This window comes from Sinohyriopsis cumingii, chromosome 13, assembly GCF_028554795.1.
Source record: "Sinohyriopsis cumingii isolate HCF-2022 chromosome 13, ASM2855479v2, whole genome shotgun sequence".
Taxonomy (NCBI): Eukaryota; Metazoa; Mollusca; class Bivalvia; order Unionida; family Unionidae; genus Sinohyriopsis; species Sinohyriopsis cumingii.
The window spans coordinates 34,033,767-34,105,855 of record NC_142973.1 but is presented as its reverse complement, the minus strand read 5'-3'; the positions used below and the strand labels follow the sequence as shown (position 1 = coordinate 34,105,855).

The 72,089-nt window shown below is 37.4% G+C and overlaps 1 protein-coding gene across 2 annotated transcripts; it reads right to left on the bottom strand.

Moving 5' to 3' along the window:
- Positions 1–21,345: 21,345 nt before the first annotated feature.
- On the bottom strand, positions 21,346–39,567 carry LOC149785180 (vitamin D3 receptor B-like). Of its 2 annotated transcripts, none has more exons than XM_089978980.1 (7): positions 39,414–39,567; positions 34,837–35,185; positions 32,059–32,200; positions 31,183–31,544; positions 30,028–30,256; positions 27,678–27,896; positions 21,346–23,496 (listed from the first exon to the last, which is right to left on the bottom strand). In XM_089978980.1, exons 2-7 carry the CDS (start codon positions 34,987–34,989, stop codon positions 23,255–23,257), a joined length of 1,347 nt encoding a protein of 448 aa, XP_089835106.1. In that variant the 5' UTR covers positions 34,990–35,185; positions 39,414–39,567; the 3' UTR covers positions 21,346–23,254. The 2 variants fall into 2 exon arrangements, with proteins under 2 accessions (XP_089835106.1, XP_089835107.1); XM_089978981.1 differs by lacking the exon at positions 39,414–39,567 and adding an exon at positions 38,384–38,758.
- Positions 39,568–72,089: the final 32,522 nt, after the last annotated feature.

Below are 72,089 nucleotides of genomic sequence, written 5' to 3'. Positions count from 1 at the left end.
TATTTTGTCATCGTTTCTATATGGGTGACAATCAAAATAAGTCACTAAATGTTCTAAAGAATATCCAAGACTGCTTTGATGAAGAAAAAACACACAATATTGTCCACACACCATGGAATCTGTGTCCTGTAATTGCTTCTCATAATTTCAAAATGATATCGTCTTCCAAAGGGGGCAATCCATACGAATCGAAATACTCCACACAACCTTCTTTAGGAAAGTAGACGGCTACCCAGTGAGTTCCTGGGAGATGACTGCCGTCCGTGTTGATGACATAAGCTTGATGGTCTTGAGGTTTGCGATGAGGTTATTCATCTTTAGCACACACGACAGGATTCCAAGAAGCAGTGTACGAACAGTGGTTCAAAAGGTAATAAAGTTCCCAGGCATCCATTTGTGTGAAGCTTTTTTCTCCACTTGTTGCTTTTCACAGGTAATGATTAGTGACCAATTCAATCCTGACTCTCTCTTTGAAAATGTCCGACAAATAACCGTTTATTAGTTTCGTCTCTGCACTATGAGCCAAGAGAACTTCGATGTGACGGATCTCCAAAACCATCAATGGAGGAAAGGAATGTTCACGCAAGTCTTTATACCACTGATGAATCACGGCCTCTTCCGAAATGAGACTCCAAGCTACGTCCATATACTCGTCCAATTTTTCTTCTTGACTCAGCATCAGACATTAATCGTGTTGAATTTGACTGGGGCGATCCTTTTGCCATCCATATAAATCTTTTTTGATCAATTCTGTAATTGTTTCTGCGATGTGTTTGGCAAAACAGGAAACTAAATGTTGTTCTTGTTCTGGCCATTTGGACATCATCACTATGTCATTTTCGTCTTTGTCTTGGGGTTCTGTTTCCACGGTCTCATCCAATACCATTTCCATTGATTCTCCACTATTCAAAATGGGATAACAGTCTTCCATGGCTTCTAATAATCTAGAATGACTTCTCTCAAACTGTTGATTTCTATGGTACTATCGAATTCGGCATACAAGATGAGGTTCGCCGTATTCTCTGCGAGTAGAGCTCCTGTAAACTGAATTTCCACACGAATATGGTCCGATTTTATAGGGTGGAAATGTCCTTCGTCGCTGCCTTGGTCAGGAGTGAAATCAAAAGCCCACAAAGCATAGCCTCCTGCATAATCGGCGTGCGTAATAGCGTGACTGGTGTTGGATCCTAACTGTCCGGTGGCTTCGTACAAAGACAAGTACAATATAAAGTAATTATTCTTGTCAAAGTCAGGTTCGAAAGGTTTGGTACACAAGGTCTTGCCATTGCGACTGACTTCTATTTTGGACAATTTGTAATGTTGAAACTCGTAAGGATTTTCCTCGAAGGCTCCATTAAAGGCTGAATTTTTTACGATGCCAACGATTAAACGTTTGGGCAACTGTCCTTAGAACAGATGATCTTCGAACATGGATCGCTGTTCAGCGGGATTGATGAACGTTTTCACTTTCACGCGTCGTATCAGATACTTCGCGTAGTTCTGCTCAAACTGTGACTGATGTCGTTTCCCACTTTTGGTAACACTTCCACGAGTCGGGCTTCTTGGATAACGGTTTTGTACTGGGCAGCATCAGCCATAAAATGGAAAGAGGCACTGCTATGATTCAGTCGCAGGAGGACATCCACCCCATCCAGCAAATATTTTTCTAGCAACATCATGTCCAAATGCAAACGATCCATCAGTTCTATAATACGTCCTTGTCGGAGTTTTTTTCTGGGCGACAGGCAAATCACGGATTGGAAGGATTGTCGCCATCTTTTGTGATTATTGTGGCGTTAAACGTCTTCTAGCCCGCTGTATCATATATCCATACCATGCAAGCATCCAGCTGAGTGTTCTTGGCTTCTTTTCCGTACGTTAAGAGATTTTCCAGGTACGCTCGGTAAGCGTAAGCATCCATGCTGCTGCTGACAAGTTTGTTATTCAAATAGAAATCCACTTCACTGAAAAAGGAATGGATGAAATTGTTGACGGGAGCTACTCTGACATCACCAGGTAGAGCGGGATTGGCGTCCGTTTTGATCACTTTGACATTCAAGTACAAGTAACTGCTATTCAGATCAATGTAATCTTCGGGTTGTCCTTTGATTTCAAACTCGATGGGAGCTGAATCAGTCAAAGAGGAGACGAGGTGAAATTCGATCCATTGGGATTCTTGCATCGTCAGCATGGTGGGTGGCATGCCAAACAGATCTAGTTCCGACTTAGAACAGGCACAATACTCTCGGTTCATCATTTTTTCTGTCTCTCTGATTTAATAATTAAAAAACGTCTAAGTCTCGGACGGTTCTTCTTTTATTAGTCTTTCTAGCTTTATGAGTATGAAGGCTTCTGAAAGGGTGTTTTCTTCTTCGTCTCTTTCTGCCTTGTCCTTGCTGTGGTGTCAGGAAAGCAGGAATGAGCATTTATAGACGTTTCTCGTCGACCCAAAATGTTTTTGCCTGTTTGCAGCTAGACATTTTTGCCTGCTCTCAAGAAAGCTTCTTTAAGGTTTTGTTTGTCGATGATGACATTTTGGAGAAATTCTTTGCCTTGTGTCAATGTGGCATCTTTCAATGCGTGCAGTCCGCGTGTCACCATTGGTTTCAACACGGGTGCCACTGAACGAAAGGCCGATTTCAGCATATCTCCTACACCATGTCTTCGCTGTCGAGCGACGCCTCGGTACACTGGATACATGACTTACAATTCGTTAGAGAATCGTTTTTCGAAAATGGAGTTTCACCATGACTTTCCCTTTGGTGAATATAATATTCTGTCTTAGATCTCCTTTTATAGCAAAAGACGACTTACTGACGGACAAATAGTTAGGATGTACAAATTCGTGATAGGTGTTTCCACTTCCTCGTCAGCCTTTGTGACAGAATCCAATTTGAATGAAATGACAAGCAGTAACGGTACGGAGGGTGTGTCTCATCACGTTGTATTCCACCACATCGGAGTAAACAAAGATCATATTCAGTCCTTGGTTCAGTTCTACTGGGGAATTGAAATACTTCACAAAACTCAAGTTGTCGTAAATGGGTGGAATCGGGTTGCCCCTACTCATCTTTACGTTCCCACTTAAAATGTCAAACAATTCAGAGAAAAATGTAATGCTCAACAAATTAATCTCCGAAAGTTTCATTATCAGGCGACAAGCTACTTTATGGCACTCAATCTTAACACTTTTGTTTACTTTGTTCAGAGCTTTGTCAAATGCTGCATTGAACCTGACAGCAATCGTGTTCACCAGATGTTGACCGCTACAATAATAGCCTGGCAAAATTTTCATATTATAGATGTACAGAAAATGACTACCGGGCACTAGTTGTTTATTAGCGGTATCTACAGTTTGGATTTTATTCAACTACTCTTGCAGTTGCTTGTCATGAACTTCGAACTTACAAGTTCTTTGATTTTCAGTAATGTTTAGGATTTGTGTAGGATGAATGCCACTTCCCAATGGGCGTCGTGATCTAATTGGATGACCTGAGGTAATTTGGCCGTGTAGCAACACAAAGTATTGTGGGGACACACATCCATGGAACTGTCACTTGGTAGCGTCAAGTAAAATTGGATATTGTAGTTGATAATTCCAGAGTTCTACTGTCCGATGGGTCATTGGAAATCAGAGTAGTAAATGTTGTTGTTGTTGTTGTTGTTGTTGGAGTTGTGACCTACACTGGACGCACGATTCCCGTTGTTCCAGTTCGAGGAGTATTTCAGGAAAGGATTGGGAAGAAGGTAACCGATGCAACTGCTCAATAAAATGGTCCACAGTTGTTTGTCTCCTTGTTGAAAGCGTAAATTGGCTATGTCAGCACCGATGACACAATACACCAAACAGATTTGGCAGAAAAAGACGATTTGCATTTTAGGCACACGTTCCAAACACCACAACCAAGGGTTGTTTTTGTAGAACTTGCAAAGAAGAGCTGGGTGAAGGAATGGTCGCTGCAGTGGTAGCGGTAGCTGAGGTTGTGTGGAAGGGCTTGATGGTCACTTCTTTTTACAGTCGATGACTTTCGAACGTCGATCCAAGAATCAAAATTGGAAGGATATCCTTTCCAACGCACTTTGACTTCTCTGACACGTCATTTTCCCACTGTACGGGTTCTTCATTCGAGAATGCTTTTGATGTCGTACACGTCGTCTTCTCTTTTGGTTACATGTTGTAACTCTGGAAAGTAAAACGTTCCTTTTAACACTTCCCTTTTCATGTCTTCCAATTTATAGACGGCAGGATAACAACCATGCACTCGCCCAGTGACACGAAACAATTCAGTGGTCCAGTTGGGTAAGTAACCTTTATCGAAAGTGCGTTTGGTTTTGCTAATGCGCACCCAATCTCCTACTGTCAACACTCCACTTTTCTTGGGGACAGCCACCGTCGGGTGACTTCGTTGTTGGGAGTCACTTCGTGGGGAGCACGTCCAATTCTTCGATGGTAAGATTAGTTGTACGCTTGGACCAAGTGCGGTAAGATGTTGATGTACTTAAGAGTGTGGTGATGCGTAAAAATGTCTACATGCATTCTTTCAAAGTGCGTTGAAAACGTTCTACGATGCTGGCTTTGGTTTCGGGATTCTCGGTGGTGAAAAAGTGAATGTCACGTTTCTCTTATTCTTTTTGGAAAGATTGGTTTAAAAATCGGGTGCCTTTGTCGGATTGCCATCGAAGAGGTTGACGACCACTTTGTTTCAACACCAGTTAGAGGGCTCGCACTATTTCACTGCTCGATTTGGAAGTCAATGTCACGACCCAGGCAAATTTAGAAAAGACGTCGACGACACAGAACAAATATTTGTAGCCACGGCTTGCCATTGATGATCGATGCCCTCCATTTGGGTGCGACTTCTGGAAAATTTTCGTAGAATGGGTTTGTGTAAGTGTTGATGGCTTGTTCGTGTAACTATCGTTGCACCTGAGGTAAACGGAGACTTTTCAGTCGAGTTTTGGCAGCACGATACTATTTCTGAACTCCTCCGTATCCTGCAGGATTTAATGGATTGCAGTAAATGCTGGCTAACAACTTCTCCATTTTTAATAAGTCATCCACTCTTCGCTGATGCTACTTTGGATGGGGCGAAATGATGGTTTGGAAACCGCTTTACGTGTCCGATGTAACACCGGAGTAGAAGTCGAAGGTAGTGGTGGAGTTGTTAATGGAATGGCTTTGGTCTTCTTTTCTTTTTTCCCTACTGGTTTCCCTTCTTTCCCTTGGTTTCGGACAAGTCGTGACGATCCATCAACACTGCAATTCGTGTCGCAACTAGGACATCTCGGGGTCAAATTCTGATTCAGAGGCAAATGTGGTGTCCGTTGTTCTTGCCAGCCAAAGTACTCCATCCATCGTTTGTAAGGCACTAAAGCTAGTTTTCGTCCTTTCATTCGATTTCAAGGGTCATGTCTGAGATTTTGGACTCCAGAGGTCCCTTTTATCTTCTTGCTCATTTTTATCTTGCTCCCACGAGTCCTCCCAGAATGGTTCCCAATACTTCTTTCAGCAAGGGTCGTAACAACAGAGGCAAAATTCCTCCGCGTTGTACCAACATCTTCTTCTTTTGACGTATGGGTATTTTTTTTTTGTTGAACCATTTGGCGAAGAACGTGACGATGTTTGGCTAAGCAATGTTTCTGGTTGTTTAGACAAAGGTATCGTACCTTTCAAGACGTTTAAACAACATTCGCACACGGTATCGATGACATCTTTGGAGGCAATTTGAATGAGTTTGTTTCGCATGGGTGGAGAAGCTTTGGACAGGACGGACATCATGTCCCCATGTTTGACAAAACGAGGAGGCAGTCCTTTCCTTTTCTTTCATTTGGGTTTAGAAGAGGGATGGCTTCTGGAGGGTGACATCTTTTGGTGATCATGAGCACAAAAACACTGATACTCATTCTTTGCCTCAGGCCCTTTTTATACTGGAACGCGTCGCCACTGATTGTCTTTACGTCGTATCAGCTTGACGCGCATCACGCTTCGTGTAGGGGTTCGCAACAGACTAAATCAGGACAGTTCTTGCTTGACAAATCCAGTAAACTCTGTAAGATGCCCGATCTCTCTTGGACTTTGATTTTGGGAGCAGGTACGTTGCCGCTAATGAGATGGAAGGTGTCACCGCTGGAGGAAAAGTTCTTGGAGACGCGGGTTTCAATTGTTTCCTCAAATGAGGAGGAATGGGTGTCAAATTGGGTTTAGCTGGCATCCCCAACAACGGAGAAGTGGAAGAACCTGAGGCTATTGGAGACGTAGTCACCGTCGCTGCAGGTCATGGTTTGGGAATATAAGGTTGCGTCCTGTCTCTCTTGTGGGTAGAAACTGTTTTCAGAGGGTTTTACTTTGTTGAAACAAATTTTGAGTAATGCAAATGACACTGGCATTACGATGATGCCCTTTGCGCGTAAACCACAGTTTAACTTCTTCTTCGTCTTCACTTAACATGTCGAAAATGAGGAGATGGGTTTGACTGGGGTAAGACACGATTCCGTCGTCTTCGCTAGGAATGCCTTCCAGAAAAGAGGATGTACGCCGATTGCCACTCTTTGTAACACCACACGATTCGTTGAGGTGGACGATCGATCAAATGATGTTTATATTCAATCAAACGTTTGACAAATTCGGTTTTGTCTGAACCGCTAGGCCCGGCAATTAACATGTTAAAGGGATGGCGAAGATACAAGGCCTCCCAACTGGCACGATCGAAGTGTTCGTCGATGACTTTGAAAGTGGAGTTAAAGGTTGCAGAGACGGCAGAGGTAGCCATAGTGCAAGGAATGTCACGTTTGACACGAAGACAGACAAGACAAGAGTTTTTATACCTTTTTCAGGACACGTTTATCGCAAGTTAAAATGGAACAACACGAAAGACAAAAATACATAAAATCCAAATGGTTAAGTACAACGATAAAATACACATCAAAACGATCACAGTGGAAAATAAACAAGTCATTGTACAACAAGTTTTTGGCAACCAAGATGTCCTAGAGAAAGTGTGTAATGTTCTTACAGACTCAACATGGGGTAATGCTACACAAGTGTCCTCCCGGAATGGTGTTTTAGGAATGTCCATGACAGTCCTGTCCTGAAGTGAGTGATTGTCATCGGTGACGGGTTCTTCTGGTACTGTCACTAACACAGGTTTAAAATTGTCCATTTTCCTTGGACGTTTGAATGAAGGATCACAGTTCTTCAGCATAATGGGCCACTTGTTTGGTCTAAGTCTCAAAACCCCAATTTTTCCAGTCACGTACATCTGTCTAATGAGGGTGTAAGTCACAAGGTACACACACATCGTCACACACATCTTCGGTGCCTAAAAGTTGACGAATCTTTGTTCCCGTAGAGGTCGAGAAGTATCCAGATGAAAACGCAAGGTTTTTAACAAAATGAGTTTACATTTACGGGGACCACTTTCATGTTTTATTTGGTGAAAAGTATTGTTCGTAAAGAGTCCACAAGGAATCGGCTGGTAAACAAAATCCCAGAAAACAAGTCAATAATACACACAAAAAACGTCGACAAAAATCCAATGGACACAGTTGACGTAATAAATGTTGGTAATTTTCCACTGTTTTAATAGTCTCATTGATTTCACTGGTCAACAGTGAAATCATTACTGACTTGAAAAGGCCCTAATCTGTAGTATTTTGGTGTGCCGAACACGAATATAACCGTGAAAAATTTGTATTGGCTCTCGTTTTGAAGATATTCATATACCTCATTTTCTATGTTTCACTGTGTAAATTTCTCCAGTAGGACTGCAGCAACATCCGGAATAATGATGTAACATTGCATAATACCATCATGCTCACATCATCCACAGTTGATTGCATCATTTTCTGATGCAATGCAATACTAATGCCATGCGGCTGCTGAAGTAAGTTGACGTCAGCAGTGTACTATACATGTGTAGGCCTATTATACTAATGCCAGGCGGCTGCTGAAGCTGACGTAAGCAGTGTACTATATAAAGCCCAATCAGATAGGTTCAGCATTTAAAATATTTTAGACGTTGTGCGAGACAGTTCAAGCTACTGTTACATAAAACTTATCATTTTATCCATTTACGTACAATAAAGAACAGTAATGCCTCGAAAGTGTGTTAATACCGCGGACAATTTTTGCTATATTTGTGGGGAAGTGACATTTGCCAACCAGAAGAAAAGTATCAATTCTCAAGTGAAGAAGGCATATCATCTTTACTTCGGATGCAAGGTTGGTGACCAAGACAAGCCTTGGGCTCCGCATATATGCTGTGCTACATGTACAACACAGCTTTCACAGTGGTTGAATTGCAAAAGGTCATCAATGCCGTTTGCAGTCCCAATGGTGTGGAGAGAGCCAAGCAACCACCTAAATGACTGTTACTTCTGCTTGGTTCCTCCTCTTTCCAGCGGAATAACGAAGCGAAAGAAGTCGAGAATAGTCTACCCAAACATTCCGTCTGCATTGAGACCAGTTCCACATGGTGAGGGACTTCCTATTCCAGAACCTCCAGCAGAATATTCTCTTGATTCATCTGACGAAGACAAAGGTGAGTCGACCTGTTCTTCTCCTGGTCCATCAGCATGCAGTGATCCAGATTTTCACTGTGGTGCATCATCAACCCCACACAGAATAACACAGGAAGAACTAAATGACCTGATTCGTGATTTGGACTTATCAAAGAACAAGGCAGAATTGCTAGGATCAAGACTCCAACAATGGAATCTTCTAGAAGAAGATGTCACAATTACTGCATATCGAAAGCGCCACCAGCAATTGGAGCCTTTCTTCAGAAAGGAAAGTAATCTGATATTCTGTTCCGATATTGAGGGCCTCATGAATGCTTTAAAAATCACTCATGACCCACAAGAATGGAGACTATTTGTGGACTCTTCGAAACTGAGTCTCAAGGCTGTGCTTTTGCACAATGGAAACATTCTTCCATCTATTCCAGTAGCGTATGCTGTCCACATGAAAGAGACATACGATAACTTAAGGCAGCTACTGAATTCCATTGAGTATAACAAGTACAGCTGGCACCTCTGTGGTGATTTGAAGGTAGTTGCCCTTTTAATGGGACTGCAGCAAGGATATACAAAATGCATGTGTTTCTTATGCGAGTGGGATAGCCGAGCAAGGGAAATGCACTACATGAGGAAGGAATGGACTCACAGGCAGAATGTAGCCATTGGAGAGAAGAATATCCAACACCCAGCTCTGGTTGAGGCTCAGAAAATCTTGCTACCACCCCTTCACATCAAACTAGGTTTGATGAAGAACTTCGTGAAAGCCATTGACCGGACTTTGCCAGCATTCCGATACCTGCATGAAAAATTCCCTCGACTCAGCGAAGCAAAGATTAAAGAGGGAGTTTTTGTGGGTCCTCAGATTCGAGAGCTTTTCAAAGATGACCGGTTCAACAACTTGCTGGAAGGTGACGCGAAACAAGCATGGAATGCTTTTCGCCTAGTTTCTACAAACTTCCTCGGAAATGTTAGGGCAGAAAACTATAAGGAACTAGTAGAAGACATGTTGATGAAGTATAAGAAACTTGGCTGCAATATGTCTCTAAAGATTCACTTCCTTCATTCCCATTTGGATTTCTTTCCTAGCAACTGTGGTATTGTTAGTGATGAACACGGCGAACGTTTTCATCAAGATATCGCAACAATGGAACAAAGATACCAGGGAAAATGGTCCACTACAATGCTGGCTGACTACTGCTGGACACTCCTCAGAGATGCTCCCGAACAGCTGTACAAGAGACAGGCGAAGAAATCTAAGATGTAGTCAATGACTTGATTTTTTTATAGGTAGGCTATTACAGTTGACCTTTTACTATTGGAATGCATTTCGTTATGTAAACATTAATTTCTTGCAGATTACAAAAAAACTAGAGCCAATTTTGCAATTTGACTGTCATATTCGTGTTCAGCACATAAAAATTGATAAGAATTGACTAATTTTATTTCAGTAACATGACTTTTGTAAAAATTTGTTGTCCAGTGTTTCCTTCCACGGAATCTGTTGTATCACTTCTGATAAAAGTTGTGGCTTGGTGGCCCGTTTTATACCCTCTTTTGTCGGAGGTAATAAGTGTACTTTCTTCACAGAGATGATCGTATCCTCAGAGAGGATCCAGTGACGAATATAAATGGTTTCATAACTAGTTCACACATTACACGCATCGCATATAATATTCCTCTAAAGACAAAATTGATAATGTAAGAGATTTTGGTAATACTCTAACTCTTCCTCTGGAACTCGTTGTAGAATGACCAACATATAACAAGTAGGATGAGTAGACACCAAAGCCTTCTTGTCCTCGTCCAGTTGAACAATGTCTGACTACTGGAGCAGTTCCAAATGAATCAGTCCTCTTACAGCATTCAGGTACCAGTGGTTTACAGATCGGTGACGTAACGGATGAAATTGTTTTATCGTTTCACTTGTATTTTGACCAGCTCTCGGTAAATGCGTTCTCTCCTCTCCACAGGCAAACCACGAATGTTATCTTGCAAAGTATCCATGATCATGTCAGTCAGTACTATTTTATTTAAAATCTTCTTCTAGATCGAAAGTAATGAACATAGTGAGTAATTTCTTACCACTGCCATTCAGAGTAACGGTCAAGAATGTCAATAAAATCTTCGGATGTAAACGGTATAAAGCGGTATAATAGGATGAACGTACGCTTGATCCAGAGAAATCTGACGCGTTTGTTGACTTTTTTCACTTTCCTTTAGTGAATTTCTCGACACAAAAGTTATAGTCACCCATTGAGATTTTGCTCAGGCAAGTCTTTATAAATCTTATCTTGCAGTTCGTTTGGTAACCATTGAATATTATTTTTTAAATGGAGTTTAAATACTGGCCTCAGTGGTGTCCAACGTTTGACTCCTAGGCACGCTAGTTTCTTAAACGACGTGGTATGCCACCTCAATGACTAGGTCCCACTAAAGGTAGGTAGTGACAATTCGGAGACCATCGAGCATGTTCCAGGTAAGCTGAAGCTCGTTGTCCCCACTGGTATAGTGAAACACCAGAACTGAAGCGCCTGACGTTATCCCCTTCGCCCAAGTACAAAAATCCGGCTCTGGCTTATTCTTTCGTGGGTAGGTTCTTCCAGATATTTAGGCCATTCACTTTGGAAAGTTTAAAGACGATTTTAAAAGTCGCATTATTCAGGCAAACGCACGTTTCGATGAGGGCAGGCTGAAATCGACAGGAGTTCGCCCAGTTTTGGATGACATCCGTAGGGTGGTAGATGCATGGTTGACATTGACAACGAGTGGCATCTTTTTCGCATCCGTCAGGTTTGACACGCACAGTATCACTTTCCATCGCTCTCATCGCAAGGCACAGCATCTCACTCCACTTGAGAATCACCGAACTTGTCTGTTTAAAAGGAGTCATCTTTCTCGTTTGGTCTTGATAGTTGCAATGAAATATAGATCTTGGACGTTGCCCCATTTTATATGCTGACCAACCTCGACGTGACCGTACGGTAAAGTGAAGTGGTGAAGTGATTGGTAAGCCGCACTCGCTTGTGGTACACGATTTGATACACTTTTTCCAAAGGCCGACTGACGATTTGGTGAGTGGGTAAACGTACAATCTTATGTGGTTCGTATGTAGTCACTCTAAAGTTTCCATCATGTCCAGATTTCAAAGCTTCTTTCAATACTCCAAAGTTCACCACTCGACTAGTGAGATAATTGAGAGTCAATACTTTCACTTTATACTCGTGTGCACTTCTTGTTTGTCCAGGTATTCGTAGCCGTAATTTTTAGGACCGCCACTAGCAAAACGTAGAATCTTCCCGCCGGAGTGTTCGTCTGTTCAGGGTCCTAACCGGTCTTCTTCGATATCTGAGTGACGTTAACCCGGGCGATCGATGTAGATGCAAATGTTCGTGACAAAGTACAGGACACGATTACCTAACAGTTCTAAAACTTCGTACGATTTTAAGCGAGCTGTCACGTAAGCCGCGATGATGACATTTCCAAATTCTTCGGCTTGTACAAAGTCAAGTTCTTCTTCGTAATTAACTAAGATCAAACAACTTCCAAGTGTTTCATGTTTTTGTTTTGTCATGAATCATCTGGAAGTACCGGGAAGGTTCTGTCAAATACTCTGTCTTGGGTAAACACGGTCGTCAATCCATTTTACCCCACAAGCAATTTAACATCACTTTGGCAAACGATCGCCGTCCTTCGTTTTCCTTTGCCTTCCTGCTCCCGGTATTTCTCTTTGAATTGTTTTGATCTTCGGGAGTGTGGCACCAGGAAGTATAGCCACTTGCTTCTTGTTTCAGTTTCAAAAAGGCATCCACGTAGTCTGCGAAAATGCCTTTCTGAGTCGCGTCGCCCTTGTGATATTTTTGTGTCTTAGGAAAGTGGTAAATTTCCTTCACTTCAAACAGTTGGTATCCCAAGTCCAGGGCTTTGAACAATTCCACGCTGACCCAAGTTCCCGTCAAGGCACATTCTTCCTGGGTATGTTGACAAAGCCGGTCTTGACTGTACGTTTCGGCACAAATAGGACACAAGGGAAATATCAGTTTTCCATCGCAGTGGTGAGGTAACACGGGATAGTGCAAGTTCTTGGGAGGCAAGATTTTGCACTTGATCAAGCCTTCGTATTGTCGAATGTTGTCCAGGTCGATATGTTCCGTCAGCAATTGCGGGTGACATCTGGAAAAGCGACAATATTTGGGCACGGAGGATACAGCGAACACACGTCTAAGTATTTGATTTCTTCTCCTTTCTCTACGTCGGCTTGGTACAGCAAACAGGTGGCATTCATCCGTCCTCCTTACAAACTTTTCCGCGGGTTCAGTAAGTTCATCAACTTGTAACTTTCCACGGTGCGTGTAAACTCGGGACCGGTTTTCAAACGTGATCGTACTCGTGTGCCCACATTTCCACCACTTGGTATCCTTGCTGTTCTAACTTCAACCGTTGCTGACAAGTGTCATGGTACAAGTTTTCCATGATCCGTTGCAAAAATGGATTTTGCATTTACGTTCAGAGTAGCAGACGGAACAACCGTGAAATAAGCAACCGTTAAACTCGTACATGATCTTGGGGATTTCTACGTCCCAGCACTCCAGTGAATACGTTCCGATGGTCTTTTCTCCTCCTCCATTGTGTGCGTGCTGTATCCGTTTGTCTTCCTTGTCGCACAAGTAATGTAGCCAACATAGGGCTTTGACCGAGTACTGACGTTTGAAAAAGTTCGTCGTTTGAGGACTGATGACAGCCAGGGTGTGTTTGAGCATGAACCGTTGGTGGCACACTAAGGAACACGCTTTGGCAATGGTGCAGGCTTCTTTCAAAGGATCGACCCCTCCGTGTTCCATGAAGAGTTTTCGAAGTTTTCCACAGCAACGTCGTAAAATGTCCACTTCGGAACGATAATACGTTAACATTTCTTCCTGAAAGTCGAAGGGGTCCGAGGTGTGAGCCTGGTACCAAACGTAGAAAACTTCTCGCTGTTCCTTATGCATGTTGTCGGGGTCGTATTCGTGAGCATCAGGCAAATGGGATAGAATAGCGTGTTGATTGGCTTCGGTATTGAAAAAGTGAGGAAAATAATTTTTGGGCCATTTCTGTCATTCCAAACGTTTTAGGCATTCAACTCAATGGCATGGCCAAGTAACTCATCAAATCTTTAAACTGCACTTGACCCACTTGCATAGAAATGATTTTGGCTCCGTTCAAAGTCACTTTAGGACGTTCGGTACCTTGTTCCGTATAGCATCTAAAAAGAAACTGTCCATCGTATCCCGAGAAATTGTGAGCCATCACTGTGGCATGGCGATCACAATCTCCGAGACGTTCGATGTCCTCTTGGCTCCACGTCTCGTCGACGTGGTCTAAGATCCATCGGGCGTTATCGGATAGCATGTTCGGTCCCCGAAAGATTTTTCACGTCCTGCAGGAATCTTGCTGCAGTGAGGCCAATTACTTAAGACAGGCTCTTGGGAGCACTTCTCACACACTCGATCAGCCACGCAGAAATTAGGAATGTGAGTGTTGGTCTCTTTCAAGCATTCGAAATCGAAAAAGATGAAATTCCCTTTCTTCTGGTCATCTTCCTCCTCTTGTTTGGAATGGTATTTTTGAATGTAACGTTGGTGTTCCAAGTCGACCATTTGGTGACACACGTGACATTGTTTCTTTCCTCGACATACGTGTACCTTGGCACTATTGGTATGTATGTCTTGTCCACAACCAGGAAACAATCTCTGCAGTTGACAAGCACTTTTCTGTAGTGAACCTTGCGTCTTCAGATGTTGTTGGTAACAGGCAGGGCATACAAAATGCGCTGACAAGCAGGTCAGTGCTCTCTTGGTTGTCCTTCGTCCAGACAGGGGTGAGAGGACAAATATCCTGAGCATTTCGATACACACTGCTTGTGTTGCTCTCGATTGTTATAGCTATAGTCACATTTCTCACTGTAATGACTGTATCCCAAGAATTTGGTGATACTGATGATGGCATCGAAATGTTCATCGTGATAATAGACGTGAATGTATTTTCCGTCTTTGAAATCTTTGCCTCGAAACAACAAAGGTCCGAGCATTTCGTGAGGGTGTACTATCAAGGTGTAACGTGGAATTAGGACATCTAACAATTTTTGCATTTCAGGAATGCCACAGGGTGTGTCTTTGGATAGCCCTGTTTGCTGTAACAGGAGTTCTGCTTCACTTCATTGTTTGGTTCAGTTCGATTTTCGAATGTTCTTCCAGGCTCCTTTCCATTCTACTGTGTCTTTCTTGTCAGCATATGTTCGTCCCCTTACGACAGCCCTGGCTAAACACATCTGGTCTTGAGGGTTGTTAATTTGGCCGAGCTTACGCTTGATACTACGAAGGTCGTCCACCAATAACACTTTTCTGCGTTGTCCGGTCCCCTTGGAGAGAAAGACGTGGGTCATGAACAGTGTGGCTTTTCCATCGGTGATGTGAAACTTGTCGTTGGTTTGTTGCACGTGTTGAATCTTATCGATGACTTTGGAAGGTGTCAGTTCTGCTGGGTTGCTAAACTCGATCCAAACGGGGAAATTCAGACTGTCGTGATTAATAGAAAGTCTCAAGAGATCGTCTTCTTTGGCTTGACATTGGTGTTTCAGAGTGGTTAACAAATAATCCCACACCTCGGTGATGAAGCTGGTATGAGTTAAACTTTAATCCATTTCTGTAAGCTGTTGTTAAGTGTCACAATTTTTTGTTTATTTATGTACTCAAGGCACTTAGTTCGACATCAACTTCCATCCAGCTCTCTAGGCATTGATGCCCTTGAACCTATTCCACTATACAATGGAACAATATGGATCCACAATGAATGTGGCTCGTCCAACTTTCTTAATTACAAAATTTATAATCTAGTAATACGTACTGGTAATCTGATTAGTCCAGAACATAGAATGAATCTGTTATACTTCTCTTTTATAATAATTGCTCTATAAATAATACCTCTCTCCAATCCGGGGAATTCCCATCATTTTTCACAATTGCCATTGTAAAGCCTCTGCTGAAGAAACTAACACTAGACCATAACGATTTAAAGAACTACCGCCCAGTTTCTAATCTCCCATTCATATCAAAATTCTTAGAAAAGGTTGTTTTATCACAGCTTGTATCTAATCTCAATTCAAACAGTCTTTTTAGCAATGTACAATCTGCATATCGCCCTTGCCACAGTACTGAACCTACTCTTCTAAAAGTAGTTAATGACATTCTCTCTGCTTTGCATAGTGGAAAGATTGCAGTCCTCATCCTGCTCTGCAGCATTTGACACAATAGACCATGATGTATTACTTCACCGTCTGCAGCATGTATTTGGCATTCATGAAACAAGTCCTACTTGGTCAACAGGACACAAATTTTGTCTGCAAATGGAATACACTCCAGCCCAGTTAATCTATGTTGTGGTGTTCCACAAGGATCTGGTCTTGGACCTGTTCTCTTCATTATATACACTCAACCCCTCTCAAGTGTCATAGATCATCATCCAGTGTCTCAACAATTGTACGCTGACGATACCCAAATATACAAATCTAGCCACCCAAATGAAGTTGATGCTATCATTCAAGTGTAAAGAGGTGCATTTCTGATGCGAAATCAAGGATGACATGTAACAAGCTGCAAATGAATGATGATAAAACTGAGGCCATTCTGATCACAGCACAAAGACTCATTCACATCCTTTACCTCAAACAATAAATATCAGCAACACCAACATTAAATTCACACAATCAGTACGAAACCTAGGTGTTACTCTGGACAGTATTCTCACATTGCACCAAAATGTCATGAACATATGCAAGGCTGCATATATTGAGCTGAGACGCATCAGCTCAATTCGCAAATAGCTTTCAGTTGATGCCACTAAAACACTTGTGCGTTCATTAGTACTTTCAAGACTGGACTATTGTAACTCAATTCTGTCTGGTTCATCTCAATATCTACTCCAGAAACTTCAAAAAGTTCAAAACACAGCTGTTCAGATCATACTTAGAGTACCACGATCAGAGCACACCTCCCCGCTGCTCTGTACCCTACACTGGCTATCCATTCGATCCAGAATCAAACACACAATTTGTTCTCTGTGCTACTTTTCACTGACGGACTCCAATCCAACATACCTATCCGACTTCACCCATGTGTACACACCAGCAAGATACATACGCTCCTCTTCTGACAATCGTATACTCATTATTCCCACTATAAAAACAAAGTCATGTGGACAGCGTTCTTTTGCATACCAGGGCCCAGCAACGTGGAATGAATTGCCCACTGAACCTAGACACAAAGACACCTTGATCCCATTCAAGAGTGCTCTTAAAACTCACTTATTTCGACTGCAAGAACAAACTTAAACACCTTATAATGTTTCCTACCTTAAATATTTTAAGCATGTTTTTCATGTTTTCTCATTTTATGATGTTTGTTATTTTAATCATATCATTATATGTTTTTATGTTATAGGTGTTGTCTAATGTTGTAAAGCGCTTAGAAGTTCTAAAGATTAGGCGCTATACAAAGTCCTCATTAATATTTTATGTGACTTATTTCAATTTTTAGTATATCCAAATACTGTGACGTTATAGCTCCACTCCGATACAACAATTTTAGTGAAAATCGGGGAGATTATCTTCAAGTTGTGAAGTCTTGAAGGTTTTGTATCAGACAGTAAGACGGATATGCAATTACTTAAAACGACTAGGTAATTTCTTAAGAGGCTATATAACTACTTTCTTCGCATATCACGTATATTGGATTTCGAGGAAGAATTTACGTAGATCAGAAATACCACATTAATCAAGCCGTGCTTAGAAACGTAGTAAGCGGATGGGTTTGTACAAGGCATGGACAGTTGCGCAGCACAAGTCAGTCCTAATCCATTGTCTGTCGTGAACACAAATAAATAAGACACTTACCGATTAGCGTGAGATATAAGTCACAACCCCGCAACAACTTGCCTTGGTATAGGAAATAAGATGTTAATAAAAGAGAACAAAATTAAAGCATCTATATCACAAAAAGACATAACTTGGGTCTCAAGCGTGATTTGTTCTTATGTTTGTTGTTTTAAACAACAACACAAAAAGATATGAATGGACGCCATTTTGAATCTATTTTAAATGCGGGGCTTTAATATGGTAAAAACAAACATTGTTAAGTGTATACTCCCTCTTAAATGTGCACGTCTTCTGTCATTCCGGAAGAAGTTTAACAGAGTGTTGTTAGTAGAATCTATATGTGACACTAGCCTTTTGTGTGTTTAAAGTACTTCTAATTGTATAACAATGTAAGCACAAACTGCATGTTTGTTTGATTTTGTATTTTAAAAAATAACGGATGCAGTTACTGTAAGATTTTTTTTAGTTTTATCCATTAAGATCGCTGACATTTTTACAAGCATATTTTCATTTATGAACGATCCTTTTGCAGTTTTGGCATGTGTCGTGACATGGCTGTTTTGCTTTAGTTTATTTAATATTTAATTTGAAGTCTCCCAGGAAACAAACGGTGATTGAAGCTGTTTATATCTGCATTCCGATATTACTTTTAACTGGCATAGATCTAAAGTGGCCATCTAATATAAAATTAAGGGTCTCAGGATCCCCGACCAGTGATGCAGCTGTAAGCGAAATATTATGCTGTATAAAAATTGTCCACTCATGATGATTTTCAAAATTTAGTGACTGTAACGTCGCCCTCTTAGTAAGAGGATGGTTAATTGGGTTTGGCTGGCGTTATCTAGAGGATGACCTCCCTCGATATTATAGCACGGCCGGAGTGAAAGAAGAATGAAATTTCAACAGAGAACTGAGCGAGAATACTGGAAAGAAATAAAATACGAGCCCCTTTTTGATAAGAAAATAACAAATTTAATCAGAACAAATTAATAACGGCAATTCCAATTTAAGTTAGATTATATCAATAGAATTTAATAGGTGTGTCTAATTTTGGATTTATTTTATCATCATAACGAGAGGTGAAAAGAGCGCAATGTCCACGATTGATTGCATCACCTTCATTCACTTTGACCGTAAATCAACATCTTCTAGTTCATCCTTCCTAAAATCTATGCTTTGCCCCTTCGTGGACTTCCTGGCCATTTTATTCTGACCTCATCCTTCTTTCTTTCCCCGGACTCCTGTCTCCAGCCTGTCTCGTCTCTTTCTCAGAAAGCGGCTCCTTTCAGAACTTGTGCCTTCTAGCACTAAACATGTCTTTCTTTTTACACGACGACCACCTAGTTCCTTCCTTGTTTCACGAGGAAAGCACTTATCTCTTTATGCTTCCCACGGAGTAGAGACTAAGTTTCCTCTTCTAGGAAATTTTCAGACTAACGAATTTCGACTAAGGTCGTCACTTTAAAGTCTGAGTGCTCTCAAGTGTGCGCCCTAATTTATTCTGCCCATTGGTAGGCAGCGGTCCCTAATTTTTCCCAGGTTTAGACAGCTCGGAATCTGTGAACAATTGTGCGGGACAATTTCCCTTTGAAAAAATTATAAGTTCCTACCAAGCGGTTAGGATCGGTAGTTCAAATGTTTACTTTCTAAGGACCGTGTTAAGATACCTCAGTCAATTTCAATGAGCCGGAATGCTATCCCTTTGACGTTTACGCTGACATGGGGGAGATGAACGAAGAGATGTCGAAGGGACCCTTCACAAAGACTTTTCTGGCTTAAATGCGATCGAATTTTAATGCTTAATGCATTCAGCCTTAACATTTTCTGTAATCAAAATTCGACACTTCACAGGGACCGACCAATTTTTGGAATGGCGGGGGTTTGGCATGAGTACGTGACGAGGACTTGGATTGTTTCTCAAGCTGGAATATGTATCTTCCTCGTCAAGGTCAGCGATTTATTCACAGACATCTGGCCGTACATGCAAGCGGATCTCTTTGTTTAAAGATAGGGCTGGATTTTTGTAAATCAGTTTCATTCCCTCCGGATAAACGTATCGGTCCATATACATATTTACACTTATGGTAGGGTCGTGTGTATACTTTCCGCCCGACCATTATTCAGTTGATAAGCAGATATGCAGTCACCGATAACCCAAATGTCAAAGCTCGGATCCTATTTCTCGAAATATCTGACCCCATTTTCTCGAAAGTGACTGAACACAAAAGCTGAACCTAGACTAAAAACTCGAAAATAGAGCCTTTTGAGATCAGTGAACCGTGTAAAACAAACGACAAAGAGCTAATTTTTAATGTTCGGTAAATCAACATTTGTTTTAGATTGAGGCCAAATTTTGTATCAAAACACTGCCTAGCCACGGTGAATGGAAGTGACAGTACATATTAACATGACCTCCGAAAGAGTAAGTCGTTCCAATCATGGTTGAAATCTGTCCCTTATCATTTTAGCAGCTTAGATAGCTTAGAGAATGTTGTTTATAGTTTAAAAATAAAACGACAGATCTTTCCAATATCTTCTCTTAAACCAGTCAAGCTGATATAATCAATCTTCTCAATCTTCAAGTTTTGCAGAATTCATACTGAAGTTTAACAAAATTACAAATTTAACATTTGTGCCAACTTAGAGCAAAGTTGTCTGAGTTATTTAACCTAAAAGTTACCGTATATGTCCAATATAACACTCCGATTTGTGGGACCGTATTCAAGAAGCTTGGCGTTTTTTGTTTGTTGATTTTTTTTCTCTTCAGATTATGTAAATACTCACACCCAGCTGATAGCCCTCATATTTGCTTTGAGTATTGGTATGTATGAAAGGTCCAGAGTGAAAAATAGATTTATGTAAGTACGCATTGTACTTGTTTGCAGATCCAAAGGTCAAGCACGCACATCGATGATCCAAAGGTTATGCACGCATGTTGTATCAAGGAAAGGTCCGAAATAAATGTTTTAAAACTCATTCAATGAAATTCCGACGCAAATACTTGAACGTAGGTAAAATATGTGCTCAAACCTTATTCGACACCAAGCATGGGACATGACTGTTGCCTTCGACGGCAATGCTTCTTTGACAGATTGATCAACTGAGAGAGAGAAGAAAAGAGACAAAGAGAGAGATGGTAAGAATGGGATTGCTTAAATTGGTTTTCCGTCATACTGTGCATATCACTAATACGTATATTCCTATATTCATGAAGAGTTTAAAATAAGAGATATTTCCAAGAAATGATGGTGCTGAAGATCAAAATATCCGTAAGTTTACGAATTGTGTAGCCAAATAAACCAGCCATTCTTTTCGAGACACATACGTTTTCCAATACTGAATACCCCCCCCCCTCCGTGTCCAAACCTAAATAAATCATACGTTACAAATATCCTAAATACCCTAAAATACAAATACCCTAAAATAGGTATTGACTACATTTCATATAACTTTGAGTTCCATTCAGGAAGAAAGGATTAACAGAATATTAACGGCTTTTATCTATAATGAAACAAATGTATCTGAAATATTACTGTTAAGTTTCAATCATCTCAAGAGCCACATGCTTCTCTCTGGAATAACTGATTTATAAAAACAAAGAAGTCCAAAATGACCGACCCTTAAATGTTCTTGAACATTTTAAGCTTTAATTTATTTTCATGAAAATGTTCTCTAAACACACGTTTTAAAACCACCGATTTATAAATTGTTCAGTAAATTGAACAAGTAACGTTGGATCTTCGGACTGATGGTCGTTCTAAGCAATTACCTGGTGAATATATATATATATATCTTAGGCAGAGAGCAGAAGTAATAGCAGTAGTGGTGGTGGTGGTAGTGGTAAGCAATTACTTGCCTAAATTGCATCAAAGTATTTCTTATTGCCAGTTTGATGCTATCGACAATCATTTCCACACTCATGATGTCTTTTAACTATGTTTTATTGCAACGTGTACAAAAGAGACACAATGATAAAATAAACTCCATAAGGGGAATAATTAAAAAACCATCATACGTTGCAGATTAATTGAAATCAAGACTTATTTTATTGTCTAAAGCTCTCGAATTAGCGGACTGTCAGCAATGTTCAAAGTGTATTGTCCACATCCAAGCCTGTCTACATCCAAAACCTGTCATCAATATTCAAAGTTTATTGTCTACATCCAAGGCCTACACGCTAATAGCATTGCTTTACTGATCCGTCTAATGAAATACAAATCTTTATTCAAGAAATAAATGCATTTAATTTCCCCTTGTTTGTTATAATTAGACTTTGCATTCATAATTTTTGTAATTCTCGTGTCTTTTGGACCATTAGTGGCAATAGAAGTAAAATAATTCAGACCAACAAAAAAAAGGAGTAACGAATATGATAATAATTAAACTCTCTCTCTCCCCCCGCGATAAACAATGTTTTTTTTCTATCCAACCACATCTTTCTTGCCAATGAGGAAAAATTGCAACATATGTCCTCTACGTTTGCTGATAATTCATGAATCTTTAAATCTAGAAACAAATGTTTTTGACAGGAACAGTAAGGGGGCCCCGAGTGGCCGAGTGGTCTAAAGCGCTCTCAGTTATGGATCACTGCCATCTCACCTCTGTCTGCGTAGGTTCGAGTCTCGGATTCGGCCAATGTGAGAAAGCTTGCCAGTAGCTTCTCGAGGGTCGGTTGTTTTTTTCTGGGGTTTTCCCGGGTTCTTCCTCCACCATTAATACTGGCCGCCATGTATAGCGTAACGTGTGCTGAAAAATGGCGTTAAACCCTACAACAACAACAACAGGAACAGTAAGCCTACGCGCCATCTATGGGAATTAAAGAACGGTTAACATGTTTTCAGACAGGCAATTGATTAGGACTTTCTGGCTACGTGTTTCAACATTGGCTCGCAAGAAGCCACATAAAACACAGCCATTCTACAAATCTAGAAGGAAACTCACTCAGTCTGTCATGAATGGCGGGCCAGTTCCTTTTCTTCAAAGAAAAATCTGCCAAGATACAAACCACCATAAACTCAGAAAACAATGATAACCTGGTCAAATCATAGTATGAATTTAAGTTGACCAATAAACCTGTCCTCATAATGATTTCTAAATCGTGATGGTCGTTAATGTAACGACCATCTGAATATAAAATTTGCTATGGGGGGCAGATTTATCGGGCAAGCATGTGAAAAACAATTATGCAATGTCTATATCAGATTTCCCAAAAAACGTCGGAATGAGGATAAGAAACTGACAAGCTGGTAGACGAAAATCTTAACTTGTCAATAGTCATTGTGCTGTTGCAAACATCAGTTCTAACTAGTTGGGGGCGGGGAAACAAAGTTTACTCAGTCAAGTCAACACATGCGTACACATATCTTTAACCGTTGGATCAACATCTTTTTGGAAGCTTGGATTACTTCTTAAATAGTTTTGGCGTATATTTATTATCACATTATTTGCTCAGAAATGTTCACTTCCATCGAGAATCATGGATAAATTTGTAAAGTATTAATCTGGTACACATATGCAAGCATACTTTTCGCCAAGTAATGTTATAAAAAAGAGACAGAATACTTTGGAATGTCGCAAATGACGATCTTGCACAACAATATTGCAGCTAGAAAGTATATTAAGTTGAGCCCTTTACAAATGACGGAAATACTGCTCTGGATTTCTCTTCCTTCAGGTCCGTACTGACATATTTGGCAACATCTTTTTAGATAAACCCTATGATTTCTAATATCATTTTTCCATATTGTCCAATTGTCCGATTGCATTCTTCCGATGAATGTCGAACCGACCAAGACAAGGAAACCCCTTGTTCAACTTCCGTGCTGAATAAATTTAATTGCAGAAATATTCAACAAGTAACGGGTATTGATCCAGAACTGGCCAATCTGCGTTCAGTTTGTTTGTCATCTGATAGCACATCTCCGATAGTTCGCGCATGCCGGTGATCCGATCCATGATTTCAGCGAATCGTTTGTTGAAGGCTTGGTTTCGTTTGTTGATAAGGTATTTGAGACATTGGATTAGACGCCATTGAATTTTTTCTACTTTGTCAGCTTCCTGGAGGTCACAGCGATCTGAAAAGAAACAAGAGACTAGATAAATGGCGTAAATCATTTTAAAATTTGATTAAAATTATATATGCAAACACCTACAGTATACGAAGATTTTAAAGGCATCCAAAAGGAATCATATTTTGCTAACCTTACCATCAACAACCTACTGGGTTCAAAACGTCATTTGAGCCACGCAGCATGTATTTCAACTAAACGTAAATGTCAGTGCATACCGAAAAATAACGCCATATCTTTAACGGATTATCTGGTCGGTCAGAGCTTAAATGCCTGTCAGATCTCGTAAGATAGATATGTGGAGGTCTGATTTAAAAAATGATGGTTGATTTCACGCAATTGAGTTTGTTTAGTTGCCTGATAAAACACTTGAAATATTCATATCAACTAATTGGACACCTCCTTGAGGTTCAAGATTTAAAACAGAATAGAACATGTTTGTTTTATTCACATCTTATTGTGGATCATAAAACAGAGTCATTCTGGAAGGATTTGACATTTGACTGATGCCGAAAAAAATGGTTTAGAACTTTTCTCTTCGGGGATAAATGTTTAAACGAGTTTAAGAACCCTCTTCGGTAGTGTACAGCGGATTATTTTCTCGATGATAAAATTTCACACCTTCGATATAACGACGATTTGTTGTTGTTGTGGTTGATTATTATTATTATTATTATTATTATTATTATTATTATTTATATAACTTTTATGAAATGTTATTTTTGCGGAAGACTAACTGATCGCAAAAAATGAGAAAATAAGACCCCTCGTGAAAACATTGACATATAGTATGCAATGTTTCGACATCATCCAAGCTCTTTTTCAGGCTACGAGACAAGTGGATATTTTCCTCAATGGTTATGGAACATTGGAGTACGGATCGATATTTCACGGAATGCTAGATCTTCAGATAAGTTTACATGTGTCATTCTTTAATACTTTATATCCATTTTATTTTACATGTGTCATCCTTTAATATTGTATATCAATTTTATTTTATATGCGTCATTCTTTAATATTGTATATCAATTTTATTTTATGTGTGGCATTCTTTAATACTTTATATCCATTTTATTTTAAATGTGTCATTCTTTAATATTGTATATCAATTTTATTTTATGTGTGGCATTCTTTAATACTTTATATCGATTTTATTTTACATGTGCCATTCTTTAATATTGTAGATCAATTTTATTTTATATGTGTCATTCTTTAATACTTTATATCCATTTTATTTTACATGTGTTATTCTTTAATATTGCATTACCATTTTCTTTTATATGTGCCATTCTTTAATATTGTACATCGATTTTATGTCATTCTTTAATATTTTACATCCATTTTATTTTATATGTGACATTCTTTAACACTGTATTCCATTTTATTTTAAGTCATTCTTTAATATTGTATATCCATTTTATGTGTCATTGTTTAACACTGTATATCCATTTTTTATATGTGGCATTATTTAGTAATGTATATCCATTTTATTTTAAATGTGTCATTCTTTAATATTGTATATCCATTTTATTTTATATGTGGTTTTGCTTAATATTACATATCCATTTTATTTTATATGTGGCATTCTTTAATATTGTATATCCATTTTATTTTATATGTGGTTTTGCTTAATAGTACATATCCATTTTATTTTATATGTGGCATTCTTTAATATTGTATATCCATTTTATTTTATATGTGGTTTTGCTTAATATTACATATCCATTTTATTTTATATGTGGTATTCTTTAGTACTGTATACTAATTTTATTTGTGTATGTTAGGTTTCGTGACCTACTGTTTGTACAACATATCTGCCCTTGTTTTTTCTTGACAAAAGTCGTTTTAGTTCATCAATCTGTTTACAATCATATCTCCACAGCAGTACTTGGACATCTGACAGACACCGATAAAATGTAATGTTCTGGTGACCTTTGGAATTCCCAGTCTGTTTATTTTCAGTAGCCTATCATACAAAGTATTGCATTTCGTGTTTGGGGCCCCGAGTGGCCGAGTGGTCTAAAGCGCTCTCCGTTACAAATCACTGCCATCTCACCTCTGTCTGCGTGGGTTCGAGTCTCGGATTCAGCCAATGTGGGTATGTGAGAAAGCTTGCCAGTAGCTTCTCGTGGGTCAGTGGTTCTTTCCGGGGATTTTCCCGGGTTCTTCCTCCACCATTAATACTGGCAGCCATGTATAGCATATCGTGTGCTGAAAAATGGCGTTAAACCCTACAACAACAACAACAACGGCATTTCGTATTAGGGAGCGGTACGGTTAGTAACGATATGTTCCGAGTGAATTTGAAAGCAGTTATTTGGTTTTGGTTGTTGTTGAGTTTAATTATAGCGGCGTGCGCACAATTGTGCATGTGCCACTTTTTCTGACTGCACCGCAGCCTACTAGTTGTTCCTGGGAAAGGGAATGGTGCCACCTCCCCCAGGCTTTTGTGGGTTCAACCCTGATAGTTTGGCCTCAATCTGTGGGTCCGTAAAGGTCCCTTACAGTTGAATGGTTGGCTGTCATTAGTGGGAAGGAGAGCTCGGGAACGGTCCTGGTTGCTTCACATCGCTGGTTTCTTGTTGCATTTGCCTGGTGTTTCTTGCGTTTTTTTTTTCTCGTTTTTTTATATTTATTTCAAAATGTTCTAAAAGGGGGGTGGGGTTCTATGCTGTTTATAGAGGTTGTCAGTAGAAATCATGTAAGAAGAGAGATTTTCAAGGTTATTATGGTATTACTAGTCGAGGTGTTTAGGGTGTGCTTCCTACGTTATGTTATTTATAGGTTTTTAGATATTGCCTCTTTAAGTTATTTATTTATTAATGTTTTTAGAGATTGAATGTTATTTATACTTTATTTAGCAAGAGACCGGAGTCCTAGCTGATTAATCGGTTCGTTAAGGACATCTAGGACATCCGATTTTGCGGTTTCCTTAGTTTTTGATAGGTGCTTCGTAAGTGAATTATTTATTAATATTTTTATAAAATTGAATGATATGGGTTTGTATGTGGGGGCTTCTAAATTTATTTAGCTAGTTACTGGGTCTTTTGGTTTTGTGGGGATAGTAATTATATTTTGTTCCTAAGTCCTGCTGAGTCTATGAATTTATTTATATTTTTATATGCTGATTGTCTATTTTCATTAGAGTCCATAAGTAACTCTGGGTATGTGTGTGGTGATCCAATCTCTTTTTGGTTTTTGATAAATATTTTCCTAGCGAGTTGATATTTTGGGCATATATTGAATACGTGGTGTAGATCTTCGGTGGTGTGGCAGTTAAAGCAGTTAATGGTTGCTGGTTTTGGTCCTATAAACCTTCCAAAACTGCTTCTAGTTTAGGATTTTCCAGTTATTATCCTGTTTATGATTTTCTGTTCTAAATAGGTACCTTAGGTAGCTGTATGTTTCTATCTTCGGTTTTTGGGGTTTCATGGTGCTTTTTACCTTTCGTGGAGGAGTTCCAAAAATCTTGCCATTTTTGGTCTATATATGTTTGTGCGAAGCTTAGTGCTTCTGTAGAGCTACAGTTAAGCTTAACAGAGTTTTGATCTCCTAGTTTGGTTTGTACAACTTTGTCTGCTGTTTCCTTGCCAGAGATTCCAATGTGCGACGATATCCACATGAACTCGACTAACTGATGTGCTGTGGTGATATCGTCAATTAATTGGCATGCTCTGTCGAGGAATTGTTCCCTAGAGTGTGTTTTGCGATTTTGGATCGATTTGATAACGCTTAGGCAATCGCTTATAATGACTGCTTTAGGTATTTGGTTGTCTTTGATCCATTGTAGTGATTAAAGTATAGCCCAGAATTCAGTGGTGTAAATGGAGCAATAGTCAGGTAATCTGGATCCCGTTTGTATATTGAATTCAGGGATGACTATTGCTGCTGCTGTTCTTGGTGGGTTGTTTGTTTTTGATCCATCGGTATATATTTTAACATAGTCCGGGTATTTTTGGTTGATTTCGTTTACCAGTACAGGTTTTAGTAAGTTTTCTTATCCTTCTCTATTGCCTAACTTGGTAGCTTCAATGTTATTTGGTTGATGAACCATAAAGTCAACAGAACATGACTTCTTATCGGCGTCCATCAAACTTCCACCTAGGATTGTGGAGATACGGTGTTAATCAGATTGCTAAATTCCTAAACGTGGGCTAAATTAGCACTGTCAACTAATACAATCTCACCTGCAAAGGTCAGAGCTATCGCACGCATGAAAGCAATCTCCACTTTGTCCATGTTCAGCTGTTTCAATTTGTCTGTGAAGGGATAGAGATACGATAGGTAGACGGGGTCCCACACTTTCTCGAAGTCTTTTATGCTGTAGTAGAACTCACCGACGTACGTTTTCTCCTCGGAATTGTGACACATGTAATGACCTAACAGCCAGTAGTCAAACTGGACAGCTGAAACGAGTGATATATGATTACATAACGGACATACGTGCACAGGATATCAAACAAGTCTTCATTAATGCTAAAGTTATGAAACGAGTTGAATAATACTATAAACAAGAAAAAACTCGTACAGCATCAAATTCAACTTGATTAATAAATTTAACGTTTAATGAGATCGAAATTTTAAAGATACTTTTTTATCATACAACACTTCCAGTTATTCAATTATGCCTCTGTGACATTTCTGTGTTATGTCCCACAGTGATCTAGGAGTTGTATTAAATGACGTCATAACAGTAATAATTGTAAAAATTTGTGAATGCGCAGTCATATTCATCGAAACAAATGTCAAATTTGTTTTATTGTATGATCTTGAAGTGAAAAATTAAATTAAAGAAACTTATTGGAAAAATAATTTCTTATGACTTTATTTTAAGATTTCCCATCATGCCATGCGATGCTTGATTATGTATAGCAACAGAAGTGATACCTGCAGCAACAAAAACGAGCACTTTATGAGCTAGGAAAAAATAAACTGTTGCTGTTGTTTTGGGATTTTTCAGTACAAGATGGGTTATACATGGTGGCCAGTATATATGGTGAAGGAAGAAGCCTGGAAAACTCCAGAAGGAGCCACCGACCCACGAGAAGCTACTGGCAAGTTTTCTCACGTACATACATCAGCCGAGCCCGAGACTCGAACTCAGGCAAACAGAGGTGAGATGGCAGCGCTTTAAACCACTGAGCCACTCGAAGAAATAAATAGAAACTGCATTACATTTCAGGCATGGAAATTTGTGTTGAAGTTCTCAAGTTATTTCCCCGTACCATACTGACACCACCGTTATTTAACGATTTATTCCAAAATCGAAATTCCTTTGTTTTCAGACATTGTCAGATAGTTTACAAAATGTCAAAAATGTAATTTAGTGCGACAGATTAGATCAAGTCAATCGCACCACTCTCTTAAGTTTCTGATATGGTCAGCCGATGAAAGTGGCGTACGTGTAGGAAATAAAACGGCGCGGTCGTGTGCTCAGGAGTGAGTTGAATCTTCTAAACTTCAACTCTGGGGCAACTTAATAGTATAAAGAAAATGTGCTGTTTTTTTCCTGCGTAAATATCTATTGTATATCATCTGGTGGTACCACAAACTTCGCCACGTGCCTCCGTAGAAAATCTACATAGCGTGCAGTCGACGTTGACTGTCTGCGGTATGTAAGTTTTATCTAAAACATGTAAGATACACACGCTCTTTAGCATATGTGGTACCTAGTAACAATTTTCGTAATCTTCTATCTTAGAAGCATACGTACCCAGAGTCGAGGGATATGAGAATCGAGGTTTAGAATCCTCAACACGTCGGTTCGAATCTACACAGTGGGAATACTGTTGTTTTGTTTTTTTGTTTTTTCGTATTACTACACCTTACTTAACAACATAAGTGTCACTGAGCGTAAAAATATTCGAAAATATTAGAATTAAATATCCCCATACAAATGATTTACTGAATTAATACAATATTCTTTCGGACCGATAATCACAGATTTGATTGTGAAAATTCAATATTCAGTGACACGATGTCAAACCCGATATCTAAACTGAAAAAAAGACAGAGATCCAGACTGAGCGAAAAGACAGAGATCCAGACTGAGAGCAGAAATAACAACTCTTTTGCAAACTGTCAACAATAACAATACCAAGACCCTGTATGCAAAGAAACCCGACGACTTTAGCATTGCCATTGATTTTTGCACAACAATCATGATAGTGCCGAAACGAAAATGCAGAGAATAGTTTTACGACTCTCGCGGATTTCGTTCCACGTCGAAATGCAGAATTTCAATAGTGTTTGACAACTTGCCGACGATATATTTTGTCTTCATGTCATATTTCTCAAGTTGGACAAAATGAACAAAACTATACATGTATCAAGATTCTTCATTCCCTTGCCAAATAAGTTCTTCAAGTACTACTGTAAAGAAACTGTTTTACATTTCAGACAAGACCAGATCGATACCGGCATTAAATCGTTCCATTTTGACAAAAATGTCTTTAGGTGTAAAAGATCAGTTTTGCATCATCTTTAAAATTTCACAACTGCTCATAAGATAGTAAGATAGTTTATGGAAACAAATACCTTTAACAAGGGAAATTTTGTCCTGAGCTGGGAGTTCAGAGAAACCCGGCACTTCCTTGGCAAACCGGATGAGACCTTTTAAATCCTCTTGCATGTACTCGGCGAAGGCGTGCATCATACCAATGCGATTGTCAAGATCTACGCCCGTAGACTCATAAAACTGTTTGTATTCCTCTTTTGGGATTATGTAAGGAAGAGATCCCTTAACAGGATTGGAAAGGAGATTTTCCTAATAAATAAATAAAGAAGACGGAATTAGGTGACAGGAAATAGCGGTGTGCAACATATTTTCGCTGAGCATAAGATAAATATTTTGAACTTGATTCATACATTTTATTCAATTATTTCGAAATTCTTTCATATATGTAAGAATATGTAACAAGATAAAAATACATTTCAAATGATACTCAGTGATGAAGCCTGAAATTTATACAAACATCTCATATATGGGGTTCGACCTCATACAAATAAAACCAGAGATACTTTCGTTGGGATGCCATGATCCGTATTAATAGAGTTGTCTTCTCTTCCGATAAAAGTTCGGTAGTGACATTTTATCATGTTCAGATACTGTAGAGTAGTTTACAATACAAACAACTCATTCCGAATTCAGACCTATCAGAAAATATACGATTCCGAGTTCAGACCTATCAGTCCATATAAGAATGAACGCTGCAATGGCTCAATAATTCACATGACAGCATATGGCGAATATACTAGTTTACTAGTTAATTTTGCATATCCCCACAATAATCATGCAAGACACTCTTTAATGAATCTGAGCTAACGTGAGAAAATATAAACAAGTATAGTTGGTACAGATTAAACATGGGTAAAATTATTCTTTAACGCTGAAGATTGTCACATACAAAGACTAATATCAAATAATGACGATTGGTTGACAGAGAATACAGTCAAAAGGTATACAGTAGTAAAGACCACTATTAAAATCATAAAACAAACGACTCAATATGGCAACCGTACAACAATAAACAGCTGCATTATTTTTAAAATAATATACATAAATGCGCTATACCTAACAAGTATGAATGAGAAAATCAATTAAACTGAATACGATATGTTTTAATACTTCTTCATTTTAATTATAAAAGTATATATATATATATTCCTTTGATCAACTAAAATATACTTTACCTTGTATTTCGATTCCATCTTCTTGATAAAATCCTGATTTAAATACGTATCTAAGCTGCTTTGAGCTTTACTTTGAGCAGTTACAAGTTTTTCAATAAGCTCCTCGAATTCGTCATTGACACAAAAACCAACCTCGATCACACTTTTGCTTCTATGTTGGGAATTTTCTTTCTCACACGATTTGTAGATACAAGAGTCTGACATGTATCGACGCATTTTGACAGCCCCGGACATCTCCACGTCGCCATTTTTGCTATCTATTATATCAACATTCGGATCCGGTTGCGGTTCGCGGCAAAGTGTTTTCACTTCCTTAATATACTGAGTGTGAACTGCATGCGAGTAGCGTCCTGTTTTGATGGCTGAAAGACATTTTATGCGAGAAAACAAAATCACTCATGATTAATTTCTACTTTTTTGTCTGCTTACTAGACAAGTTTGGCAAATATGTCGTCGAGTCTAAGTCAACTTGTCTTAGAAAATGAAATACATATTTACATGCATACATATATGGAATGAAACTATGACCCATATAATATACGAATGCTATTTATAGTAATGAGATAACCTTGTTTTAACCTTTAAGGTTTAATAGCTATTCTCTTACCGTCTCTAAAATCTGCGTATATAATCAAACCTAGTTTCATTTTAAGAAATTTCGAGTGTAAGAAATACTAATAATTCACACAATTAAGATAATTTGTAATTGATGTTAAGAAAAAATGATACTTCACCATAATATAACGCTTTGTTTTAAAAAATTGGTAAAATGAATGAATGTTTCGGTCTTGACATTCACACGCACGCACACACACACACACACACACACACACACACACACACACAAACTGATTAAATATTTTAAATATTCTATACCATTTCTTGACATTCCAATTTTGAGGCACTTCTTATATCTACATGCAGAGCAGCTATTTCGCTTGTCTGGGCAAATCTGGCAATTTCCATTGCCGTAACATGTATACGTCAAGCATCTCAACATTGTCCGTCGAAAGAAACCCTGCAGACATACGGATGAACAATCTGTATATAATTCACATTAAAACAATGTCTCAGTGGTTATTAAAAAGGGAAGGTCCTTATAAACAAGTGGGAGGTAAAATGTGTTGACAGACAGGCAAAGATGGACAGACATACAGTCAGACAGATAGACAGACGGGCAAAGACAGGTCGACAGGCAAAGACTGACAGAGATAGTCAAACAAATTTATAGATAAGAATACAGACGTGTTAAAATATCCATACTCGACAATACTGACTACGTGCATTGGGAGGTTATTTGCGATTTATGTTTCCAAGAACATAATTGACAAGCTGGAAGATAGACAGAGACAGATAAGGATAATCAAATCTGTTTGGACATCAAGTTAATTGCAGATACAATGGCTTTATGGATTAAGCATTATCTCTCTGGAGAAAGATCGCTATACGGACAGTCGACCTAAGATGTAAAACTAGAAGATACTTAAATGTCAACTGTTACTTGCATATCTTATTTTCCCCATGACAATCGTCCATATTAGACGCCTTGTACCCGACAGATTGATTTATTACCGTTTGTTGTTGTGCATGTGACACGAGCGTGCTCTTAACACTGATTTTAGCAGCAAACAGGAAAACACATAATACATTTCCAAAGGTAAATATCTATCTGTTGATGCTGGAAGTCACTCGTCCATGCATATTAATAAAGAAATTTACAATCAAAATGATCAGAATTTAGACAATGTTAAGTATTAAAACAAATTAGACGTTTGAGTAAAACATGGCTTAGCTTTAGAATGATTACTCTGCCATCTAGATGATGTACAAATATGGTCATGGAGTCTATTCTATTCTGCTACAGTCATGTGAAAGAAGGTATATTTTGTAATAACCAGCCATTATGATATGATGAAAAACCGTCATTTACTTGTAATTCTTGCTAATATGAAAAAAATTAACCATATGCGCATTCTTTTCTGTCGGTTTTATTTTATTATTTTTTACTTTTCTTATAATATACATTTTACAGGTCAGAACGACAAGGTTGATAACCACCTTTGTACACATTTACATGCATTAATGTCCATTTAAAAATGCGGTATTTATATAGATAACCACATCTGTACGCATTTACATTTATTAACTTCCATTTAAAAAACGCAGTATTTATGTAGATTGTTGTATCAAAACAATAAAGACATAAAATTTAAAGCTGTTTTACCTAACTATAGTAATTTCGATAAGTTAACATCCAAATGCTTCTGGTTCTTAAAAGCATTTTTCAATTCTTCATCATTTAGCTCCGTTAATGTTTATTAATCTCTGTAGATTTACTTCGTTTATCATTTTTCTATGTTTCCTTTTGCTTTTAGCATTTTCACCGCGATTAACAAAACCTCTTTCTTGTAATGAAAAAAAAGTAATTTTTCTTTGAAAAATTATTGTTTTTTGTCAAACTGAAATTATCTGTGACTCAGTTTAAAATATATTTTCATTTGTAGTATTTTCTCATTTTTAGCGTATCGATTATGTCTAAAAAGATTGGGACATGTTCTGTTCATGAGTGTCCTTAATGGAAAGGTTGTGAGTTAAAAACTACGCGACACTTTCATGAAGAATAGACGTCGATACAGTACTGGTTACCTAGCAATTGCATCACTTGCATTTAGAATATAGTGTTTCCAAAACAAATCAGCAAACTAAAGACACGTCAACTCAGTGTATTTGTTAAAAGGAAACCTGAAACTACCTATCGAATTTTGATTTCAATCTGTAAAAGCTCCTTTCAGAAGGACATCATTTAGAACCATCCTTGATTTTTTTAGTGATTGACTCTTTTAATAATTATATAGGAAATTTGACAACTGCACTAAATTCTTTGAATTTTAAATAGATTCAGTCAGTACAAAGATGACTTGTTGTGTGATTATTAATGTTTAGAGTGTAGAATTTTCCTTTATTATGACTCGCTGATAATAGACAATAGGACCAGATGTCAGCTTGTATTCCAAACTGGTAATTTACGACCATATATACTCGTTACCCTGTTCTAAAGGATCTGTTTGTCACTACTAAGGTAACTATCGAGTCATAAGCTGTTAACGCAGCATGTGACTAAACATTCTGAAAGGAAGAAACACTTTGATTCTTAAATCTACATTCTGTGCATATGCCAATAATTCTTCGACGCTCAAAACCGTTAAAATTTCATTAGTCTCAGTAAATTTTTAAAAAATACGCAAAAACCCTACAAAAAAGAAGTAAAATATTTGTTCATGAGCGTATGTCTCCTTCATGGGCACATGTTACGATCAATAGTTAATAATTCAAGCTGTTGGGCTTGTAAATCCTATTTGCTTTAAAATTCGATTTGATAACCTTCAGAAGAAAAAAAAAACCGCTAATAACACATGTAGGTCAAATTTAGAGTGAAAACTTTAACCAGTCAATAATATTGGAAAATCACTATAATGCTGAAAAGTCATGGGTACATTATGCTAATTTTTTTTTAAAAAAAAACTCCTCTTAAGTTTGACTGTCCATGAAGAAAATAATTCTCAAAAATTCAGGTCAATTTAGGTTCAAAAACTAGAACAAATGATTAAAATCTAAACATAAAATCAATATAATGCTGAAGAAGTCGTCAGTTACCTTGCAACCTTCGCATGTGTTGGCACCATAATGGAATCCGGAAGCTTTGTCACCGCACACTCGGCATGGAGGCAGAAGCGGTCGTCGGCATGTTGACGAAGATTTTTGGATACTATCGGCAACATTGACTTGTTGATGGAAAGAGAAGGCCATATTTTTGAAAGATAAAATTACTTCTTCCTTTAATAAATGTCCAATTTAACCGTCCTATATAATTTTTCCGGTTAGATATCCGTTGGTGTTTTGGGTGCTGATTTCCTTGGTATTTCTACCCAAGGGGTGAACATCCGATGGTAGGTTTACCAAGAATAGACAACTCAACCCTTAAATCAAGGACAGTCAGTGACACCTGCAAAATATGAATTGATAATCCTAGAAAGTTAGTTTGATGAATAACTATCAGATATTTGAAAATTGCAATTCACCTGGATAGCAGAAACTAAAATGTTTGGATTGAGAAATGTCACATACAGAGAAACACACACACACACACACACACACACACACACACGCAACATTTCTACAATGCTTAAGTGAAGAAGATTCGTAAAAAAAATAAGAGGGTTCTAAGCAACTGTTAGACAGTACCAGTGTCAACCCAGCCACCCACCACAAAAGAACCTGTTCGCTTGTAAATAGGAGTATATGCCTTTAAGAACTGGCAACATTGAGGACAATTTGGATACGTCAACCCGTCGAATTGGTTTATCTTCCCTTTGACATCAATCCGTTGAACTGGTTTATCTTCCAGTTGACGTCAACCCGTGGAACTGGTTTAACTTCCCTTCGACGTAAACCCGTCGAACTGGTTTATATTCCCTTCGACGTCAACCAGGCGAACTGGTTCGTCTTCCCGTTGGACTCTTATGTCATCAAGCTGGCAGTACCGTCCTTACAATAACAGTGACTTTATATAATTGCAAAACAATGAGCAACTTGAGGAAGAAAGACCTGTCAATAATGTTACTGTATCATGAAAAACTATGAACAAAGTTTAATCTGTAAACTCATCTACCTACTGACCTATATAAATACGCACATATATCAATGCGTACAGTTCCAAATGTCTTTCTTCACACAAACAATTAACATATAATTGGGGATGTATTAACATTGAACAATGGGAGTACAATTCTTGCACCAAAAATATATTCACAGACTAAAAACATTTACACATACATACATACATACATACATACATACAGACAGACAGACAGACATGCATGCATGCACGCAGCATGCATGCATGCACGCACGTACGCACGCACATCCATCCATCCATCTATCCATCCATCCATACATACATGCATACATACGTACGTACGTACGTACGTACGTACATACATATATGCATCCATCCATCCATCCATACATACATACACACATAAATGTCGACGCGTGCAAGTAACACTGCAGATGTAGTTATATACATATATAGATATTTAGATATACTAATACAGACTGATACAAATTTAAGTCACGATAAAGGTAGACTCTACAAAAGTTGCCGTTAAATTAAAGTCATTCGTAGTTGCATGTTGTAAACCACACGAAAGCTGTTCTGTTCCCAAATAAAACACAATGTGGCTGCTTAGAAAATTATTAGTTAGAAATAGAGGGTATTTATGTGTTTTGAGTTTGTATGAGAAAATATTTCACTAAAGTAGTGGAAACATTGTAATATCATAAGTGGGGAACGTAAATTTTCTTTTTATTATTTATATTTTAAAGGTGTAAAACGTAGATATGCATCGATTTTCTCCATTCTGTCGCATATGTATTAATACATCGATAAAAAGAAGTTCCTAAATTTTACAATAAGATTGGGATAGCGACGTTTTACAAATTTAGCTTTTACATAACATGCTTCAAATTGCGTGTTTTGTCAAAATAATGACTGTACGAAAACGTTTTAGTTAAAAGAAATGTTATGTTGATGTTGTTAGGGGGAAGGTAATGAAGCAACAACACAGAGCTTTTATATCTGAAAGACTTTTGAACGTAACATCTTTAAACAACATTACTTTAATGATTTTGAGTTTACTTGTAAGGTTCGTCGTTGTTTATTTTGGTTATTTCTACATTTTAACATAACTTTTTGCGTGGCCTTGACAAGAATGAATTCTACTTTGATAGCTGTATCAATTTACCGATCCTCCACCATTAACACTGGCCGCCATGTATAGCCTGTCTTGTGCTGAAAAATGGCGTTAAACCCTACAACTACAACTACCTAATTTCGGTTTGCAATCAACACTAATCAGTGTCCCGATGTATCAATCCTTTTCAAACACGAATGTGAGGCTAGATAAAACTGCTACTTTCAAAGGGTTTATTAATATATTCAAAGCACGAGGTTTCCCCCCCCCCCTTAAAGTTGTGTAGCATTTGCTGTAGAGAATTTCGGGTATGCTACTGAACACCGTATGGGTTACGCATAGCAACACGTCATGCAAGGTCAGTTCACTGGCTCTTCCACAGTTCATGTAGAAAACTACTTTTAAGAAAATGTAATACTCGAAGGCATTTTTTGGTGCTGTTTTGGAGTTCGCTTTTTAGGTATTGGTATCTCATTCATTGCATACGTGTATATAAGAGGGTCAACAGCTGACACACATTAAGATATGTACAATAACTGTTGTAGAGAGAGAGAGAGAGAGGAGAAGAAGAAGAAAAGAAAATTAAAATAGACCTAGATATTGAAATAAAGGTTTAAATAGCATACTTAAGGGCAAATATATTTCATAAATGAAAAAAAAAGTTTCAAAAGTGACATCGCCACTGTGGATATAAAAGTGGTCTTGCCACTGAGTTGCTGTCGTTTTTCTACCACTAATAGCTCATTTATATATATATATATATATATATATATATATATATATATATATATATATATATATATATACGTCTCCTTTTCTTTGCATGATCTTAATCAGCCACCGCAGTAATTCTTGTGAGTACAATATTTTCTTGTGGGAACACGATACTATTTTGTTCTTCGCATAACCATAGCGTTATATATCCCATCGTTGGTCCTAATTTATTTAGATTGTATTAATACCGAAAAAGGACCTTTACATTATTTCTAACATTTGTTCCTCGGCAAACCCTTGTCTGAATATCTGATTACTTGTGCTGTTTACTCTTTTTCACTGTTTGCTTATGCATATCAAAAGGTATAGTCTGCCGTACAATTTCGAAGATGGATTTTTTTTAAAACCCCACGAATGAAAAGCAAAAGCACTGTATTTTGTACTTAACATGGCAGGAGATGGACTAAAGCTTTATTCACAAAGATGGGGATACGTTTATATCAAATTAGGGGCAGATCCAAGAATATTGTCAAACGAAAGCATAAACAAGCAAGCATTGATAATCTGGTATGGACATCTACCCCCACCCCCTTGAAGGTCCAAAGGGGCACAACCTGCTGAAGATATTACATTGTAAGCGTTTATAGGCATAATGTTTTACAATCATTTGTCTTTACTTGGGAGATGGCAGAGACAACACCACACCCATCCGATATATAATCAGTAGGACTGGCCTCGAACCTTTGAATGCCAATATGATTTTTCATCCTGTTTTGATGATCCAATCAATTGTTCACTTTCAAACGCAGTCCCTTCTTTATCAATAAAAAGTGCACTTTTCACTAATGTAGGATATTGTTACGTTCTGTCTCGAGGGAGTATGGCGTTATGCATATCCATGAAACACGAGAAAATCTTGTATCAGTCAGTGACGGGTAATAAAAGAGAGCAGCGGATTTTCGCCTGTGGCTTGCGACGATGAAAGCGATGACACGTGGGATTCAGTCGAGGCTTTGATATTTTCATTTATCTTATCAAATAATCATCAGATCGCTTTGATATTGTCGTTTATGTCATCTAATAATCATGTGATCGATGTTTCCCCTGGACCAATAACTGTATAAAAAGATGAAAGTTCATAACTTTGCATATTTGTACACTTTTTAACTCGCGTTACAAAATGATGAAAACCACGACATACATGTAAATTCAATCCGCTGATCCCCATTCTTGATTAACTAAGAACGCTAAAAAGTTAATTCGGGGTAAAATTATTGCGAGATTTATTGCGTAGCGAACAAACTCTTTTCAGACGGTGAATTTTATAAATGAATGGGCTCATAACGGTTAGACTTTGCCATAATATTCTATCCTGGTGGACCGGCGAATGTACGACCTGCCACCCCTGATTAGTCTTGTTTACCTTGAACCCGTTTTGTATGCCTACATAACATAAACATACTTTCTTACAGTCCCATATACCCGAACCGAGTTTTGTATGGACCCTTCAATACAAAGCCACAAATGCTCAATGTTATGCCAACGTTATCGGCGAATCGTGACTAGCCGGATTCCATTTAAAGCTAGGCAAATAAACAAGGAAACTGAACACACGTAGGGTTGAAAATAAACAATTATGTCAGTTTTCAAAAGGACGGGTAATACAGAACTAAGCCTTCATGTGTGTGTTACTGACACAGTAATGAAGTTGAAAACAGAAATGAAGTGAAAATTTTAAATGAATTTTGCGGTAATACTTCTTACCTGGTGATAAGTCCACCACTGTGTTGCCACCTGTGTAGAAGGTTTTATCGATCGTGTTGCTGTATTACATGCCAGCCCATTTTGTTTCAACAACCTGTCCCACACGAAGCGAAGTAGGAAGGTCAAATGAGGACGGTACTGTGTATTATATGTTTATATGTGCGTTGTGAAAAACCCGAATGATCGAATAATTTGTAAGTAGGTGGAGCCAGTAACAATAGGCATATTTTGCTATAGGTTAGTTTTGCATACTTAAAGTGTAGTACCCTAACCGACAAACTGTTATGACTTTAAAAACAGTAATTGTGTTATTTACATTTCTCAGCTCAGAGGTGCATGTGACCCCGTCTCCTCCTTTCACGTTTCAGCCAGGAATAGTTGATATTTCAAAAAGCAAATTTGTCAAACCGTTACTCAAAACTTATGTCAACGTGGTTAAATTATCTAAAGATATGCAAAGACAAACATAGATACGTCCATGCAGTACATGCATGCGTAATGACCTTGTACAACTTAATCACACTGTCTAGACGTGACTTAATTCAGTTAAATGTTTATCATTTCAACAGTTCATCCGCATTAAAGGATATACAATGAAAAAGGAAGACACTTAATATCATGATCTTTAGACGATGAAATGAGAACAACAAACGGTAACAACACATTACAGAAATCGGGTACAGAGAGTGACCAAATGAGACAAATCACGTACAAAAAGTGCCCATTTGAGATAACTGGAAAAAATTACACAGGTGCACAGGTTCTGATAGCGTCTAATAGGTTGTTGTGTGCATGTGTCATAGTGAGTGTGTAACCATTTATGAACTTAATTACCTATCTACCAACCTATTCAGCCACCTACCAACCGATTTATCAAACTATCTATATATATATCCCCCAGGATTCGTCTTTGGGAGCTTGTCCTGCGCCAATAGCCCCTAATAAATTAGTCAGAGTTTTCTCTGACCCTTGCCACCCCATTTTTAATATTTGGACATTTTATGTTGGGTGTAGGGTCAGAGTCCATTCCCTATCGAAAAGTTGGAATTCGCCGACACCATTTGGTGTCGGCATTGGGTAGCCACTTAGCAGCAGAGAGGGTGAACAGACCATAGAATTCCGACAAAACAAATAAAACAAACAAATAAAATCATCTCGTAGAAAGGTCAAGATTTTACAAATGAACTTTTCCTTGAGATGTTTTATTTCTGTAATGGACGATTGTACTAATGAAACCCCAGTTCGAAATAGTAGCTGAAAAAATAAAGTACTCTACGTGTTTATTTATTTCTTGTTTATTTTTTTGACGACCAACGTTGGTAGGTACCCTCTCTGCTGCTCCTCTTCTGCTGATATTAATTAAATTATTATGTTATAATAAAATGATACATCCAGAATCTCATACTGCAAGAACAGCTCGAGAACGATTAGAAGCAATTAAAAAATTTCTTCCTGTCAAAGACTCATTTAGAAAAAATTTACAAGCGCAGCAAGAAGCAAAAGTTGAGTATGAAGAAGACACTAAAAAACTGTTTAAACCCGTCACTGCAGCTACTGAGAAAGTTGCAACTGTCATCAAAGAAGATCTTCTTCCGGTATCAGAAAAAATAGCAAGAAGAACTAAACAGGCAAAGAAGATTTTACGAGACCTTCCAACTGACATAGCTGCAGCTCAACCTCCACCTGTTGGTGAGGAAATACTTGAAGGTATTGGAGAACTTCGTACTGAAGTCGCCGATGTGAGAAAAAAACTTGCATCTAAATCCAAATCAGCAGGAGAGAGCTTAAAATTAATTGCAAGATTTAACGAAGTTGTTGAGGAAATTAGAAATATTGAAAGAGAGAAATTACCTGAGATGATATCAAAAAATATATCTAATAAATCTAATTTTTTAAAACCCTTTTATGGAAAAACAAATGATGATGATTTCATTAAATGGATATATCGCGTATATTACAATAAAAAACAAGCTAGAGGTCAAGAATTTAAAAGATTTAATGAAGAAGTAAATAGACTTAGAGGGAGACGGGAACAACTAGGACAAGGAGAGTCCTCCCAGTATCAGCTTCCTCCACCTCTGCAACAAATAGAACAACAGCAATCTTCTTCGCCGCAGCAAAGGTTGAAGCCGGAACTTAAAAGGTCTAAAGAGCTACCTGGAAAATCAGCAGAGGAAAGATCACCCTTAAGACTATTTAAGAAAACAGCAGAAGAAGGAGCAACGGGAAGTGGTCTGGGAAATAATTTTGTTTGTCCTGATAATATCATTAATGATGTGTCACGGTTAGAAGTTCTCATAGGAGGAAAACGTGCCGGAAATAATTCACCAGAAATAACCAATGAAGCAGCTGATATTTGTCGGCGATTATTTCAAGGTGGTATCATGGATGTCGGAGTTTACCGAGAACTTATTGATGAGCTCGTTGATGATTAGTCACCGCGATTAGATAAATGGTAAATAAAATAAGATGATTGTGCATAATAATCATCGTAAACCCACACAGGTTAGAGCGGTAAACTCACGATTACCAATCTATAGTGTTATTTACGGAAATGGACTTGGTGATGTTATTCAGGGATTATTTACAAGGATAGCTCCAAAAGTAGCACCTGTAGCAAAACAATTATCGATGAAGGCTATTGATATTGTTCGTGATAAAGCTCCTGGTGCAATTGTCAATGTTGCTGGTAAGGCGTTCTCGGCGATCAAGGAAAGACTAGCACGATTATTGCGACGAAAACAACAACCACCGGTGAAACTGGCAAGTACTGAGGTGATGCCCGCAGACGTAAGTAAAATAATAAATCAGGCTGCAAATCAAAAACTAGCGGCGATATCTGAAGAAGCAGAAAAAAATATAACAGCAAATTTAATAGCAGGAAGCGGTCTTCGTCGACGATGATCATCATTTGGAAAAATGGTAACTATAATAAAAATGTTCAGGCGCGAATCAGACCCAGCATTTGATATGGAGGCACCTGTCCTTAAGTACGAGTCGGTACGTGATTATCAATTTTATTCTTATGACGCAAGACTACCAAATCAGCGGGGGAGAATCGAATTACAGGTTCATGATACAAGTAGATATTTCTTGCCCGCTGAGGCGTTTATTGAAGTAGAAGGTAGACTTGTAACGGATGTTGTAGCTAATACGGCATATGCTGCTAATTTGCGTGTTGGTTTTGTCAACAACGGGATCATGGCATTATTTAGTGGCGCCACATACATGATTGATGGAAAAAATATTGAATCAATTCAGAATGATGTCGACGTTGCTACAACAATAATTGGTCTGGCGAGATATTCTGACGACTTTACAAGATCAGCCGGTCCAACAATGATGTTTGCCAAGGATATTACTGACAACGCTGATCATGTTCAGTATACTAAATTACTGACACCACAAAATACTGCATCTGATCCACAAACAGTTGACTTTGAACACGCAGCCAGACCAGCTGCTGCTTTTGATATTATAAAAAGTGTCAATGCGACTTACAACCTGGGATTTGCAACACGCCGAGCAACGCTGTCGAGAAATGATAGAAATTTTTCGTGTGCAATTCCATTATCTCACATCTTTGGATTCTGCAGAAATGTTACAAAAGTCATCTTTGGAGCTAAACACACAATTGTGCTCGTAAGAAAAGGTGATGATAATGATGCAATCTGGCGAGGTGCTGGTGTTGCTGATGCTGGTAAAGTAAATATATCAAAACTTTCACTATGGATGCCAGTAATGACTCCATCTATTACTGAGGAACAAAAATTACTATCTTTTATGGATCAAGGCGGTAAATCATTGCTATCATGGTTAACAGTAACCACAGATGCTGCTCAAAGCAATATTAATGTTTTATTTACATGGCATATAGCATCACAGCAAGGTGTTTCTGCACCACGACATATTTTTATTGCACTACAAGATAATGCTAGGATAAATGATCAACAACGTTCACATATGATATTTGATAACCTTGGAGTTAATGAAGTTTCCTTACGGATAAATGGACATCAAGAACCGGCTGAGGATATATTGTTAAATTTTGATCAAAATCATATAGCGCGCGCATATCATCGTTTAATGTCATTCATGGGACGTGATCAAAATATAGATACCGGTTTGCAAATATCACAACTAGATTTTACAGGTCTATATCCGATTTATTATTTTTCACTAGAACATCTTGATTTATCCAAACAATCTGTTGTTGATATACACTTTCGAGCTCATGTTACTAACCCTCCTCCTGATATACCCGGTCCACCAATTGTTCCCGGCTTCTACAGAGCGATCGCGGTCATACTTAGCGACAAAGCCATGTTACTTGAAGGTGGTAGTGGTCGAATGAGGGTCGTTGATGCACCGGTGGAAAATATTTAATCGTGTTATTTAGAAAAATATTATTTATATAAAAATGTCGTATAGTCATGTTAATGTTACTCTGACCCCGGGTCAGGTAAAAAAGCTTCAATCAAAAACCGCCAACAAATGCGGAACTAAAATATCACTAAAACGAGATCATATTAGTGGTGGTCCAAACAAATTATCGTTGACAAATAATCAGATTAAACATTTCAATAAAGCCCTAGAATCAAAAACTGGAGTTCAATTCCATCTATCCCCGAGCGCCATCAAAGACATGGTTAAAACAGGTGGTATATTTCCACTACTTGCGGCCATTCCGGCATTAATAGCTGCAGCTGCTCCAGCCGTAGCAAAAGCGGCCGCGTTAGGTGCTGTTGGAACAGCCGCTGAAATGGCACTAAAGAAAGCAACAGGGCAAGGATACAAAAAAAAGGGACGCGGCTTAAGATTGCCAGAATCTCGTTGGGGGAGAGGCCTAAGGCTTCCAGGATCATTTCGTTAGACGTTCCAGCATCAAATTTTGATTTACTTAATGCCGCTAAAAAATTAAAAATATCTGCCTTTAGAGGTGTTTTTATGCGAGATCAATTACCGGAACAACCAAACAAACTAGAAACAGGTATTATTAATCTCGATGAACGTTCTGGACCTGGTACTCATTGGGTATCATACGCGGTTGATCCACGTGGAATTGTTTATTTTGATTCATACGGGTTAGCTCCACCTGTTGAATTTATCAAGTATGTCGCACCACTCCACGCAACAACCAGAGGTTCCAAAGTTTGGTATTCAACGCTACCCACACAAACAATGACAGATCCGCCAATATGCGGCCGTGAAGTAATTAATGTACTCGACGCTATATCAAAATCATCCAGGCCGCCACATAAAGTCGTGCACGATTATACAAGCAACCGATTTGTTGCGCGTAAGGCGTTTTAAACAACGGGTCTTATTATAATGGTTGATATTTACGGAAGATCTTCTTCACGCGTTAAGAAAAAGCTCGGCGACGTTGATCTGTCGAAGTATGTGACTAAGGATGACCTCGCTGATATCATGAACCTGGCTGGAGTTGACCCAGATGAAGTTGTTATTTTTCAAGATCGATATGGTAAACTAAAAACCAGCAATATCAAATGGAATGATATAGTTCGACGAGTACTTGGTGCAGTTACGGATAATATTCCCGTGTTTACTGACGGTGGTAGAATCAGAGATTCAAGTATGTCACTTAAAACCATCAGAGATGAAATTGCAAAAAGTGTTGCTAATTGCGTGAGAAACACCGGTGACACAATGATGGGTGAACTTAGCATGAACGGGAACAAAATAGTAGTTTTAAGAGATCCAACATCTAACGAAGACGCAGCAACAAAAAAATACGTCGACGTCAACTATGGCACCGTAGACGGTAAATTATCCACGTTACGGGCTGAGTATGACGTTCACGCAGGCGCTTTTGGAAGATTTCGAAGAAATTTTCAAAAAACCGATGATACCATAGATAAATTCTTCGGTACTCCACGCGCCATTGACATGAAACTCGTTGATATCAAAAATAACCTAGACACGATCAAACAAACACAGCAAGACGTCGTAGCGGGAATTCCTGAGATTGTCAGCAAAACCAATTTGATTAAAATTCCAGCTGGAATAATTCCCGGGCATATCACAAACATCGTATGCACGGTATCATCGGGATTTGCAACATGGTCGCAGCAAAATAATACTATCAAATATACCGCAACAGTCACTGGCGTGTACAGGTTGTCTGTGTTTAGTGCTGCAAAATTTGAAATATTTACGTTTCCATGGCGTCATTCCACCGACAGGTTTTCCGGGGTTGTATCTGTTATATTAAATAACGGAACCGAAGAAATATTTATTCTGGAAGCAGATGATAAGAAATTAACCGCAACATCCTTCTGGTGGTGTTTGGAATTTGTAGCTGAAACACCTCAATTGGTTACTGCATAAAAATATATATGGACGGTGCACAATACAGATACAATCAAGCACGTGAATGGCAGGCGGCGCTAAAAGATCAAGTCGATCAATATACAGTAAAAGTAAAAAAATATCGACGACGATTGGTTATCGTTGATGAGATTGTTTATTCAGTATCCGCTGTTGTTGCTGGAACCGGTGTAATATTATCAGCGTTGACAACGATGGCACCAGTAGCTGTAACTATTTGTATTTCAGCAGCAACAACTATTGCAGGTGTGCTTAATATCATCACAAAAAAAATATGTACTTGTACGAACGAAAAATTATCCGATTACAAAATAAAATTACATACAGCGACGGTAGCATACTCGAAATTATCCTCGTTGTTATCAGCGAGTCTCAGTGATGGAATTATATCTGATTTCGAATTTTCAATGATAACCAAAATATACGACGAAGGTATTAAAGATACAAGTATCAATAATGACAGAATTACTCCAGCAGATCGTGACCAACACAACTCCGCCAAAGATAACGATGATCTCGGTAAGTTCAATTAATCCTGAATTTAGTGTTAATTTTCCCACTGCAATTCCAGTAAAAGAAATAGCACTAGCACAATTACGAGTATATTACAGCTGGCCAAATATCAGATCAAAATCATTTAATGGTACACCAGCAAATAATTCGCTCGTATTTGCTAACAACAACAAACCCGATGGAACACCTGACTGGGTTGTTGTTGGAATACCAACCGGCAGTTACGAGATTGAAGAGATCAGTGAGGAATTTGCGCGTAGAATAAAATCAATAACGGGAAAAGAATCAAAAATATAAATTAATGTTCATGAACCCACCCTGTCCTCGACGATTGAAATAAACTCGCCTGATTATGCCGTTGATATTTATAAATCCACGATAAGATCCGTGCTTGGATGGCCTGAAATATCACCACCGATAACACCGATACCAACAGAACCGAAAAAGTCTGATTATGTCACGGATAGACAATCATATCATGAAATTAATCCATCATACGGGGAAAAACTACGTATTTTAAAAGGTAAATCGATGCTCAGCAGGTTTTTCGTTCTCAGTTATGATGAGTTATGGGCTTTTAACAATTCCGGGGAAGAAGCAAATAGTTTTAGTCTTCGTCGAAGTAGTATTGTTGAATATTTTCAGGAAATCAATCAAGAATGTAAAAAACAACTAGATCAACTAAATCAATATTTTAACGAACATATTTTTGACATATCAGCGTCATCGCGTGAAAAAATCATCACGCGTGTGGAAATATTAAATCAGCTTATATCAGATATGGAATATTTTAATAACCGAATAGTTCAAGCGATGGTTAGTTTAGAATCATTTGAAGGATATGATGCAAAAAGATGGTTAGAAAAATATAAATTAACAGAAGCCGATGTACCAAATTATAAATTTCCCGGGTATAGTGTAACCGAGTTAAGAAAATCTATCAATGATGTCATTGATGAGTTTTTTCCTAAAATACTCCATGCATGGAGAAAATTAATTCCACCAGCAGCTGTTCTTAGACATGATAATGATCCACACGGCGGCGGAAGACACGTATCTCCGGGGATCGTTAATATAACACCGACGTAATCGATGGCAGCTATCAAATAGATCTCGGAAGATCAAATCAAGCTCAACAAGGATACATCCTGTACACGTTCACACCACAAGTTCCCCCTGGAAGTTTAATCGTGCAAGAACCAACTAATCCTGTGTATTTGCGGTGTCACAATAATATGTTAACACGAATCAATTTTAAACTCACAGACCACCTTAATCGCTTAATTGACATACGTGAAGAAGAACTTGTAATAAATCTGTATGTAAAGTCGTAAGACTTTTGTCGTAAGACTTTTGTCGTAAGACTTTTGTCGTAAGACTTTTGTCGTAAGACTTTTATCGTAGATCTTTATGTAATGGAGGGTTTACCAACTCATCCATCAGAGTTATAAATAAATAAATAATAATTCAGAAATAAAATAATAATTCAGAAATAAATAATTTGTAAAATTAAGAAATTTGTACAATTTTATGTTTTTGATGGGGTAAATGGTACTCAAATTAAGAAATTTGTACAATTTTGTAAATTTGATGGGGTAAATGGTAGTCAAAATTAAGAAATTTGTACAATTTTATGCTTTTGATGGGGTAAATGGTAGTCAAAATTAAGAAATTTGTACAATTTTATGCTTTTGATGGGGTAAATGGTAGTCAAAATTAAGAAATTTTTACAATTTTGTTAAATTTCAGTAAAAATAAATAAATTAATTCAGAAATAAATAAATAATAATTCAGAAATAAAATAATAATTCAGAAATAAATAATTTGTAAAATTAAGAAATTTGTACAATTTTATGTTTTTGATGGGGTAAATGGTAGTCAAAATTAAGAAATTTGTACAATTTTATGTTTTTGATGGGGTAAATGGTAGTCAAAATTAAGAAATTTGTACAATTTTATGTTTTTGATGGGGTAAATGGTAGTCAAAATTAAGAAATTTGTACAATTTTGTTAAATTTCAGTAAAAAAAACAAATTAATTCAGTAAATAAATAAATTAATTCAGAAATAAATAAATTAATTCGGTGAATAAATAATTTGTAAAATTAAGAAATTTGTACAATTTTATGTTTTTGATGGGGTAAATGGTAGTCAAAATTAAGAAATTTGTACAATTTTATGTTTTTGATGGGGTAAATGGTACTCAAATTAAGAAATTTGTACAATTTTGTAAATTTGATGGGGTAAATGGTAGTCAAAATTAAGAAATTTGTACAATTTTGTTAAATTTCAGTAAAAAAAACAAATTACTAACCCATCAAATTCAGAAATAATATTTCTGATCAAAGATCTCAGTCATCTTCATCGGAATTACTACTCTGGATCGTTTCACCAGTAACGAAGTTACTCTGGATCGTTTCACCAGTAACGAAGTTACTTTGGATCGTTTCACGATCTAACATAATTTTTCTTAATTGTCTTATACGAGTACTAATCGTTTTCTTTGCCTCATACTCGTGGGATAATAACGATTTAATTCTTTCTACGGCGGCAGAGAGAGGAACGAACTCCTTCACATGATCATCTTCTACGGTAGCTAGCGACTGAAACATTGCCGCCTGAATCCGTTTCATGAGCCTGTATTCAGATGATAGTGTGTGTGTCCCCTGGGTTTTACGTTCTTGTAAAATCTCAAAATCAGAAACTATTTTTTCAGGATTTAGTTCATCAGATATATTAATTCCATCTTTTTTCAATTTTTTAATAACAACAATTACATCATTGATATTTTCATGGTTCATTATATATTATATAAATCTTTAAAATAAAAAAAAATATCCCTAGAACACCTATCGGGTGTTTAGCGAGTTCGTCGGGATGTTTCAGGGACAGCACAAACATATAACTTAACTAAGGACAGTACAAACATGTACGCTCAGCAAAATCCCACCCACAATAATTAATCCAGTGGGTGATACGAAAATATGTATCAACCACAAGTCAATATTGTGGTTGGGATTTTGCTGAGCGGGGGGGGGGGGGGTTTGCGGTTCCCCCCCACTATTATAAAAATCGCAATTATGCGTACACCACCGACAAATTGTCAGCCATGGGGGTTCGATCCTGGACCGCGAGCGTCACAGTCCAATACCATACTGATTGAGCTATCAAACCTTGTTACGAACATATGTTTTGGAAGTTAATATATAGCTAAGGAACCAATATTTACAGTAAACAGCGGTTTCTGAATAATAACAGTTTCTGTATTTATAACAGTTTCTGAATAATAACAGTTTCTGAATAATAACAGTTTCTGTATTTATAACAGTTTCTGAATAATAACAGTTTCTGTATTTATAACAGTTTCTGAATAATAACAGTTTCTGAATAATAACAGTTTCTGAATAATAACAGTTTCTGAATAACAACAGTTTCTGTATTTATAACAGCATTTTTCCTAAGCAGACTGCGAATCAATAATAACAGTGGCATGAACACACCTGCAGGTCGATTACCATGACAACGGTTTCTGTTCTACACACAGCTTCCTGCGGATCAATAACATTATCGTGATCTCTCGTAATGTTGTATGATGGGGAAATATTTAAAAAACATAAATAATACTTCTACGAGTAATTAATTACGATGTAATTAGTTAAACTGACTAATTACGATCATAAAAAAATCAAAAATCTACGAAGAAAACTATATATTACAAAGTAATCTCCCTTTTATATAATCAAAAATTCAGTAGTGTATGGAGGACCTACTGTGACATAAATTAAAAAAATTAATTCAATGTGGTGATGATAGTTAATAATGTGGTGATGATAATTATTGATAGTGAAATGTAATTTTCTGCTTATATTTTTTCGAGAAAGTAGATCTGGTTATATTTTCTGCGACGTATTTTACCACACGCGAGTTAATATCAAAATATGTCGCAGCCGCGTTCATAGACTGAAATATAATTTCTTTGCCAGTTTCTATGTTTGTGGAAATTACCGCCCTCTTTCCGATTGTCTTACATCTTCCTGTATTACCACGTGTATTATTCTCGCTGTATGTGACAACACGAAGGTTGGATAAATTATTGTTTTGAGTATCTCCGTCAATATGATCAATAACAAGACCGTCATTGATCATCCCATTATGACATTCATACGTAAATCTATGACATAGATAATGTTTCTTTCCCCCCTCGCATGTGAACCTTAGATAACCATGATTATTAATACAACCAACTGGTTTTTTTAACCTACAGTGTCTGATGATACCATTAATATTTGATTCATAGTTTGTTATGACAGGATGTGGGACAAATATATTTTGCTCCATTATAATAATATTATACGTTTAAATCATTGTTTGTCTGAAATCTTGATATATAATCCCTCACGGATTTTATAGCGTTTTCACCGCTATTATTTTTTTTGTCATAATATCTTTTAAGTTCTCTGAACCGTTTTCCGCCGCACTTTCCACATAATTCTGTTTTTTCTCGCACTCCATACCACACCTCAGACATGGTATTGGTCCTAGACTTCCTCGTCGTATGTTTTGTGAGTGCATCCAACAAAATTCCTTTCTACAGGATTTGTTGCATCGATTTACTGAGCCGATCATCAACCATCTACATTGAGACATTGTATATATATATATATATAATTTTCTTTATTTAAATATTTGTTTTAATTATATGAACGAGTTTGAGAGATTATCCCAAACTAGGCCTGTTAAATATAAATTCAACCTTGACAGATTATCTTCTGACTTGCCAGTGCGAGATCTGGTTGATCCGAAAAATAAAAGTTTGATCTCGAAAATTCACGACGCCAAGAAAGAATTTTACACGGATGGTGCATCTCATACATGGTCAACGTTCAAGATCATACGCCCTGACGGAGTCAAGGAAGCTGTCACGGACGCCACAATGAACGACAAGCGAGCGGCAACTATCATTAACTACATCGCTGAATACGAGGGCAATCAAAAATATTTCTTCAGAGTAAAATTTATTGTATTAACAGAAACAGGTAGTTGGATTATCCGTGACAAATATGATCCTGTCCTTGGTAATAATAAAACCGTCATATTAAGTAAAAATTCCAGACCGGGTCTACTGACGGGTATTGACAAACCGTATTATGAGCGAGCGTATCCTGTAACGGCGGTTATTTATGGAATTTATGAGATAAATAAAAAACCCAACGTTGATAAACTAGCGCCGATGAAATTTTCAAGGTTAAATTGTGTGGCTGAACGAGTAATAGAACACTTTACAAACGCGATGCGTGGAAATGGATTAACTGATTTAAGGCGTGAAAAAATAAACTCGTGGGCTGATTCAGTTAAGGATACCGGTGCTACAATAAAAGATGTTGCTGAGTTAGGAAAAATATTAAAAATTTCCAATAACTGTGGCGACAATAACGGGAGAAGTACTGTACCAGTCGAAATATAAATCGAAGGGACCTCCAATAAATATTATCGATCATAACGCGCACGCATGGACTAACGCAGTAACAATATTTCCACGTGATCGAACTGTTAGATTTTACCCCACAGATATGTTTGATTTTATCAACGAAATAAGTAAAACCGATCCTGTATCGGTATGGTTATTTAAAAGTAATGAGGAGGGTGAATTTGATCAGTTTGTCAAACCAAACGGTGAAATATATCGCACAGAATCCCTCCATGACGAGATGAAAAATCTTGCGACGTTTTTACAGTGCAAGCACGCGGAAAATACTGACAAATTACTAACTAATTGTTTTACCGTTCCATCTGTTGCGGCTCATTTCGCCAGAGAACGAAATTCATGGAAACCAACACGATTTGATTTACTCGAGGACGTACGCGCAAGTTGCGTCGAATATGGACATGGCGGATTATGGAATACCAAATACAATTACAATGATGTTATTTCGGTTGATATGGTTGCATGTTATCCAGGAAGTTTTCTGGGATACGGAGATTATTCTGTGTACTTTGAAAGATTTGGTCACCCTACAAACGAGATGACGCGAGTGGCAATTAATGGACCATTACCTGATTTTGATCTGACTGGATTCGCCTGTATTGAATCGTTCGAGTTTAACGAAAATCTTCACAAGATTTGTTATGTTTGGTTTGGTAGACATTTTTGTGAAAAACGTTGGGCACCTATAGTTTTGTTGCGATATATGCTAGATTGTATGATACTGACATCGTTGGTGGTCAGTGAGGCAATTACATCATATCATGCACAGACCAAAGTTTGGTTGCCCATGTCAGATTCTGAAGTTATTAGCGAGTTTAAGGATGTTTCCGAAGATGATATTCCTAATAAACTCAAAACCGCAAAAGATCTCGGTAGAAAAATTATAGGTAAATTTACTCAAGGTGGTGCATATGATTATAAAAGACACCACGCACGATTAATTCTAGATGATGCCGAGTACGATTTTATAATCGCTGATACAACGGCGAAAAATACATTTGTAAATCGAGAGAGTGTTTATTTATCCGACGGAACAAAATTAGGTACGATCGTTAGTTACATAAATGACGTATCCCCGCAATATACTCATCTATGATCTTCCATGTTGGCTTATGTTTCTATAAATTTATTATCGATGATTAATAGATTTCCTGAGACCGCAGTCAGAGTCGCAACAGATTCGTTTTATATTTCAAGTAAATATTTAGAATCTGTTATGAAATTTACAAGTAATGATGAACGATGGGGTTCGTGGAGAATAAAAAAGGAACTATTACACAATTACACAGAATCAGCAGATGTTCCAGTGAGAGATTTTTATCGTGAGGGTAATAAAATATCAGAAATGTCGAAAGCACCATCGTTGAGTGATCCAATAACTAGATATAAGACAGTATATCTCAATGGACCTGGTGGATGCGGCAAAAACAACTCGAACGATTAATGTTTTTAGAAATTCAGATATAATCGTGCTGACACCCACACATAGATTCGCACGTGAGATGAAACAGCGGCAAGTACAATCGTGTACGTATCATAGTTTCTTTCGGTGGCGCGGAGATACATGGACTCCTGAACGGATGGGAGAAAAATATATACCTAAAATAATTATTTGGGATGAGATATGCACGGTCTCATTGGATACATTAAAAATGTTTCTTGATTGGTTGTTGACAAAAAATACCGCCATAATAATGTGTGGCGATCATGGTCAACCGCCGCCCTTTGTTGGACCATCTCCACATGATTGGTTAAAAAATTTCGTTGATTATTACGAAGAAATAGATGATGATCATAGAGCTCTTGATGCATATTTGAGGGAGTTTAAAAAATTAATCAGATTACAATCAAACAAAATTCAGTGTGAAATAATACGTGGAGTGATCTCAGAGACATCAATGAGTGATTTTTTGAAATTATGGAGACCCACCGATTTGATCGTAGCAAGTAGAAAAATAATCAGAGACGCTTTACAACAGCAGTTATTTCAACTACATAAAGAAAAATATTCAGAACTACCCGTACCGTTGTGTTATAGACCATCAGATACACGAAAACAGAATATTAATGTTGATATTCCAGGACAGACTGAGAATCAAAATCTCGTATTAAATTATATTGTCACTGTTGATATCAGTGTGGTTGAAGATGCAATACACGCTGACAAATCTCCATGGGTGTTGGGATACGCTATGACAATCCACTCGTCTCAGGGATTAACTATTTCTGATACACGAGTCTGGATTGTAGACGATCGCATCGAGTGGTCAAATTTAGTTTATTTGGCGGTATCGAGGGTCAGAAATATATCTCAATTACGTAGAATCATAATTCCTGAAATCGTTGATAAATTTAACATCATCGATGATGATATAATAAGAAAAAAATTAATCGGATACAAACAATCTGACAAAAAAAATAAACGTGACTTTGATCTTGATGTTGAATTTATTATTGAGTTAAAACAGCAGCAGAATAATCATTGCGCAAGTTGTAATTGTATAATGTTATGGCGATATTCGAGTAATGATTCAAAACAATTTACCGTAGATAGAAAAGATAATAGTCGCGGTCATACACGAGAAAATACCATGTTAACCTGTCTTGAGTGTAATCGACGTCGGGGTGCAGGCACCCTTGGCGCTGGCACCCTTGGCGCTAGTGCTAGTTAAGTGATCGAAATCACCGGAGTGATTTTGGTGGCAGTTGTGTATCCGCGGGAATTATTTGTAGTTGTTCACGTGTAAATCCACGTTGAGGAGCAGCTGAATCTAATCTGTAGATTGCAGGTCTGGAAACGCCTACGTTTCTTCCAGTGGATCTTGTCACGGTAGATATTTTGTGTGTGGTAACACTCCAAATAGGATCAGTTGCTCTCGCTTTACCACCTTCAAGTTCACCAGGCTCATATAAATATCTGACTGTGACATCACCTAATATTTTTTGTTTTCCAACATCTTTTCGTTGTGTTGGTATATTTTTTTTTGTGACCGCGCTAATGGGTTAGATGTTGGTTGTTCGTGTGATCTCATTATTTAATGCAGCTATCACGCCTGGTAATCTTGCAACCCATTCACGAGATCTTTTATCCTGAATAAATTCCCTCGCGTATTGATATCCAAATAACCGCTCAGCAAGTGTTCGATTAAATCGCTCAACAATTGCTTGATCACGGTGAATTGCAGTATGACCTCGTCGTATTTTGGTATTATGTTGTTTCATCAACGATGATACTGGACCAAGAAATTCCTTACCAGGATCAACCTGTAGTAGCTGTGGCCATCGCAGACCACCTTGTGGTCCGAGTCCTCGTTGATAAATTCGTTCAAACGCATCGGCTACTTCAGATGATGTTTTCGCTGATAGCGGCTCTGCTTCTTTATATCTACTTGCAACATCAACTACGGTTAGCGCGTACTTGTACGTTTTTCCACGCACAGTATCATGCGGTAAAAACAGAATATCAGCTTGATGAACTTCATTAGGAACACTGACATCGAAATACGCGTACTGAATTTGTTTAGGACGTGGTAGATAAATTTGCCATATTGCCTGCCTGGACAACCACGCTTTAGCAGTAGAATGTTTAACCGCCGCTGCATCAGCGAGTTTACCAATTGCTGCTTTGCCTCTCCAGTATCCTCTCGGTGAATAATAAATTGATTCCATTATTAATTACCAGCCCCAATCGCTAATTTACCTTTCATCGAGGATCTTACTAACCAATTAGCTAATGATTCTCTAATATTTTTATTTTTTATAGAATTTAATGAATTAATTAATTTTACATCTGCAATATGCCTATCTTGTAGATTTTGACTTTTATAAGCTACATCATGAGCATGACAAGCTCGATCAATAGCGTTTATTGGTTCCTCGCCTGGTTTTGGTTGATCTTGATTATCGAGCCTGATATCGAGTCGAGTACCAGGACCGCAATAATTATATCCTGGTAGATGTTTTTCTCCACTATATTTAGCCCATGGAGCACCTGGAAACTTTGACATCAAATTAGCAATATCACCACCGCGCTTATTAGGTAAAAACGAAAATTTCTTTCTACCGCATATAGAACATTTTCCACCGTACGCTATTTTTTTGTTTTTTTGTTATAACTGTAGCTAAATCAGTAGTTGGAGTTTTAACTCTACAGCGTAAACAATATAAATTCATGTTATAATATATATGGATATAATTGATTTCTCAGCAACTCGGCAACGAGAGCCAGTTAAGCATCATCCTGCGCTACCGAACTCCATCAGAATGATTATCATAGGACCATCTGGATCGGGTAAGACGCAATTATTACTTAATCTGATAATGAGATGGTTGAAATGGGATAAATTATATTTAGTAGCACCATCCGTTGATGATCAGCGATGTTATGATGTACTTAAAGATTTCAATGAAAACGCGCGATTACTGGATGAAGATAATGATGTTATAGAGTTTATAACCGATATTGATGAAGCACCATCCGTAGATTCCATAGACGGATTTATTAATAATTTAGTTGTATACGACGATGTGATGCTAGATAAACAATCAAATCCAGCCAGAATATTTTCCCGAGGTAGACACAAAAATACAGACGTGATCTATGTTACTCAACGATATACACAAATTCCGAAGGTGATCAGAGACAACTGCAACATTTTAGTTGTGTTTAATGGCGTAGACACACACACGTTGCGAAATATTCATCAAACTTGGTGTGGTGGTGACATGGACATAATTAAATTCAAAAATTTCTTCTCACGAGCGCAAGCTACTCCGCATGGATTTATGACAATAAATTTACATGATCCAAGAACAAGATATCGTGTGGGTATTGATAAAATATTTGGGTAACAGGGGTGATGATAAAATTAAATTTAATTAAACAGATATCATTAATATAATGAACAAGTGTGCGTGGCTACGTCAAGGAACAACAGATAAATGCAACAAAAGGTGCCGTGGAGAATATTGCAAGAAACATAATTATCTTATAAAGAAAAACCTTCATGCTGGTCCACGAAGTTGTGTTGGTTGTAACAACGGTGTTAGAGGATTATATCAGATTTGCAAAAATTGCGGTGGAAATCGATACAGAAGTTTGATGAACTATTACAGAAAAAGAAAAAACATAAATCCAAAAATAGAAAAACCACCATCAGAACTTGAATATTACTTGAAACATAGAACAAATTCCGAAGATTCAGATGAAGATGAAACAGATGAGGAGAAAGGACAGCGAGAACGCGTTGAAAAATATTCATCAAACTTGGTATGGTGGTAAATTAATAGCAGCAGAGAGGGTACCTACCAACGTTGGTCGTCAAAAAAATAAACAAGAAATAAATAAACACGTAGAGTACTTTATTTTTTCAGCTACTATTTCGAACTGGGGTTTCATTAGTACAATCGTCCATTACAGAAATAAAACATCTCAAGGAAAAGTTCATTTGTAAAATCTTGACCTTTCTACGAGATGATTTTATTTTGTTTGTTTTATTTGTTTTGTCGGAATTCTATGGTCTGTTCACCCTCTCTGCTGCTCACTTACTAGCCGGCCCAGCAAACTTGAACGACCATTCATTGAGATTTACCTGCATAACATCGATAGGAATATTATTTATTTTCTCAGAAATTGCAATCATAGCATTCATTCTGTCTTTAATCCGATAACAGACGAGACAAAGTACACCGTTGCTGAAATTTGACCAGGATCTGGCCATTTGCATTCCTAGTCACGTGACTACACAACTCTCGTAACCTACATGTCAATGACGTCAGAGGACATACAGTAACGTGATATCAACAATAAACAATTTCTAGTTTTGCTGTAGGAAAACAAATCGAACGTATAAATGAAAGTCACGTCATTTTTATAGAAAATGATACTTCTCAACATATTTATTGGAAAAACAACGACCGAAAAACTGTAAATGTTGCTACAATTTGAAGTAAACCAGATTCACCACGCAGAGAGCACGTGCCAATGTAGTAGTCACGTGACACCAACAAAAGCATATCTGACATGTGCTCGGTACTTCTTGAAATGGTTTTCTCCACCCTGCTGCGATACCGACAGGTTTCTGTTCGTTGTTCTCAGAAAAAATATGTTGAGAATTAAGTGTGCATTATATTTATTTACAAACATTAAGTGACTTCTATATAATATGTCCAAATTCTATGTACAACAACTTTGGAAATTTGTTTATTTCGATATCACGTGACTAAATGACCTCTGATGTCATTGACATGTTGGTAGTCGGATTTGTATAGTCATGTGACTCAGGATGCGAATGGCCAGATCCAGGTCAAATTTCTGCAACCACATACTTTCGTCTCGTCTGTCAGCAGATTAAAGACATGACGATAGCTATGCTCACGATTTTTTTCGAAAATAAATCATATTCCTCTCTATTTCATGCAGGTATATCTCGATGAAAGGTCGTTCAAATTTGTTGGGCCGGCTAGTAAGCAGCTAATCCATGCAGACACCAAATGGTGTCGGCGAATTAAACATGTAAATAGCATCTAAGTTGTTATTTCGAAATTCTAGTTTTACCGGAATTGCGCAGTAGCCAAATTTAATAGTAATGCTTTTAGAAAAAAAATTCAGTTGGGATTTTAAAACTTTAAGACGTCAATGTGTATTTTGTTATGTTGTAACCAGCTGAGTTGAAATTTTATTTTATGGAATTATTAATTCTATTCCCTGGGAATATTAAAGTGCTCATACTGAATTCTTGGACAAAGATATTTATTGAAAATTTATTCGAAATTCAAACACCGGAATATTATTTTCTGTGGTTCAGCAAGGAACTGTCGGCTCATCAGTACTATACTGACTACAGCATACGTCATCGCCTTCCATTTTGGATTTTCGTCGGGACTCGCACTCAAATTCATTAGAACATTTTATTACTAGGACTTCTAATTTTTAAATCTTGGCTTTTTATTGGATTAATTTTGGATTTGATTCCAATACAATAAGTTCTTTTCCTCATTTTTACCTTGTGTTTCGAAGGAAATAAAAAAATTTTTTTTTACATTTTGCAAAGCTTATTGACTTCACTTATCTCTTGTTACTGTTTATGAGAGCCTAAAGGTGTAACAAATAAATTGGTGGCTAGTCAGGAATATTTAAATTTTGGTTAAAATATTTCAGAGTACTTTGCTTTTTAACATTGAATTCCCCTAGTTTTGGACATTTTTTTAATCCCAAGTATTATTTTACAATTTGGAAATCTTTAGTAAAATCAGCAAGATTTTTCTACAATGTCATCAAAAGTGGAAATCTTTTTTTTTTTTTCTAATCCTACACAGGAACAATTAGACCTTTTAAAAAAGATGAATTAATTCAACTTGCCAGAAAATATGATCTTTCTGAGGCAAAAGCTTCCTTAACGAAGCAAATCATGAAAAATATTTTGGTCCATTATTTGATAGAAAAGAATGTTTTGGATAAAAGTGCTTTGGTTTCGATCAGTACGTCTGTATCAGACTCTGAAATAAAAGTAAAGGAATTAAAATTAAAATACAAAATGGAATTAGAGTTAATGACGCTGGAGCTTCAGAAAGATAAAGAAGAAAAATCAAATGCAGCTGCAGTTAGAAAAAAAGAAAGAGCAAATGCATTTACAATCGGAGAAAAAGGATAGAGAAAGACAAATGCAGTTACAAAAATAACAAATACAGTTACAGAAAGAGCAAATGCATTTACAATTGGAGAAGGAGAAAGAAAAAATGCAATTGGAGAAAGAGAAAGAGCAGATGCAATTACAATTGGAGAGAAAAAAGGAAGAGAGGGAATATCAATGTAGAAAGAAATGGAGCTGGCAACTGAAAAACACACTCCTACTTTATATACAAATTCCAGTTTTGATGTTACAAAGCATATAAGGTTCGTGCCCCCTTTTAGAGAAAAAGATGTAGACAAATATTTTCCTTATTTTGAAAAAGTTTCTGAAAATTCGAAATGAACAAGGGAGCATTGGAATCAATTATTATAGTGTACACTTTTTGGCAAAGCCCGATATATCTATGCATCCCTGTCAGTACAGAAGAATGCTGACTATGATTTGGTGAAAGGAGGCATCTTAAGGGGTTATGAGTTAGTCCCAGAAGCTTATCGGCAAAAATTAAGAAACTATAAAAAAGAAGCTGGACAAACTCAAGTCGAATTTGCAAGAGATAAAGAGCAGTAATTTGATAAATGGTGCTTGGCCAAGAACGTTGATCAATGAATATGAAAGTCTCAAACAACTTGTATTACTTGAAGAGTTCAAGAACTGTATCCATACTGACATTAAAACTTTCCTTAATATGCATGAGGTCGAAACCTTGCAATATGCCGCTCGTGCTGCTGACGAGTATTCTTTAGCTCGTAAAGTTTTTTTTGTAAGCAAAAATTACACTCAGCAGTCTTATGGCAGAAAAGTATTTCCGCCTAATACAAGCCCTTCTAAATCTCAGTCTGGCGCAACTTCTAAAAATCAAGCTTCTGATAAGTTTGATCAAAGATTCTTGTCTCCTCCTACGTGTACATATTGCAAAAAGAAAGAACACGTTATTTCTGATTGCTACAAATTGAAAAATAGGCATCAGAATCGAGACAGACCTATTGCAAATGCTCATATTTCTAATAGGTAAAGGTCACGGTCATGTATTGAAAGCAATACATTTGTTGGATCTAATAAACCCCAGTCTGATTTTATTATGGAGAATTATTAACATTCATATCGAAGGGTTTTATATCACTCTTGGGTGATTTGACCAATCCCATCCCTTTTAAAATTTTAAGGGACACATGAGCTTCTCAGAGTCATTTGTTGTCAGGTAGTTTGCCTTTTAATCAGAGTATTCTTCTCTTGAAAATGTTATTATTCGGGAAGTAGAGTGCAGCTTTATTAAAGTTCCTCTCCACTATGTAAATTTACCATCACACTTAGTCTCAGGACCCGTGACAGTCGGAACAGTGTATATCTTACCCGTTAGGGGGATTCGTTTATTACTAGGCAACGACCTAGACGGAGACAGGGTTGTGGTTAATCCATTTGTAATTGACAAGCCATGTTTGAATCAAAAAGTCGATCCAATTGAAAAAGAATTCCCTTATTTTTGCACCCAGCTTGTGCAGTTACCAGAGCTATGGCAAAGAACGCTCCTGAGAATTATATTGATCAGGAAAGTATTCCTTTAGCTGACACATGTATTGGTCAGGCTTTTGGTGAGGTCACTTTCATTCCTTGATTAGATCACTCAAAATGTATTGATCACAGTGATCATATTTTAACTACGCGTTCCCTTAATTCTAATCAAGGGCCCTGACTGGCTGAGTGCTTTCCGTTACGGATCACTGCCATCTCACCTCTGTCTGCGTGGGTTCGAGTCTATGATTCGGCCAAAGTGGGTATATGAGAAAGCTTGCCAGTAGCTTCTTGTGGGTCGATGGTTCTTTTCGTGGATTTTCCGGGTTCCTCCTCCACCATTAATACTGGCCACCATGCATAGCCTATCGTGTGCTGAAAAACTGGCATTAAATCCCACAATAACAATTATTCTTATCAGGGTGACAAACGACAATCACTTGTCGTCGAACAGGAAAAATATTCTGAGATCTCCTGTTTGTTTGAAACGGTCATTAGTAAAACTAAAGCCATTGAAGTGTCTGTCTGTTATTTAATAAAAAATGGAATTTTTGTGAGAAAATGGAGACCTCTCGGAGTACCTGCTTTTGACGAGTGGTCAGCGAAGTATCAAATTGTAGTTCCAAAATCTTACAAACAGGAAATACTTAGTCTGGCCCATGAAATTCCCATGGCTGGTTATTTAGCGATTAATAAGACTTATCACAAGATCTTAACTCACTTTTATTGACCAAATATCAAAAGTCATTTTTGTAAATACTGTAGATCTTGTAATACCTGTCAAATGGTAGGAAAACCCAATCAGAAGATAACTAAGGCTCATCTGCAACATATTCCTGCATTTGATATACCATTTAGCAGAATTATGGTAGACTGTGTTGGTTACTTACCTAACACCAAGTCTGGTAACCAATACTTGTTAACCATAATGTGTGCAGCAACAAGGTTTCCAAAGACAATTCCTTTCATGAATGTTAAATCTAAAATAATAGTTAAAGCTTTGATAAAGTATTTTTTACTCAATTTGGCCTTCCCAAATCAGTTCAATCGGGTCAAGGATCACATTTTAGGTCTGGAATTGTCCAGCTTGAATTTGGCATCCAGCATTTCAAGTCAAAAAAATGAAATTATTGTTTGACAGAACTACAATGGAGAGAACTTTCGAATCTGGTAATAGAGTTATGTCTCTCGTGCTCGTTCTTCAAAATTTTCTTCAGTTTAGATACTATGGCCCGTACACACTTAAAAAGATAATGAATGAGTTAAATTATAATAGTAGTACTCCTGGGGTGTAAATAAATTATAGGAGTACCAGTATATTGAAAGAGATAGCCAGGCTAAACATGCAGTTAATTTAGTTGTACCTATCCCACTCAGTGAAAATTTAGGTGAAGGAATATTAATGGATTCTGCCTATATTGGAGTGACAAATCTTCGTAATTCAGAACTTATGAAAGATCTGGACCAGAAACTTTCACACTTGCAAGAGCAAGAAAGAAACGAACCACTTATTATTTGAATATGAGCACTTATTTCCAAATGTACCTACAAGAACAATAAAATTTTTCATGACGTTGAAATCGTAAATTCCTAACCTGTGAAACAACAATCGCAAACAGGAATACTTGAAATAAGAAATTCGGTATTTGCTGGAGAATGATTTCATACAGCCCAGTAAACGTGAATCGAATTCACCATGTATATTTGTTCCGAAACCAGATAAAACTTTTCGTATGTGCACTGATTATAGGAAGGTGAACAGTGTGACAAAAACAGATCAATTTCCATTACCAAGAATAGATGACTGTATTGATAACATCGGAAATGCCAAGTATGTCACCAAAGTTTGTCACAAAAGAGCAAAGGAAATTTCGGCATTCGTGACTCCAGATGGACTTTATCAATATAAAGTGATGCCATGGCATGCAGGGTTCGCAAAGTACTTTTCAATGTCTCTTGAATATGACCACCACTGGTCTAGATAATTATGATGCTTACATCGATGATGTCATCATCTACAACGACACCTGGAAGGAAAATTTAGCAACAATTCGGAAATTCATTGTCAGACTCACAGATGCAAGTTTGACAATTAATTTATCCAAAATTGAGTTCTGCCGTGCTAGAGTAACTTTTCTAGGACATATCTTGGGATATTGACAAGTTAAACATGTAGATGCTAAGGTCACGGCTATCTCTGAATTCCCTATGCCTGTTAGTAAAAAGTAACTGATGCGATTTTTAGGTATGGCTGGGTACTATCGGAAATTTTGTTCCAATTTTTCCATAATTGCTGATCCCCTAACAAATTTATTGAACAATAAAAAATAAGTTTCTTTGGACTGAGAAATGCCAGGAGGCTTTTGATAAGTTAAATGAAATACTTAAAAGCACGCCAGTTCTTACAGCTCCAAATTTCCGCAAATCATTTAAGCTGTATGTTAATGCAAGTGATTTTGAGGTTGGAGCAGTATTGATTGAAGAAGACTACAATAGCATTGATCATCCAAAGTGCTATTTTTCTAAGAAATTAAATAAACATCAAAGAAATTATTCAACAATCGAAAAGGAATGTTTGGCTTTGATATCGGCATTACAACATTTTGAAGTTTACATTAGTTCAGCTCTTTCTTCGATTATTGTGTTTAGTGATCACAACCACCTTACTTTCATCGACAAGTTGAAAACTAAAAATCAAAGAATACTAATATGGAGTTTGTTGTTGCAGGAATATAATATTAACATCAGGCACTTCAAGGGAAACGATAGCAGATGCACTTTCCCGTGTATAGAAAGGTATTTTTTCAAGTGCACTGTGTATATATAATTTATAAGAGTTCTACTTATGTGTTTTTTCAACCTCGTATGTAATTAATCTATGGTAAAAAGAAAGCTTTCTCATATAAATGTTTATGGGGGAAGCGTTATATATATTTGGTTTAATTTATGTTTAATTTAATTTAATTGTTTGTTTGTTTGTTGTAATTTTTTATTCCATTACATGCTATTGTTATGTAATTTTATTTACTGGATTTTATATTTTCCAGAAATTCAGTACAGTTTTTCGAAAACCTAATATTATAACTTTGTATCAAATGCTGACATAGTTCCTGACCTTGGTTCAGAATCAGTAAGTATTGAAGTAAACAACTTTTTTTTAAAATTTGTTTTCATTCTTAGTGTGGTATTTATATATTGAAACCAAGATTGTACTAGGAGTACGTGACTTTAGACATGTAAATAGCCTCTACGTTGTTATTTCGAAATTCTGGTATTACCGGAATTGTACATTAGCCAGATTTAATAGTGATGTTTTGAGAAAATATTTCAGTTGGGCTTTTAAAACGCTTAGACGTCAAAGTGTTTTTTTTTCCTTTTGTGACTAGTTGAGTTGCATTTATTTGAAATGGAATTAATAATTACTTTCCCTGGGAATATTCAAATACCATATATAATTCTTGGACAAAGACATTTATTGAAAACTTATTCGGAATTCAAACACCGGAATATTATTTTCTGAGGTTCAACAAGGAATTGTTGACTCATCAGTTCTATACTGACTACAGCATGCGTCATCGCCTTCCATTTTGGATTTTCGTCGGAAATCTAACTCAAATTCATTAGAACATTCTATTACTAGGACTTCTAATTTTAATTCTTGGATTACTCTTGGATTATTCTTGGATTTGATTCTTAAAACCATAAGTTCTATTCCTCATTTTTACCTTGTTTTTCTAGGGGAATTAATTTTTTGTTAAATTTTACAAAGCTTGCTGTCTTCGCTTTTTTCTTGTTACTGTTTATGATGAGAGCCTGTGAAGATAAAATAAGGTATATACGGTTTTGGCTGACACTTCCGTTGTTAAATCTTCCGGCGGTGGCGCATAGTTTCTGCACATTGTCAGATTTGGAGGCACACAAATCTTCCGCTCAGTTTGCAATCCCATGACGCCTAAGGTGGCTCTCTACGGTTTCGTGGTTTGCATAGGGTTATTCAGTCAAAATAAATTCCCAGGTTTTCCTTACTAGTTATCCTATCTGTTTAAAAAGACCTCGTATATCTTAGGTCCCATGAAAAGAACTTTCCATATTCCCATTTTGGTCATGATTGATCGGTATAATTTGGGTTATGGAGGATAAAGCTTGGCCTAACTTCAGATATGCATATGTCAAAAACAAACCCTGGTTGGTCACCTGATCACACTAACTTCCTGGACACAAGGGTAAATGGGAAAAAAGAAACGAAACTTTCTTTGCTATTTATATATTTTGTAATTCATTCACTACCGTTTCAGAAACATGTATTGTCTGGTTTGGCAAAAATTAGTCTTCCCTATTTTATCAGCTGCTATTTTGTTTTCGAGCACGTTTGAGTGGCCATTTCTGGTAGCTCCGTGTTGAGATCATTTACAATTTTCACAAGTACAATATTCAAAGAAATTTCAACCAAAGTACGTGAATGTAACATAGATGTATGCCAACATTCTCTCCATTGTGGATGTTGCAAATGCGAACAACTTCACATTACACCTGTCACTCTTTCAGAAGTTAATAATATCATTTGAACGCCCTCTAAATGACACAAACACACTGTAACTTATAAAGTTTGTATTCTGATTGAGACTCTGTCCCCTTCCGCTGCCATATTGCGCAATATGTATAAGAGTAGTTCCAAATATAGTTCTCGGAGGAGGAGATTTATATCCGAGAATTCTTTCCTGATTTGACGGAAAAGGCTGAAGATGATCCTACTGGTCTCGCCATGTTCCTGGATCGATCGGAACATCACTCGGCCATTTCTGTCAGGTCGTGAAATAAACATGGGCTTTGATGGTCGTCATTGAGAACTATGTTCTGAACTACCTTCGTTTGCAGGGAACAACATGGCTGTGGAAGGTGACAAATATCCAATCTGAATAATCTCGGCCTTGTGGTGCCCTCTGCCAGAGGCGCATCACCAAAACCCATTAAATAGATATGTATTCCTACAGGCCCGGCCCTAGGATGTGCGGGGCTCAAGGCAGCATGCAGGGCTTAAGGCAATAAGCGATGAGCGCAGGGCCCCAAGCAAAAACGAATACATTGCCTGAAAGCGCGGGGCCCAAGGCGATTGCCTCGTTCGCCTTGCCCTAGGGCCGGGCCTGTATTCCTAAAATTACTTCGGTGGTTATTTCAAAACCTGACGGAAATGACCGAGCGACATTCCAATCGGCTCTTGGTTGTGCATTCAAAACATTATTTGTGGCGTTCATTATTTACGTCAGCAATATAGGCATGAAGGCTTACTCTGACCCTATAAAGTCAGCAGTATGTGTATCATTGCTTACTATGACCCTAGTAAAAACGTTGTCAGTCGAAAGGTGTTATCTCCGACGCGTGAATGATAAAGACAGTACAAACAGGTAGTAGTAATTTGAAATTATCTCATTACAGATAGTTACACATGAAGTGATTCTGGTTTGCGTGTCATTTGGTGTCTGTTGTGTAAAATGATTGAGGTTACTATTACAAACACTTTGCCTGGTTTAAAAAGAATTAATGCAGCATACTTGCTTTCAAGAGTTGTGAAGTGTCGAATTTTGAATTGCAGTGAACTTTAAAGATGAATGCCTTGAGCATTAAAATTTTATCGCATTTAAGCCAGAAAAGTCTTTGTGAAGGGTCAATTCGATCTTTCTTCGTTCATCTCCCCCCCCCCCAAGTCAGGGTAAACTTCAAAGACGCAGCATTCCAACTCATTGAAATTGACCGGGGTATCTTACCACGGTCCTTAGAAAGAAAACATTTGAGCTACCAACCCTAACCGCTTGGTAGGAACCTATGTCCACTTATCATTTTTTAAAAGGGAAATTGTTACGCACTGTCGTTCAAAGATTCCGAGCTGTCTAAACCCGATGAAAGGAATTATTTCTTTGGGAAAATTTAGGGACCGCTGTCTACGATTGGGCAGGGAAAATTAAGGCATACACTTGAGAAGCAATCAGACTTTAAAGTGATGACCTTAGTCGAAATTCTTTAGTCTGAAAATCTCCCGAAAGAGGAGAGAGAATCTTGACTTCGTTGGAAGCCTAAAGATAATAGTGCTTTCCTCGTTAAACAAGAAATGGACCAGGTGGCCGTCTTGTAAAAAGAAAGACAGTTTTTAGTGCTAGGACGCACAAGTTCTGAAAGAGAACATCAATAAGGAACAGCTTTCTGGGAGAGAGACGGGACAGTGTGAAGACAGAAGTCCGAGGAAAAGAAGGACGAGGTCAGAATAGAAGGACCAAGAAATCCATGAAGGGACAAAGCATAGAGCTTAGGTAAGATGAACTAGGAGACGTCGATATACAGTCAGAAGGAAGGAATGTGATGTACATCAATCGTGGGCATTGCGCTCTTTTTACCTCTCGTTATGATCATGAAATCAATCCAAATTAGACACACCTGTTAACTAATGACATAATCTAACTTGAATTGGAATTGCCGTTATTAGTTTGATCTGATTAAATTTGTTATTTTCTTGTCAAGGGGGCTCGTGTTGCTTTATTTCTTCCAGTATTCTCGCTCAGTTCTCTATTGAAATTATATTCTTCTTTCACTCCCGCCGGGCTATAATATCGATGGGAGGTCATCCTCTAGATAACGCTAGCCAAACCCAATTAACCACCCCTCTTACTAAGAGGGCGACGTTACAAGAGTACATAGACTGAAAAAGTACTGCAGCATAATTGCTTGCAAGAAACATTGTATGTTCATAATTGCTACAGCATATTTGCTTGCCAGAAAAATGAAGCAATATATGTAAATCTAGTTCTGTATAAAAAAAAATTGCAGAAACTTCTGACTTTCGAAGACATTCCATAACAGACACTTAATTTTGCTGGGAATTAATTGGTAGACAGTTCTTTTCATTGAATGCAAAATAGTGCATACGTGACATAACTCATAGCTGTAACTCCACTGAAGAAAGAACTATTAATGTTATATTGTTGGTATTAATTGCATAGTGTGAAATGACTAAAGTAAAGAAAAGCCTGTTTTTGTATTGAAACAGAAAGAGGAACCACGCGAAATATTGCCTACTCAAAATCTGACACGATCAAGTATCAAGGGATGATTGGCCCCGTGTCCCTAAATCTTAGATTGAAACCTGCACCCCAACCATCACCCAACAAATGAAAGCCATCTTAGTACCTACGTAACCTACAACCTTCCTCGGATGCGGCAGGTCGCGGATTTGAACCCAAGACATGTATAAAAAAAATGGTACTAACATCTGCCTGGCTAGGCGCTCAGCATTCAGAGGTTATTGATAAAACTGGTTGGCCTGGTGTCAGGATAATTGACTTGGTGGGACATAATGCTACGTGTCTAGACATCACTATAAACTGCCACACTGCAGACATCGTAGTAATATGACTGAAAAATTGTTAAAGTTACGTTACAAATCCAAAGCACACACACACACACACATACACACGCACACAATGAACTCTGCGAATACATCTTCTTGAGTGTTAGTAAAATGAGTTTTTATCTATCTCGATATTTTTTGTTTTAATCACGAATGTCATGAGATACAGACAGATGGAGAGAGAGGGAAGAAGAAAAACAGTACCTATCCAATCAGCTTAAACTACGGTAATAATTTGTCGGAGCTTAGCTGACAAATATGATTTACTTTAAAAGAACAAATTTAGCACTACTCTTGTAAAACAAAACCAAATCGATTTATTTCAACGTCAGTACTTTATCTGATGAGATGGGATCTATAAAGAACTTTATAAAGAGAATACATTTCTTTTGTTTCTGTGTATACATATGTTACCTTTAGTGTCACCAAGTGTAAATGGATTTTTTGCCTATCAAAATTTTGTTTGTATTTCGATGAATTACGATTTCCAGCACCACTCCTTGTGTATTTTAGGGCAAATATTAAGTTTGAATGAACCATTTATGCATGTAATGCTTTTTGAAGAATTTAGTTTGAAGAGCTTATTTAGTATGGCCCAATGTGTGAAAACAAGATGCTTGTAGGTTAGTTTAAAATAGACACACACATCAATAAAATGCTGAAAAGATTAGTAATTTCGAACATAAATTTTAACAAGTAATAAACACTTTTGCTGCTGACGCAGTGCACCAGTAATCGAACGTATGCTAATTTCCAGGTGGAAAATGTGTTAGTAACATTTATTTATATGCACGAGATAAAGCAAGCGTAATCGGGAGGACGGCTATGACTTAAATCATATCGTCACAACAATGGTTAAATAATATCGTCACAACAATGATTAAATAATATCGTCACAACAATGATTAAATAATATCGTCACAACAATGATTAAATAATATCGTCACAACAATGATTAAATAATATCGTCACAACAATGATTAAATAATATCGTCACAACAATGATTAAATAATATCGTCACAACAATGGTTAAATAATATCGTCACAACAATGATTAAATAATATCGTCACAACAATGATTAAATAATATCGTTACAACAATGATTAAATAATATCGTCACAACAATGATTAAATAATATCGTCACAACAATGAATACGCAAATTATGCCAATAAAAAACATTTAAACATGGAAATAAACATCTTAGGTAGTTGTATACATTTATACAATTTTCTATTTGCAAGATTTTTCGAAATTATTCTTCTTGGAAATTCGTTTCCATCGACAACTCACAGGAAAAATACACAGAATGCCCCCACTAATCATTTAGCAACTTTTGTTTTAAAATTGGCAGTTTTATTTTCTGTTTGCAAACAATCCAAGACAGGACACTCGAGTATATTGGAAAAAGCGATGAAAATTAAGTAAATGTCCGACTTTTCAGTGTCCACGTCATACAGTGAAAACTCCATTAGTGACCCTTTCTCTCTTGTCTTACTATAAACAAAAATCACAGACTGTACAAGATTACCTAATGACTCACAACTATCTGGGAATTCTATTGGTCTACCAGTCATCTAAATTTCTGTCATGCTATACATGATGGAAAGCTGTTGCGCGTGGCCAGTGCGTCTATTGGTCCAGCTTCGCTTTTAGGCTGTGTCAGGTGTCGCATAATGAATCCTCCCTCGATCAGCGTTGTTATTTACTTACAAATGTGCATGGGCCCAAATGCTCCTGATTTATCAGGGATTGCATTTTTATGGCATTCAATAACCTGCCCCGATTTTTACACTTAGAACATAAAGAATTACGGAGAATTTTCAATTCAAATAAATTAATCAGCAGGGTATCTCGCCATAATTGATTTAGGGTCATTATTTGACGGTGTCCGTTCGATAATTTGGACATTATAATATGTCAAGTAGAAAACCCCAAAATGTGGAAATTTCTCAAGGACGAACAGCACTGGTCACGGGTTACATGGGTGGTGGACCGGTTACAGAAGTGGTGGTGGTGGAGTGCTAAATATTCAATTGTTTTTAATTAGTCTCTTTTCTCCGTAAGAGTTGAATCGATCATTATATCTTAAGGATAAAAGCGGTTAATAGCAAACAGAAATTGCGTACGATTTAAAATAATGTATATTATACGATAAAATTGCATAAGATTTAAAATACCGTAAATTATATGATAAAACGACGTCATAGAAGAATATGTTGCATCGGTAGACGATTATTTCTAAATTTATATTTGAATCTGTTGGATTTTGAGGAGTTTGCACAAGTTTGAAAAGATTAAATTATTATGTAATCAACCATACAATGACCATACTATTTTAGAATACTTTTGACTGACCAATACCCATTTTGACTGAACATCGCCTATTCTGACTGATCACCTACAATTCAAACTGACCAATATTTCTCCGGACTAACCAACTCTTTATTTCGTTCAATATTATTAGTTTGACTGACACATATTCTGATCGATAAACACCAATACTGACTGACCAAGAAAAGTTTAGACAAACCAGGACCAATTCTGACAGACTAATAACTATTCCGACTGATCAACATCTATTCTGATTCTCCAACATAAATTTTGACTGACTATCACATATTTTGACTGGCTAACACTTTGATCGATCCACAGTATTGAGACAAAGACACATATTCTGACTGAACAATACTGATTCGGACTGAAGAACGCCCATTCTGATGACCAGCAACTATTAATTTAATCAATACATATTTCACTGATCAATACATGTTCTTATATATGTACACCACTTTGACAAAATATCATCTATTCTGCATGATCATAATTATATTGAACTGACCGACACCTATTCTGAGGTCGTGGGTTCGATCCCCGGTCGAGTCATACCAAAAACTTACAAAAATGGTACTAATAGGTGCCTCACATGGCGCTCAGCATTAAGAGATATTAGGACTGGTCGGCCTGGTGTCAGGAGAATGTGACTGGGTGAGACATGATGCCATATGTCTGCGGCATGATGCCCCAGTGCTATATATTACTATATCTGTCACACTGCAGACATCGTAGTGATATGAATGAAAAATTGTTAAAGCTACGCTAAAAATCCAAAACACACACACACACACACCTATTCTGAGTAACCAACAATATCGTGACTCACCAAAACCTGCTCTGACTGATCAACACCCACTGTTATTGACCAGCATCTTTATGACAGGTCAGCACTGTTCTGACCTACAAACACCAGTCTTGAATGGCTTGCATTTTTTTTTTTCTGGCTTACCATCACATATTCTGATTGGTCAACATCTGTCTCGATAAACCACTGTTTACTGCGACTGACCAATACATATATTAACTTGGCAACACATATTATAACAGTCAAACATTCTGACTAACCAACAACTATTTTGATTGACTAACACATATTTTGACTGAACATACGTATATTAACTGAACAACGTATATACTGAGTGACCAACTCCTATATGAGTGACCAACTCCTATATGACTGACCAATATCAATAGTGACTGACAAACGCGTATTGCAACTAGCAATTACCTGTTTCCCATAGCTTTTTGACATTGTTAATTTCCCAGCATTTATACGTATCTTTGCCCATTTCCATCCTATGTGCCCACCCGTTTTACAGACATCCATCATTATATGGAGCCAAAGTTAAAAAAAATTACAATGTTCAGTACAACTTGTTTTGTCAAGGAACAAACCATTAATGTGTTATGGAAAGGGTGAGGGTCCGCCTGGGATACATGTTATAGTTTATTAT

Coding starts and splice junctions, on each gene's coding strand:
- LOC149785180 (XM_089978980.1), bottom strand. CDS start 34,989: ATGGCCTTCTCTTTCCATCAACAAGTCAATGTTGCCGATAGTATCCAA. Junction 27,897..30,027: donor CAAAATTTCCCTTGTTAAAG/GTATTTGTTTCC, acceptor CACTCGTTTCAG/CTGTCCAGTTTGACTACTGG. Junction 23,497..27,677: donor GATAGCTCTGACCTTTGCAG/GTGAGATTGTAT, acceptor GTTTCTTTTCAG/ATCGCTGTGACCTCCAGGAA.